General features: G+C 48.3%; 2 protein-coding genes across 2 annotated transcripts; one reads left to right on the forward strand and one right to left on the reverse strand.

The window, feature by feature from the left end:
- Positions 1-18,877: 18,877 nt before the first annotated feature.
- Positions 18,878-19,399, reverse strand: ASCL2 (achaete-scute family bHLH transcription factor 2). Its single transcript, XM_074149753.1, has one exon. The coding sequence runs from the start codon at positions 19,397-19,399 to the stop codon at positions 18,878-18,880; it is 522 nt and encodes a 173-aa protein (XP_074005854.1).
- Positions 19,400-27,495: 8,096 nt separating this feature from the next.
- Positions 27,496-57,036, forward strand: TSPAN32 (tetraspanin 32). The gene is made up of 8 exons (XM_074149789.1): positions 27,496-27,579; positions 29,624-29,738; positions 31,060-31,157; positions 37,782-37,856; positions 49,472-49,573; positions 51,102-51,194; positions 52,807-52,890; positions 55,127-57,036. Exons 1-8 carry the CDS (start codon positions 27,514-27,516, stop codon positions 55,220-55,222), a joined length of 729 nt encoding a protein of 242 aa, XP_074005890.1. The 5' UTR covers positions 27,496-27,513; the 3' UTR covers positions 55,223-57,036.
- The last annotated feature ends 601 nt before the right edge of the window (positions 57,037-57,637 follow it).

Genomic DNA, 57,637 nt, shown 5'->3' on the forward strand with positions numbered 1-57,637 from the left:
TTAGGAGATGAGCCCTTTACTACTAATGACTCTGGCAGAAATAGGCCGTTTTGTGCTTTCAAGACCTCTTTCCCATCTTCTCAATGAGCTCTGCAGGTCTCCTCTACCCTGGGTCCCCACCGGTGGCCCCATGGCAGAAGTGGTCCAGCATGGTCCTCAGGACAAGATCCACGGACACGCCTCTGTCCCCCACTGCATAAAACAGGGCAGTTTGATTTGTCAGGATCTGGGCTGAAAAGCTGCATAGAGCTCGCAGTGTTTTGGTGGGTAAGCTCTCCAGGGCAGGGACTCTGCCCGCCTGGGTGCTTTCTCACTGAACAGCAAAGTGACTCCACACTGCTAATTCAGACCCCTAGGCATTACTGCAATATGAACTGCAAATAGTCATCATAAGAATTAATAAACATGCCGAAACAAAAATGTTCTCCTTGTTTAATTAACGTCAGTCTTCAGCAGCTTTATCTTGGGGTGAGTGGCTACTTTGTTGGTGCTCTGCCTTCCCACCCTGCCTTGCCCACTATGGCTGGGGCGGGCAAGTCTGTGCTGTGCAGATGGGAAGGTCTCCTTTTTGCTCAAGCTCCAACTGAATGACTTTGAACCAGCATCTTGCAGACTGCCTCTCAGCTGAGAGAAAGGCTGTATAGCAAGAGAAATAGCAGCCTGAGAAGCCCGGTAGCTATCTTTACCTTGCCAGGAATAGAGGCTGAGTACATCCAAGGACAAGCATTAGAGCCAGAGGAAAACAAGAAGTGGAAAGCTTTTGGGTGAGCTGGCTTAGAAAGAGGCTCATAAAATGATTTGTGTCTCTAAGTGAGAAGGTGGCAGCCCCCTGGAGCAAGGGACATGAGTTTGTATGCCGTACATGGTTCCCCTGAGGAGCACAGTGCTGCAGGGGGGCATCGCAGGTTCAGGAGCAGGGGGGTTACCTGCGGGCTGCAGAGCCTTGCCTGCATAAACCAGGCACTGGCCTGGCGACATCCACAAAAACTTCAGGTACAGCTGGGGAGCCACAAGCATTGGGTATCGAGTCATCATCCCTCACCCTGAGGTCACAGCTGAGTTTTTGAGGGGCTCTGAGCAGCATTTGGGTAAAGTCCCTGGAGCAGGAGACCTGTAACCCAGGTTCCCCATGCAAATGTATTCCGAGACGGTGACATTGCGCACCAAATGACAAGCTGAGACTGCTGGAAGCACACAAAGAGCTCCAGCCTTGCTCGCGACTCCCGCCCACTCCACTTATCGGGGCGGCTGAAGGCTCAGCCCTTGACCCCTTGCAAGCAGATGGGGTGGAAAGGCGTCCCTGGGGGCTTGTGCAGCCCCGGGGGGAGCAGGGATGGTGTCCGCCTGCCCCACGCTCCAATTTCTGCTGCTTTGAAGAAGCACATCTATAATCTTTACAAGGCCTTGGAGATAGGAGCGCTCAGGGTACACGGTAAACCACACTGGCCATCTGCTCCTCTCTCCCTCTGCTTTCCCCCAAATCCCTCCCCATTGACTCAATCTATCTGAGCTGTAGTCATTGTCATCACAGTGAAGGTTTATAGGGCCCTATCTGCTGACAGCAAGCCAGGTAAAGTGAAGGTCCTGGAAGGTACCTGAAGGAGGTAACCAAGGGGAGGAGATGGCTGTGCCAGGAGCCTAGGTAGCACCCATGACCAAAAGGGTAGCAGGACAAACAGGCAAGCAAGGCTGGTGCTCAGGTGTCTTCTGCTTGGCCTCATCCCATCACCCTAATGCTTTGCACCTCCAAGAAGTGCCTTGCTTTGCTGCAGGACTCATTAGGGAAATACGGACCGGAGGCGCCACTGGAGCTGGTGCCAAGGTCCCAGTGAGCATGTAATTCCCGGGGTCTTATTGCTGCCTGTTCAAAGAGGGATGTAAAGCACACACAGTAGACATTGTAGGGGGCAAAATGTGGAATATAAGGGAAAATAGAGGGTTCTTGACACCTGAGCTGCTTGGCCGCGTTGGGCTCTCAATCCAAGGTGGACACTGCAGTGGCCGCAAAGGCATTTCCCAGCAGAGCTCACCCTGGGCAGCACAAAGGGTTTGGGCTTGCAAAAACAGGGCCAGAACAGGGGTGCAGGGGACTGGTGTGGTGTGGTCAGGCTCCACCGGTCCGCCGGCCATGCCCTCTCCCACTGTTGAGATGCAGGAGATAGGGCAGCGGCTCGCCCAGCTGCCTGGGTACACCAGGGATGCAGACATACATGCAGGCTCTTGCAGGCTCAGGCTTCCTGATGGGGATCTGCTGTCCTCCTGGTTTTTAATGAGAACTTCTTGTAATCACCCCTGTAAAACTAAGGGTGGGGAGCTGTTACTTATTAACATCCGTTGTCTCTGGGGAAAGTGGAAGGGGGGATCTGCTGGCAAAATCAGCATCAGGTGGGCTGCAGCACACCACAGTATGGCAGAGAGGTAGGCACACCTGCACGTGCATGTAGCCACATGCATGCACGCTCCTCCTCCGGCTGTCTGGTGTGAGATGCCATTGCCAGCCCTCTCCGCTACCATGTCCTTGGATCTCTGCTGGTCCTAGAAGCTCTTTGCAGCAGCCCGCAAAGCAGGAATGATAGCAGAGGTGCAGAAGTCCTTTCTGGTGATTAATACATCATGTGTACAAAGAAGGTCTGTGGTGAACGGAGGCTGGAGCCGGGATTAATTGCATACCTTGAAGTGGAGAGATTTATGTAAGGAAACAGACTTGGCGGGCTGCCCCGCTCCGGGCTGTGTTTACCTGCCTGCGCCTCCACACCTGTCGTGCTGCAGCAGCAAAATATTATTTAATAACATTTGAAGGGAGATCTTAATAGCCATGCAACCTCCCCGCCTCGTCCAGCCTCGCCGGGTGCCATGGTGAAGCTCGGCCTTGCTTTTCCAGCCTCATCGGTGGGCTCCTTGGGTGGTGAGTCAGCCCGCTCCCCCCCCAGCGCTTGCCTGCAAGGGGCAGCCCCATGGTACCCTCGTAGCACTCACAGTCCGAGTCGAGGAAGGATGAGGTGGCTGGAGAAGAAGATGAAGCAGACTAACGCTGGACGTCATCCCCTGAACTGATGCTAACCCAAGTGGCTCCCCCAAAATCCATGAGCAAAGCAAGCCTTCCTCAAAACACCGACTGGATGCACAAACATTTGCATGCATGCAGGACTATGCATACACACACACACACGTGTATATATATGAACAGCACAGTTCAAAATGTTTATAATGACCATTCAAATAAGAAACAAATCTTTGGTAAAACCCTGCTCAGAAATGCTCAAACATGAGGCTCTTTCTTGAAAGGGATTTGGCTATTAATTGCAGTTCGTTTGTTCATTTGCATACTTATCAGCAAGGGACAAGACCAAAAAGGGCCCTGTGGGCCTCTAATGGGAGCACACAGAGCTTTATTTCTTACCAACAAAGGCTCTTGGTGATTATAAGCAAATGAGGGAGCGCTAAGGACTGTTGAAGGAGGGAAGGGAGAAGTGCATCCCACCTGCCCACCAAAGCTTCCGTCCTGGGGTTACGAGCCCTGGCTTGGTGCCTACCGAAGGTGCTGGCTATATCACATACTCCCCTGGTGCCCAGCCAGTGTGTGAGACATCAGATGCTCGCCCCAAGCTGACAGTGTTGCCTGCCCAAGAAATGCAAACCCCAGCAACGAGCCACCACCACTCAGGCAGGCAAGCAAGCAAGCAAACCCTCTCACCCAAAGGTGTAAACTTTGGCCTTGGAAACCTTCAGGTAGAAAATACCCTGTGTTAACATGGAGCACAGCAGTGAAATGCCGGGTGTTAAGTGCAGGTGTAGTTCAAATGGTCTTGTCGGCTTTTCCTCCTCAGCCTGCCGCAGCGTGCCAAGCCGCAGCACCTGGGAGCCCCCTGCACGCTGCTGAGGCTGGGTCCAGCTCAGGGCAGCGGCTCTGTTTTAACCAGAGACCTGAAAAAAATCACAGGAGAATTTGTTTTCACATAGACACGCTACCACTGTCACAACAGCATGCAAGATGCTCCATGCCCTGGCCTCAGCCGAGCAACCCCAAATACAAGCACTTGGGACCACCTTCCCTTTCCACCCCCCTCCAGTGGCAGGGATGAACAATCCCAGCTGAAGACTTTAAATGGGGATTGTAATAAACTAGGAAATCATTGCCATCATTTCTTGAAAGCAAGGACCGTATTTCATCCTGTGTTGGTACAGCACTAGCAGAGCCAGGGTCGCCTGATACTACCCAGATAGGAGGGAAAACAGGGAGAGGTCAAGTGGAACTCTCTCCCCTATGATAATTGTCCCATGGTTTTACACTTCTGCAAATAAATCTCACATCCTGCACAAGGCAGGTGAGCTGACTTCTTTTGGCACCACCACTGCCACTAACCCCACCTGTCCCAATCCTGGTTCCCTCCTGCATTATTGAAGGAAAATACAGGGGTTTGGGGGTTTTTTTTACCCCTGCAGAACAAACTTCAAAGGAGCGATTGAGACCTTGCCATTTCAATATGAAAAGACCAAGAGATCTGTTCTCCAGGGTTTAGTACATACGCATGCCGCCTCATTTCACCCGATAATCTCAGCGGGGGGCTCTGGAGGGGGATGGACGGCCAGGGAGGAGCGGGGGGACAAGGTTCCCAAGGTTAATCGCAAACTGCCTGCTGCGTTCATCGCAGCAGTGCCTGATTGATGGGCACCATTAATCACTGCCCAGAGAGGCTGGAGGTAAGGCACGAGCACCAGGAGGGGTGGCTGCGAGGACAGGGAGAGGGTACAGGGACGGGAGCAGTGACACCCAGCCGGTGTGTGCTGGGAGACATACAGCTGCCACATCTGCTTGCATAAAGAAAATATGTATGATAGGGCTTCCTTAAAGGCAGAGAAGTGTACCTGTCCCTTCACTCACTGTGTGGTATAGACGTGCCCTAATGCAATGCAAAGGACAGAAGCAGAGGCAAAGAGGAGGAGGTCTCTCCAGTCCCTCGAAATTCCCCATGGCTTCAGTGAGCAACCAGGATTGGGGATTCTGGCAAGGAGGAGGGTTCAGGGCAAGGTAAGGGTGGGCTTGTCTTGCAGCCATAAAGCAATTAATAGAGTTTCCATCATCTTTATGGACTGAAATCTATCTGAGGTTTTTATAGGAACAATGAAGGCAGTAAAAGCCACCCAAGTGAGGTGTGGGCGAGTGACTATTCGGAGATGGAATACTGGCATGTGATTTTTCCATCATTCCTGACAATTTAATATACTTCTTTCATTCTCATCCTAGCTGATGCTCACATTTCTAGACAGACTGAGGCTCTGCCTGTAGTAATGAAATTTGCATCAGCGTTAACTACCTGGCTGCAAATGATAGTGAGGGCTTGCAGCAGGGCTTGGCACACAGCAGTGTAACCCGTTATTATAGAAGCAAGCCATGAGTTCCACTGCAGAAGTTTGAGACATGCTCGGGCAGCTGTGCCAGGAGGCCTGGGATGATTTGCTTGTCCCACTGCAATTGCTTCTGACATGAGCTGCAGGACAACTCATTTTTCTAAATGATCTGACATTTCTCAATTTTCTTCTTCATCCCGCCTCCTGATGTCTCTGGCCTTGGCCACAGGAGTTAGTTCCTCAAGAACATATGCAGTCCTTCTCCTAAGCCTCTTGTCCAAAGCAATGAGAAAGAAAGTGTGGTTTCTAATCCTGCAAGTTCACTTTTTTACTTGTTTCACATGAAATAGCTGTGTGACATTTTCAGGTTTTGCTCTTGCAATGTCAAAGGCAGTAGCATTTGGATCCCATATGACTGCTAGGACATGAAAAGCATATTACCCAGCTTTTGGTGGATGCATTTACTGCCATTAAAAGATGAAGGCTTGATGGCCAGTGGATGAGGCTGTAGGCTTTTCAATCTGATCCATGTTGTAGATCAGATATGGTGACCACCAGCAATAAAACAGGGTCCATTTCTGATATTGACTCAGATGCATTGCTACAGACATGAGGCAAAGGCTACTGAAAGCTACAGGAACCTGGACTTCAGTGAACTTTGGGCTGAATACGTGTTATTTCAGAGGTGACTTTTTGGATGATGGGAAGTGCTTCAGCATCCATGAGCGCTTGGGTATATAGGGCAGGAGGCAACTCATCTACCCATGGCCACCTAAAGCTGGCTACAACTGATGTATCTACTCACCACGGACCCACCTACAGCCGTCAGAAGGAACAGGTATCACCCAGGGGCGATTGATCCCACGTCAAATAGTCATCCTACAGCAACCAGAATGAATTGCTCTCAGAAAATGCCTCTGTCTTCGTGGGCTGTTAAAGTAGATGACTAGTCAAATGACTAACTTAAAGTAGACACCACAGTCCTAGATGGCCGAAGGGAGATATTTGGGCTGGATTCTCATCCTCTCCAGTTGCACCCAAGAGCACTTCTTTCATCAGAGGCTGTTGACTTTAAAATGGAGTTTCTGCAACATCCACTGATAGAGAAGAAATAATCAGAAAATGTGGTTTCCTTTGATTTCACAATATTCTTTCCATAACTAAGGCTGTCAGGCTTGTGGACATGATCATTTTTTAAGCATAGCCACCTCTGATCCCCAGGAAGGGCTTTGTAATTCAGGAATTATGCTGAATTAACTTACTCTATGTCAGTTATTTCCTTCCAGCAGCACTTCTTCCTTTTTCTTTGCACCTGGACATGAATGCATTTAGTTTTTTCACAAAGAGCATCTATTAGCATAAGAGTTTTCCCCCAGAGAGTTAATCATCAATAGCTACCTTACTCTAAGCCCCTATTTTAATCTGAATAACATACCCTGTATAGACCAGCATTAAAAAAGCTAAGAGATATAAGTCCCTGTTAAAGTCACTGCCATCATTGCCCAGTTGCAGTGGGTCTGGGCACTTTGGGCATTGTCCATGGCTCTTGGGGGTCTACAGAAAAATTCAACTCCATTGGGAACCTGCATTTAGGCTTGCTCACCGGCTCGGGCAGCCTGGGTGTATTGACATCTTTTACTATCCTCACCTTGCTTTTACTTCTGGATCTTACTCCTGCCTTACGAAATCTGCCTGTTGAACTGCATCAACAGGTATGAGGGTGGGCTGGGCATTTCGGAGCGGGCGGCTTCTTTGTGTGAAGGGAGGCATGGTCCTTGGGCCTGGAAACATCTCTAAGTCAGGGTTGTTTTGCCATCCTGGGTGCATGTTTCAACGGCAACATTATTGTAAAACAGCTTTGTGTTTACTTTGTGTACAGAAAAGATAAAATCAGCATTTATATGCAAACATGAACCAACAAGGAATTTCAAAATCCTGCCATTTCACTCCTCTGAGAAGGAGAGCCAGGGTTATTGTGTAACCAGAAACATCTGAAAGCAGGGGATTTTCTGGGTCTAAATTCAATTTAGATTATAAGAGGCTAATTTAGTATCTGACTGTATCACCTTGGGCAGCCAAAATAGGATCTGAAACACATGGAGACAAGGGCTTTGGGGTGGAGAGTTCTCCCTTTTGGACTACCCGGGGCAATGCGTGGATCTGAGCTCTCCCTTTACAAATAAAGAAGGTGAAGAAATATGAGCCAGCTGCTCAGCTGGGGTGAGCCCACTCTGATGTCCCTGTCTGCTCTAGGGGACAAGGGTGCTCATGCACCCACCCCAGCTCTGCCTTTCCAGAGCAGCCAGTGTGAACAGCTGGAAACGAGCTCAGCAGAGGCGCGGACATTTGAATGTCAAGGTCTGAGAGCACCAAACATGCAGAATAAGGGCTTTTAGTGGGATTTCATAGCTGGAGCGCTGTATCATGCCTACATGCATTTGTGATTGCTCAGGGACACATGCTGGGCTGGGTGGGGGAGACTAGGAAATATGAGGTTCAAAGCTGAGAGCTTTTCTAAAAGAAAATACTCACAGTAAAAACTTCAGGGCACAGGTGTCACCCATCTCTTGGAGGTCTTGATGCCTGTTAAGGACCCTGGAGAAAAAGGCTGACTCCATTTAACACAGAGCTTTAGCCCTAGGCGTGCAGCCTCAGCAGAAGCAAGCGTGGCCCTGCCTGTGGCTGATCAGAGCTGAGAGCCTCTTGTTCCTCCAGTGGAGTTACACCAGGCCAAGGGCATCATTTCTAAACACCTTCACTGGCTTTAAAAAGTATATGCAAGAAGAGCCCAGCATGACTGATGCTTAAACCCCGTTCAAGGAGAAAAATAACTCTGTGGGAAACACCTGTGAACAAGGTAACCTTCCTCACCAGGTCCAACACTGTGCCACTGGTCCCAACGGTGGATTCAGCTTCCTGTGAGCTGATGCATCCCTGCCTGGTAAGCAGGAAAGCAAGGTGTCCTGCACCACCTCACTGCCCACCTGCCTGCTTCGTAGGGAAGCAAGGGGCTGGCAGGACAGGGGGATGCTTCTCAGGTGACCTGAGGATGAAAAAGAGGAGTGGTGGGACTGTTTGTGGTGCTTGCTCAAGGGTCCCCGTTGCGTCACCATCCCTTGCAGCCAGCAAAGGCAAAGCTGCCGTGCAGGGCCACAGCCCCAGCAGGTGGCTGAGCTCCGCCAAAGCAAGCAGTGACAAATAAAGATTGATAAACCAGCAGAAACTAAAGGGAAACAAAGGCAGGGGGCAGAAAAGCCAGGAGGGGAGGGAGCAGCCCACAGGCACAGCGGATTGAGCTGTGGGTAGGCTTTTGCTGTGCCCGGACCAGTAAATGTTTTTGTTTCTCCCCCAGCAAACATCCCTGGTGTAGGCTGCAGCTGGATATTTTCTCCTTGAAGGCCCATACCCGAGTGCCCTAGGCCACCCCAATCCGAACCTGGCTCTGCCCCCTCCCAGGGGGTGGCTGCTATGGACATTTATATACAGTGGAAAAGGGGACACGCTCGCTTTTGGGGCCAAATCTGCAAAATCTCTCTGCACCCCTTGGCTCACTGCAGGATGCTGGGCAGGTTGATCCACCCCCGGGGACCACCACCCCCTAATAACATCCCCAGGCCCCGGTGCCACCCCTGCCTGCCCCGGGGCACTTGGGGCTGCAAAAGGGAGCATCTGCCTGAGGGCCGCCCCCTCCCCGGGGGCACTCTCCCTCCCAGCTGCCACCCTCCCCTCGCCCGGGCTTTATTTACCCGGGGCACAGGTCTGAATGGGGGTAAGGAGCTAGAAAAGGTCGCCTGGGTGGTGGCCACAAAAGGGGACATTGTGCCTCTGGGAAGGGGAGGGAGCGGAAAGGCCCCGGGGTAAGGGGGGCACTTTGATGCAGTCTGGATGAAAGGGGGAAGGGGAGGGGAGTGGGGAAGAGAGGAAGGGGGAGCAAACAGGCGGAGGGGACGACACCAAAACCTCTCCCAGCTGGGACACAAGTCAGGATGGTCCCTTTCTTTAGATGGATAGAGCCAGGCAGACGGGGCGGCTGGGGGCCAGCCTGCCCAGCCCTTTCCCCACCCCAGCCCTTTAAGCCCTTCCTCCCCCCTCCCTCCTTAGCCTCTCACTTTCTTCCATTTTTTAGATTTTCTTTCTTTCCTTCACTCCCCTGCTCCACCTCCCACTTCCAACTCTCTCCCGTGGTGAAAGCACCGAGAAAGAAAGTGGGGAGATATTACAATGCAAAGTTAATTTAAAGGACTGGTGGGGAGGGGAAGACTGAAAGCAGCGGTGGAGAAAAATGGGCTTGGAGATCCAATGAGGAGACTCCGTCCATCCACACGAGCCATGATATCTATGTTTCAGCATGTTTTTTGGACCCCGGTGCAAGCTGGGGACTGCAGATCCTATGGCAGGGCTGAATCCTGGGCAGAGAGTTCTTGGGGCTGTTACGCCATGCAGACCCCTGCCCTCTGAGATGCTTTAGAGCATAAAGCTGGAGCATCAAGGATACTCCCATGTCTGAAGGAGTTTGGGGGCAAGTTGTCCCACACATCTGCACCTCTACAGATGCCCCCAGCTGCTCATATGGGGTTTGATGGGGGAAATTTCTTGCCATGGGGGTGGCTGCAGCCTGGGGCATTGCTCCTCAGATGCCCGGGCTCGCTTCTGGCTTGAATCTCCTCCACGTTTCTAGCCCCTCAGTAAGGAAGGAAGTCCAAAGTCCTACTGCCTCAAGACACAACGCAAGCAAACAAAACTAAAACCCTACTATACATGTTATTTCTTCCAACCTGCTGGTTTTCATCTGGCCACCTGACTTTTTCCAACACAGACTTGCTAGCACTTTGTTAAAATAGAGGCAGAGCCCAGGATTTTTGAGGTAGCTCAGTCATCATCACTGTACTTTGATGCTGCAATTCAAAGGTGCTTCAAAATCTCCAGAAAACTGAAATTTTAAAATAAGTTGATCCAAAGTGGAGTCTTTGCTTCAGCAAATGGTCTGTTGTACATTTTGACCATGCAGAACTTTGGAGATTTCAGTAAAATGTTTAACATTTTGGAATCAAAATCATTCCATCCAAACAACTCCCAAAATGAATAATTTTCTAACCCAAATTCTGCACTTATAAAATGCTTCTTATTCACTGCGTCTTCTTTTTTACTAAAAGAAAAAGCTACATGGGAAAAAAATCTCCATTCAGACAATAAATTATGAGGGGAAAGAAAGCAACAACAAATCCCCCACTTAGTTTATTTTCAATAAATAACTTAAGCAGCTCTGGCAAACTAATAGCTTCCATAATGCTCAGCTCAGAACTTAGTTGGAAGTTCATTATTTGCTTTGTCACACACTGACAAGCAATGCTTGAAGTGAATTATTTTAACTCTCCAACAGAAGTCTCAGCTCACTTTTCTTATTAAAATAGAACAAAACAAATCTAAATGGGTGTGAATAAATTAACACAAGAAATTTACTTTGCGCTTATCTTCGCTCTTCTGGATTATAACAATTTGCTAGGAAAAAGCTATACAGCTATTTAGATTGCTTCTGTTCAAGCAGGCATGCATCACAACCCACTGCCTGGCTACGCATAGCCCACTGCCCTGGCAGTGTCGGGGCTAATCCAGCCATGCAGCGGGATGGAGTAGCCTGCACTGAGCTCCTTCAGTGATGCTTAAGCTGCTCCTTGCTGTCTCTGTACCAATTGCCCTCCACAGTGGCTGAAGACAGCAGCTGCAAGACCCGGTTATCGTATCCTGTATGAGGATGCAGTGATGTGATGGTGCACCAACACAGTGATGATGCTACTTCATCAGGTCAAGGCTGATGGTGATGAGAATCTGGGTTGGGAAGGTGGCAGCGGAGTGCAGATGGCAATTTGGTTCACTGGCAAGGAACGGTCCCCAATCCTGTGCCCTCAAATGCAGCAGAAACAAACAACTTGCAGGCAGCCTGCCTCTCCTCCCACCCCAGCCTGTGCCCCTGGCAGCCTCAGAAGTCCTCGTCCTCTGCTCCTTGTCCAGCTCTGGGTGATTTTTGCAAAACACACACCAAGTGCAGCCACCAACCTACACCCTAGATCCCACCAAGGGTCCTGTCCATGCTGCTCAGGCCAAATCAGCCATGGGATGTGCAAGACATGAACACTGCCCTTGCTTTCTCCAGCGGGTTTTGTTGGGCCTGAAAGAGTGCTTAGAGGTCACTTCAACAAGTTGTGCGCTTTAATGGCAAGACTTGCCTGCCGGCAACCATTAGCTCTCTTCAGCATCATAAACAGAGTCAAATTCAGCTTACACCACGTCTGAACTTGGCTTGGGCACTAGTTTTTTTGCCAGTACATCGCTGTTTTCAACTCTAGTCAGCACTGGTTTGAAGTTATTACTGTCTGGTGGTTGGGGTTTTTTTGGTGGTGTATGCATCCTAAATGAGCTTTGTGGTCTCCCCACTTCAAAAGCCTCTATGCTCTCACCCCTCTTTACTGGCTGTCCTGTAGCAAGACCAAAGACCAAAGGGTATAAACTATCTCAGTAGTGTCCCAGGTCCATGAAGCAGGCAGGGATGCAGCCTGCGGACGGTCATCCGGTTTGCTGGAGACAGAGTTTGGGGGAATCAGGCAAGGAGAAGCTGCAGAGCCACACTGGGGCACACACTGACGCCTGGTCCCCATCCTTGTCTCCATTCAAATCAGACCCAAATACAGTGCGCGCTGCAAATTTCAAGCTGCTTAAAGCACATTTCACCCTCTCTGTTGCCCAGTTTACTCTGGTGCCAGATGTCTCCTAGGCAAGGAGAAGCAGTGCTGGGTGCTGGGTGGCCAGTGCAGAGCCCCCTCGGCAGGGAATCACACACAGGTGCTTCAACGAGGGGAGAAACTGCGTCCACTGACACCACTGACACAATTGGTTTTCCTTTTATATAAGCCAGCCCATGCTGAAGGCAGACCGGTGCCAGGGATGTGGGAGCCAGCAGCCTGTGAGGAGGGCTTTGCAGGGACTGTGCTGGTAAGAGGATGATGATATTTACTAATACTTCTAAACTAGATTTTTGTTTACCCAGTGGGTTTCACCTGTTCTTTCTGTGTATGGTTCTGCTAAAGGGACTGTGGCTTCTTTGTGGAGCCTTGAAGGAATTGTGTGTGGGAAATGGAGAGAAAGGGAAAATGTGTTATAGTATTGCAACACTTCCTCCTAGTAGTTAATATCCTAACAAAATTCATCTTTTTCTAAAGAAAAAAAATCTTGAAGTGCTTCACTCAAGGGAAAGATATTTGCTGTGTTATAAAAGTGTCAACATTTCACTTGCAAATTGGTCATTATTTTGGCAGTGACTTTAACAAAAAATTCCCCTTGGGGCTATCATGCCTCTCTGTTTTTTTTTCCCCTTTAAAAAAAAACCAACAAACAACTTAAAAAGCAAGCACAAATTACTGGGTCTGGTGACTGGATAACTATTGTACTTCAGGCTTTAAGTGGTGGGGCTGAGGCCAGGAGATGAAAGGAGATCAAGAGGGGAGAGAGCTGAAGCTTCTCCAGCAGCAAGGTGGATGCTCGTAGGTCAAAGATTGAATCACTGCCCTGGTCCCTGTAGCCAACCAATCATCTCACCAGAAGTTTCTTCTTTTCTGCTGTTCAAACCTCTGATCTGACTAACATCTACCCATAAACAGAAACATTCATAAAGTTGGGGATGAACATCCTAATACTTGAAGTAATTTCTCTGTGCTTCTTGCTCTGATTTAATGCCCTATGCCTTCTACTGCTGACCAGTTTCTTGCACTTGTTTCTCCTTTCCATTTCCATCTTCCTGTACATGACTGTTTATTTCTTCTCTTGTAAAACAACACTGATAACTTGAGCAGATATTAAATGTCTGTCTTGTCTTGGGTTTTTCCTGCTCATCATGTGTAGATGCTGGTGTTGGAGCCTGGTTGGGGTTTCTCTGAGGATCCCTCTCCTGCCTCACCTCTATGTAGCACAGCTATGCTAGGACTTGTGTGGATCACTTCACTTATTCTTTTGCCATCTTATTGTGCCCTGGGGCAAAAGAGAGGTGACAACAGGAGTGAGGGGGCAGGCAGCGCTCTGCAGAAAATGAGATTCATTCTGATCTGAACAATGATACCTGTCTGACTCTAAGTTCTCAAGAACAAAGAATGTCCATTTAAAATGCAGCAGAAATCCCAGTCTCTGGTTTTGCCACGTTTTCCCTAAGCTAAGGATGCTGATGTTCCCCTTCAATTTTTCCCTCTTGATGATGGTGACAAGAGATGCAAAGCAGCCCCTCTTACCGGGAAGTACCTTAGCTATGCCACTTCTCCTGTTCTTGTACTAGCTTTAGCCTCTTCCTCAGTAGATCTTTATTATGGGAAAATAATGGGTGGAAGAAATTACTTGGATATAATAAAAAGACTGAGCACTGCTAAGTGTAAAACCTCTCCATGTCCTCACTTAGCTACAGGAGTACCCACTCACTTCTCTGAAGACCAAGCCCCAGGGACCAGCTTGAGAGGACCCATGATGAGGTCCCAAGGGATGCTCTGAAAGCACCTGGCAGAGCTCCTCTGATCACATGTGCCAGGGCATGCACAGAACTCAAAAGCAGTCAGGGCTTCATGGTGTCCCCAGGATTTTAAGTCATTTGTTATACTACCTCTTAAGGGTGCAAAATTAACTTGTGATTACAGCTGGTGATGCTTTAATACATTAGTCTCGGGTATACCTTTGGCTAATGCTTTGTTGAGGGTAGTTCCTGGGAAGAAAACTGAACCCTTGTTGGCTGATGCCCAAGCTGGGCAAAGCCAGGCCAGCTCTGCCTGCTGTTGACTGTGCAAGGGGCTGCCTTTCTCTCTTAACTACGCACGCTCCCAGGCTCCTGGCCCGCATCCAATCCAGATAAGAAATGACTGAAAATTGTTACTGTTAGCTGGCTATTCTGTGACCTGCATGAGAAGAGCAAAATGACCTCGGGACTAGTCTTAGCACACAGCCGTCTGCCCACAAACCGTGGCAGGCGAAAAGCCTTGGTACGCAGACCAAAGGCTGGCAAGACAAGTATTTTCCTGGCGGCTGCTCCCAGCAGACGGGAGGGGAGGCAGAAGCAAGCTGATACGCAGAAGCAAGCTGATACGCAGAAGCTCGCCTCGCTGCCTGCTGTGCTTGGTCTGTAACAAGATCTTTACAAGGTGTTAATGTAAAAGTGAGTTGTTATAAACTAGAAACCAACCATTGGCTGTTCTCTGCAGGAGGATCTGTGGTAAAGCTGGTACTTGCTGGTGATATCATGTGGTGGTAGGAATAGGAGAAAGCTCTCTTCCCTTGGGCTGTTATCTCTCAATGTGCTCCAAGGCAGTGCTCTCCTGGAGACACCTGTGGTGCTGAGGCCCTGCTGCAGCCACTTGCCCTGCAGGAAGGACCAGCAATGCCATCCTGCCATGGAGGCATTGCAGGACACCCTTGTGCGTGCTTCCTAGTGCTTCTTGTGTGTGCAAGCCTTCAAAGCAGGCTACATAGCCCTTTCCTACAAAGCCACTTTCTTAAGCACGTGAAGAAATTCGGAAGAAGCATAGCCATGGAGCTGAACCTGAGGTTGCCCATGAAGGGTGACAGCATCATTTAAACACTAGAATGCAATAATGCATGGTTCATTGCAAGGAACTACTTTTACCATGTGCTGGGCTGTACGTGCTCCGGGTAACAAGAAAAGCTTCAGCCTAAGCAACTCAAAACGCCAAAGGAAGAGACTGTGGTTGAAAACTGAAGGGCTCTTTCAGCCCGGGGAGGGGGGCAGCTAATCCTGACACTGTTTCTGCTTCATTAGACATGTCTGTGACTTGTGAAATGCTGCACAGGAAAATGGGAACCTGTTGGTGGATGTAGATACAAGAGGTTTACAGAAGTGTGCTATGTAGCTGCACACTGACAAGCCTGTGCCTCCTGGCACGCTCGGCTTGCTGCTGCTCTTTTTTTTTTTTTTTCCCCCTTAATTCTCAGAATTCCTCAGCATATTTCTTCTGCCTGAATCTGACTCTTCTGCAGCCCTGTACCTTAGCGCTGGGTTTGTATCTTCCTGGGAAGCTGGAGTTTCCATTTTAGGCACTCAATTTCTAGTTATACATCTGAAGAGAAACAATGTGCTCATCAGAAACATTCCCCATCCCTGTCACAAGTGTTTCAGGTAGCAGTTTAGGCAGGCACCCAGTCTTTCTGGAAGTCCCTGTGGCAGCCCTTTGTTGATGGCAGCTAACTGGAATGCTGAAGTTCACACTGTCAGGTGGAGGTGGCTCCTCCAGGCAGGGGAAGCACCTGACTGAGAAGGAAGATCTGGTGCTACTCTTGCTGCTTACAAGTGACTCTTGTGGTCAGAGGGCTTTCATCTCCAAGTCTTGCTCTGGCACTATTTTGCCAGGTGGAGCAGAACGGTCTAGATGTGAGCTTTTGGTTGAGAATCTTCTCAACTTGGTCCAAGAAGTCTTCAGGTGGCTGCTGTAGAGAACAGGAGTGAGCCAGGCTGACTGGAGGTACCCGCTGTCTCTGCAATTGCCAGAGAACTGCCAGAGAACCTACCTTGCATCCTCCCTAGTGCTTTTTGAAAAGGGCAGGACGATTCAACACCCTTCTGTCTAGTGTAGCATCCTTAGGAGCTTGATCTGAGAATCTGCTAGTGACTTGTCACCATGATTGGGGAAAGAAGACCCTCTGTCCACCTTCTGTTTCTGAAACAGGTATACATCCTTCTCCCTGCACCCTCTTTCCCCTCAAGTGTTTGGAATACTCCTGACACCTTGGGTCTTTTTTCAAAGTTGTACATTCCTGATTTTGCCCTACTTAGTTTCTCCTGAAACACTGGCTGAAAGTATTAAGGTAACTTGTGATGCTGACTAAGCTCTCTGGTTTTTTTTCCACTTCATATTAATATTGCTTAAGTAAAAACTGTTAACAGCTATTTTCTTGCCAATACAGTTACAGTTGCTGCTACTTTAATGTTGCTGCAACAGTATCTTGATGTGATGAACCTAGTAATGGTGCTGGGAGTTACTTGGCTGAGAGCTAAATATTGCTCTTGGAAATAAAAAAATGATCAGTGCTCCTAAGGAAGGAAAACAAACATCCTGCGAAGCAGTAGTAACTGAACAAATGCATTCTGCCATAATGGGAAACTTGTGCAGATAAATGCAGCTGTTCTGATTTCTAAATTGCTTGGAAAAGATGGCATGCTGAGGTTTTAGGCTGAGAGTAAGAATTTGACTGGTTTATTTTTTGGGGTTTTTTTGTAGGTTATCTGTGAGGATGAAGCCCCTAAAACCACACTGGGGAAAGCAACTGTGTAACCCTCCACCCCCACCAGTCCTAGCTGCTGCTGCCAAGTACAGCAGATCACTTAACACCCAGGTCAGTTCACAGCTCACTCCTACCTTTGGGGCTGTTGGAAGAGCCACATAGGTCAAAACCTTTGCAAGTAATTTATTAAGCACTTCAATTCCCAAGGCTTTGAAATGCACCTGTTTATTAGAGCAACTTTGGTGAATGAACTTAAAGGACAGTAACTTGCACTTGTTTGCAGGCTCCTAAATGCCACTTGCTGTTAGAGCCTGCATTTTCCCATGGTTGTTTTTTGTTTTGTTTTCAAGTAGAATCATGTATGTGGAACACTCTTTAGATCTGGATTACAGAGCATCTACTGAAATTACTGAATTTGGGGCTGCTGAGTGATCATACTCCTGAAGACTTCTACCTTACCAGTACTAACACAGCAGAGAGATTATACACACAGTACCTGCAAAGTAGGTCAATTTTAATAATCCTTTCTGCTTTGTGTTCACTCAGCATATTCTATAGGCCAGCCCATTTTGCTCCATTAGACTTGTAACATTCACTAGAGCTATTTAAGGGAAGTAACAGCCTCTGCTTTAGTCTTTCACGCTATCATCACTGAGTTTTGTTTTGCAGCAATCTGTCTTACCTTTGCCTCACCTCCACTGAAGCAGGTCTTCAGTCTGAGCCCAAAAGCAATAGACAGAGCTTAGGAGTCTCTGACAACAGTTTCTAAGGAATTATTTGTGTTTGGTTATTGCCTTTAGATAAAGTATATGTACATGCAGTTGAAGTTAGAGCAGGTGAGAGGGGGACACTGTTGGTTATGTGTGGTTGTTGAACGACAATGCTGTTCTCAGAGATGCTGCTCTCCTGAATAAAGGCACACATTACTCCTGACAGGAGCTGCCAGGACACAAACTTCAGATATGCCCCCCCTTACCTTCCCATGAATCTCCCATCACTGTAGGCAAGGGCAGCACAGCCTGCAGCACCTTCTGCATACCATGGAAAGGAGTTACCAGCACTGAACCTGCCCTATCTCCTAGACAAATGTGAATCTCCCCATACATCATCTCTGCAGTACTTGCACCAAGTGCTGAGTTCAGAAAACTTGCAGAGGAGGAAAAAAGCAAGCCTGGAGGTTATGCTGTGCTGCTCCTTATTCCCTTCTGCACATAGAACCTGGCCCAAGGGAACTGACTCTCTGCAGTACAGCTCATTACTTACCACCCCCTCAGGCACTTGGGCACTTCTGACAAATAGATGCATCTTACAGCCCTGAAGCCATTTATAAATAGATTTTTATTTATAAAGTCAATTTACATAAAATATGATACTCTTTTAAAAACTGCATATGTACAACTTAAGAAATCCTAGCAAGTGCATACAAAAATGCCTTCAATACATTTTTTTTTTAAAAAAAAAACAAAAAAAACTTCAGTTTTCAGAGAAGTGGACCTTCACACCAGGCAAACTTGGACACCACATTAAGACATAACTTTACAGTCTTTTACTAAAGTGTTTGGAGAGAGAGAAAAAAAAACCCACCTTTTTATATAAACCATGTAATGTTCCCAAAACATTCTAGCTGGCAGTGTTCAAGAACAAGGGAATAGGACTTGCTAAAAATAGAACTATCTCCTCACCCCTTTTCTCTAAGGTTTCTTGTACAAAAATAAGTCTTCATACACCAGTGTTCCCATAGGCAGTTCAAGTTACATATAAAATAGAATCTGACATGATAAAAAATTCCCCTCCCCCCCTCCAGAAACAAGGAAGCATCAAGTGTTTTCAATTATTTTTTTTTTCCACCCCTCCAAAGCAACACCGGGAAGCAGCCGTGGGGGGAAGCAGAGTCGCTGGGGGCTCCTCTCCGTCGGCAGCTCCCGGCGGGCAGGTGGAGCCGCTGCCCCAGGAGCGGGTCGCGGAGCCCCGGACAGTCTGTTACACCATTGCACTTTCCACAGCCCGAAGACGAGGGGCGAACCCGGCGAGGAACGCAGCCAGCGGGGTCCCGCGGGGTTGGGATTGGGGTGTGTGAGTATTTTGGGGGGACGGGGATGCTGGCTGCTGCGGAGAGCGAGGGCGCTGAGGTACTGCAGGCTGAGCGCGGCTGCGGAGAGATGTGCAAAGAGCCCCGATGGGTACGTGTCCCGCTCCCCCGGGGGACGTGGGGGGAAGCGGCACCCCCCTCACCTCCCCTCCGGATCCCCCCTCACCTCCCGCTGGCTCAGTAGCTCCCGAGCCAGCTGGTGAAGTCCAGCAGCTCCCGCTCCTCGGGGCTGAGCGCCGCGTCGTAGCCGCTCTCCTCGGAGGAGCAAGGCGAGCCGGGCACGGAGGAGGCGAAGGAGGGCGAAGCAGAGGAGTAGCCGCCGCCGCCTCCTCCTTCCCCGACGGCCGCCCGCCCGCGGCCGTCGGGGAAGGCGGCGGCGGCGTCGTGCTCGTCGAGGAGCCGCTGCAAGGCGCGGATGTACTCGACGGCGGAGCGGAGGGTCTCCACCTTGCTCATCTTCTTGCTGGCGGCGCCGTGGGGGACGTGCTGGCGGAGGGCGGCGAAGCCCAGGTTGACCAGCCGGACTCGGTTGCGCTCCCGCTCGTTACGCCGGGCCACGGCGGCCGCCGCCGCCGCTCCGGTGCCCGGCAGGGCGGCGAAGGCCAGGCGGCGTTTGCAGCGCAGCAGCTCGGGGGAGGCGGGCCGCCGGCGGCCGCGGGGGGCTGTGGGGGGCAGTGGCGGCAAGGCCCCGCCGTTCATCGCCGGGCGGCCACGGCGGCGGCGGGCGGAAACCGCGCAAAAAAAAAAAAAAAAAATTAAAAAATATTTAAAACCAAAGAATTTTAAAAAAATGAAATTTAAAGGGAAAGACAGGAGGAAGGGGGCGGGTGACGCGGGGGTGTTCGCTCCCGCCGCCGTTCCGCGCCTCTGCGGCGGCCGCCGCCGCCGGGCGGCCCCTTATCAACGCACCGCTCGCGAGCCCCCGCCAGCCGCACGCGCCGCGCACGCCGCGCCACGCGCGCCCGCCGCCGCCCCCACCCCTCCCGCGCGCGCCCCCGCCCCCCCGCGCGCGCCCGGCGCGTGGCGCCGCCAGCCCCGGCAACTTCCCACCGTCTCTTCCTCCTCCCCGCGGGAAGGGGGTCGCGCTCTCTTCCCTCGTTTTGCAACTTTTTCCTTTAATTACCGCTTCCACTTAATTATTTTTAGTACTTTATTTTAATTTTCATGATTTTTCGTGGGCGGGGCACCCCTCGCGCCCCGCCTCCCCTCCGCTCCCCCTCTCCCCCCCGCCCCCCCACCGGTACAAGCACCGGGGGTGTCAACGCCGGCTCCTCTCCCTTCAAATGTGCCGGTTCCCCCCTTCCCCCCCCCCAAACCAGGCACCGGGCTGTCCCCGCGGGGCAGTGAGTGGCAGCAGCCCCGCCACCCAACACCGGGGTCGGAGCGGTGCGGGCACCTGGCTGCCGGTTGGCGTTTGTTTGACAAAGTGAAGGGATATACCGGGACTCTGCTTTGCTACACGTACAAAAAAAAAATAATAAAAACAAAAATAAAAAAATAACCAACCCAAAATCCCCAAACTTATAGCAGTTGCGTGAGTCAGCTTACAAAGGCCCTTCTCTCTTCTTTTCAGGCTTAAATGAGAGTTTCAGGGATAAAGGCACGGGGAGGAGAAGGAAAATGCAAAGTTTTTGTGGCTCAGGAGTTGTGCCCCCGCTTCCCTTTGCTGCGCCAAGCAGTCCGGCTCCGCTGGTCACTTCCAGCTCCAGCGGGGTAAGGTGCTTTGGGGTGGCTGAATTTCACGGGGAGGACAATGGAGCTGCTGCTTGCTAGCCCAGGAGCTTGTGATGAGAAATGACTTGCACAGTGTGGAGGGGCTGCCACGTGCACCCACTACCCAGGGGCTGCGGTCCCCTCTCGGCTTCAGCACAGCTTGCAATACCTGCTGCCCCCAGGGCTTTGCTCCTGCCTCGCCTTTAAAAAAAAAACCACCCAAAACCTAGTGTGATGCTAAAACATCTCCAACAGATCCTTCCACTGGCTTTGGTGCGGTCAGCTCAGGCCCTTTCTGCCTTGTGCCCTGTGCCGGCCACCAAGCTGGTGCTCATGCAGCCCCTCAGCGTGACCATCTGCAGGAGGTGGAGGGTGCTAACCCACTTGAGGGTTTGCAGCAGCTGTTAATTGGGGTAAGAAAAGTGTTAATTGCTTTCTGCAAGGTCTCCCTCCACCTAGATGTGTGAGGGCAGGGAGGGGTGGGGGTAGTTTAGTTATGGGGTCTCGTTTTTTGACAGGGAATATAACCCTTTCCCAGGATGATGCTCAAAGCCCAGGTCTCTAGCAGCAACCTGATGGCAGAGACGTGTGTGTGCCCGCAGCAGAGCCATCACTGCACAGGTAGGTGCCAGCAATGCTCTGTGGCACGATGCAGGTATCAAAGTGAGGCTCTGCATCCTCCTGGCTGCCCTGAACTGCTCTGGTGCTGCTCCTAGGGTCTATCTAAGCCAAAATTGGTAACACAAAGAGCCATCCATGATTTCTAGATGTGACACGAAGGAGGCTTTTTTCTACCTCTGTGGGGTATTTAGGCAGCAGCAAGGCTCCACTGGGTTGGAAGAGAAATATCTCTCCCAGGGATTGGTCACAATGGCAGCGCATTGAAGGAGTAAGCCCTGGTGTGGTGTCACAGGCAGATGGGCTGAAATTCCTGGAAGTGACAGGAAGGACCCTGAAAGTGCTTTGTGTGTCTGGAAATCCCGCTCAAGCACGCGTCAGGCTTAGCACCCAAATTTGTTGGCTTTCAAGATGTATTTGGCCTGTTCCGTAGACCTGGGGGAAAAAACCATGAGCAGCCAGGCAGCTCTCTGAAGGGTTTGGCCCAGGAGGAGCAGCCTGTGGTGTGCAGTGCAGGCAGGGGTGTTCTGCCTGATGGGTTCCTGGGAAGCGAAGGGGAGCTGCTTGGGTGTGTAAACGTGCTTGTGTGTGCGAGCAGTCACCGGATCGCTTGCTCAGCTTAAGCCATGTAATGCTGGCCCTTGTCTTCAGCATCTGCAAAGCTTGCTTGGCTGGCACAGGGGGCTTCTCTTGAGCTCACTGTCAGTAGTGGCTTAGGCAGAAAGGGCATTACTGCGGTGGAGTAATATCGATGGTCTTTTATTACCCCATCTTTAATTTCTGATGCAAGCCCTTGTCACCGGAAAGAGGAAGCTGCTGTCTTTGAAGCTTTTCAGGAGAAAACCTTATATATCGAAGAGCCACACTCAAGAGTAATAACAGGATTTTTATTGTACAAAAATGACTACAGGGATTTTTATTTTTTTCATTAATAAGGCACCGTTCAAACACCAGTAAATCCAGTCTCAAGGGAGAGTGTGCAGCCTCCAGCTCCAGTGATTCCACACTCAGCTCAGTGACAAACTTGACTTGGCCAAATTGTCTTAAGGGCTATTGATGATGATGTGTGTTTCTAGCCAGATGTGGCTTTTGGGTCTGGGCCTGAGTACAGCACAAAGCAACTGCTTACGCTTTCTTAACAATACAGCTGGTTTCCCTATAGTCTGAAGGTATGTACATCTCGTACTCTGAGAATTGTAATCTTATTTGAAATCTCTTTATAAAGTTAATGACTATGTAAGATCCAGTAGAACAAGACATCATTAACACTGTCTTGTGTTCACAATCAACTTCCTGATCATAATCTGGGGAGAGAGAGAGCATCCAGCAATGTGCTACCCATCCCCAGAGGGTGGGGAGAAGAAATTATCCTCTCCTGGCCCAGGTAAGGCAAAAGTGATAGACGCATGGTTGGTCTGGAGAGCTCGTGGCCCTGTGTGGCTTTGGCCAGCATGGTGCAAGGTGGGAGAACTCTGCTTGGAGAGAGGGTAACTCTGCTGTGAAGGGCCTCCGAGCCCTCACACTACATGTTATTTCTTGCGTCTGCCAAAGGCAAAGGCAAAACAGTCACCTGAGTTGGCGAGTGTGTTGGTGGGAACATTGCAGACAAGGTGCTGGGTCAATCCCACTGAGACCCATGCCTTACAGGCAGCTGACATGAGCTTCTGGGGTTGTTTTGCCAAAACTTTCTGGACCTCAGTGGAAAGCAATAGAGGTCCCATTGTGATAAGGCTCAAGAGAGCAAATGCCAGAAATAAATGGTGAGGGGCAGTCAAGCACCCCCATTCTCCCTAGTGAGCAGGTGAATCCCTGGCTTGCCAGGCTGGGCTCTGCTTCTGCTGGTTTTGCTGGGAGCAGGGCTAGAGTTGTGTCTTTAAGTTTACCACCGACACAGCTGGCTCCTGGGCAGTTATGGTTTGCAATTAAATACCATGTGGGAAAGAAAAAAGAATTTAGTCTAGATAGGAGTGTATGCTTTAGAGCTATGAAGACAGTTTTCTCACTTTGGGGGGGAACAAAGTTTATTTGAGTTTATTCTTTGAAGGGAATTCCCTGTCTTCAGCTTATGCTCTTTTCAAATGTAATCTTTCTTGTGCTTGATGAACTTTTTTTAATAACTCTTCTGATGTGTTTTTGCACACCTACAATTAGTTTCAAAATGCCTGGGAATAACCGGAGGATTTCTGAGATGCACTTTGAAAATAATAATGATTTAAAAAGTCCTTCGGAGATTTTATGATTTCTCTCTGGTTTTGTTTCTTCCAAGGCAGCCTCTGGCCAGCCTTGTTTCTATTCACAGCCAGTTGCATGGTGCATCTGATGCTTGGCAAAGCCCGGCACCTCCCCCTTTTCTCCTCTCCTTCTCCTCTTGAAAAGAGGCAGCCCTGGGTTTAAAAGTTGATTTTTAGCTTTGATTGTGCATATGTGCTATATGAATGCTAAGCAGCCTTTACAATGCACCCTTGCGATGCACCCGGGAAGGCAGACGCGGGCTGTGAGGTCTTCCCTGGCTTCCCATCATTCATACAACTTCAGTGCGGTTTGATATGGGCATGTTTTATTTACGAGCGAGCTCTAGGGTGAATATAGCTGTGTTACGAGCAGCAGCTGAGGGACCGAATGGGCTGAGCCAGTGACACCTGTAAATCTGCCACATTCGGAGCTATTTTCTGTAGTGGAGGAGAAGTATTTTCCCTAATGATGGTGTGGGCTAGCAAAGGAGGCAGCTCCCAAGAGGAGGCATGGACTTGGCATGGATGTGTCCTGCCTGGACGATGGGTGTAGTTTTGACTCCTGGGGCCACCTCCTCTTCCCGCCTCCAGCCCATCCTCTAGCATGAGCACAAGTGGCAGCACCCCAAAGCCAAGGGTGAGATTTCTCTTACCTGCTGCCCAGCTGGAGTTCAAGCAGCCAGGGATGGGGTGCTGCTGTTTCATCATTGGTGGCTGCACTGACGGAGTGCGAGCGAGAAAAGTGGACGGTGAGAAAGCACTAGCATGAATTCAGCCTCTTCTCCTCCATTTATGTTTAGTCTCCCAAGTTCACCCCATGCAGCATTAACACATCAAATCCCTCAGCTCTTTTAGGACATTCTTCTGACAGTGTGGGCAGTGTTTCTGCCCAGTTCAGGAGAGGATTGGATGTTTTACAGCTCTGCAAAAAATACCATTTGGCTCTGTTCCCTTTTTTAAATCAGTCCTTTCCTTCTGGACTATGCAGGCGCATCCCTCCAACACCCATGCAGCTGGTGGTGCCAGTATACATTTTCACAGCCTAACAGAAGGCTGCAGGCTGCCACAAGGCTCGAGGAAGAGGGCACCTGGGCTCCGCAGGGTATTTTCAGCCTTGCTACTCTCTTTCTGTGCTCTGGCTGATAACCAGAGATAAGGGAGGAAGCCACAGGCAAGAGCTGTGGTCACCTGTGGTTTTTGTACCGCGTTTGGGAGCAATAAGTTGTGCTTTTGCAAAGGGAACCAACTGATAAAACCCAGCAGGGTGGGCAGTAGGCTGAATCTTGCCAGAAAAGCCACGCTGCCATCCAGCCTGTGTGCCGGCTGCCAGGACAGTTTCCCGGTGTGCCTCCAGCCCTGCCTCTCTTCCCACAGGGTTGGGGGGACATCCTGCTTCTCTCCAGGGCTCCCTGGGCAGAGAGCTGCCGAGACAGGCATATTTCAATAACACAGCACCCAGAGGACATTTAATCCCAGAGAAAGTGAAGCGTTGTAAAGACCCCCTCTTGATGGCCACAGTTAAGAGCACACACGTTCCCCCTGCGCTCACTTCAGTAGTGCCCTTGTGTGTGCTGAATGTGCCTCCCTCATTCAGAGCCCAACCTCTTAATGCCCCAGGTCTACTAATGCTCCTACTATTGACTTTCTTTTTGGGGGATGGAGCAACTTTTTCTCTTTATTATGTTTTGATGTTAGAAATTCACATATGTTCTGCCCCAGAGAAATATTTCAAGCCATACCTATATGGGATAAAGTATAAGATGGAGGAAAGAGAAACAGCAGAAAATGCCTCCACCCCAAATCCAGCGATGCGCCGGAGCAGGTAATTGAGGGAGCAGACACAAAGAGAGACTGCCAAGTGCTGGGGGTGGGAGAAGCATCTGAAGCATCAGAGGACATGGGCAAACTACCCAGGAATAGGCATTCATAACCAAACCAGAAGAAATATTTGTTTAAACCTAGGTGTTTAAAGTTAGAGACCTGCTTTGAGAGCCTAGTGAGGCACTGAATGTGCCTGTTTTTATGGCTGGGGACAGAAGGAGGTGCAGCATCTTTTGTGGAGAGAGTAGGAGCACTTTCAAGGGTTGTAGACGAAGATTTTGTGACCTCAGGTGGTCCTGCAGCGAGTTGTGAGGCTCCTGCAAAGACAGAGGAGACCTCTGGGGAACTGGGAAGGGAACTGCCCATCTATTCCCTTCAGAAAGCCGATTTGAATCATCCAGGCCTTCGGGAAGGGTTTCTGCTGGCCTGTGGGGACCTCTAGTGTGAGATCTGGCTTTGCACAGGTCTCTGATAGAGTGCCTTTACGGTTGAGGAAGGAAACTGGGGTCTAGGGGAAAATGAAGGTGGGCCTCAAGGCCCTTGCTGTGAAACAGGCTCCAGGTGTGCTGGCGGTGTGCACCACGGCTGCGCCCTCGCTTCTAACTCACCATCACTCTTGGTCAGGCTTCTGTCGCTGGTTTTACATGCAGAGCTGTGCTTCATACCTTGTTGCAATCCTTTCAGATTTAACCTGTAACTCCACCCGTGGACCAACCCTGCTGCCTTTATACCCATGCCCCTTTGGTGGTCATTCTCCTTGAAAATGCAGGTAACAACACCACCATCTGTCCCATAGTGCCAGAAAAAAATGATGGGTGCTAACAACTCTGTGTTTAGATGCAGTCCTAACTCCACCACACTGTTTTATAAGGCACTTTCCCCACCTGGCCCATGGTGGGAACCATGCAGACATGGTCACCTTGCAGCTGTACTCCTGTCCTAGGGGGGTCTGTGCTGCTGTGGATGGTGTCTGGTTCCTGCTCCTGGACACGTGTGGCTGGGCATCAGCTGCCTCCCCAGCCCATTGCCCTCTCTCTGTAGTCCTCTCCTCACTGTTCTCCTTCCCTGCTGTCCATCTGTTGGTCTTTCTCAGGTGTTTTCCAGCTGGTGGCTGGAGTAGGAAGGTCTCTGTGTGCACATGGGTACATCAGTGTCCCCCACTGGTCATCAGGGAGCCCAACCAGGGCAGGGACCCACAAGCCATAGAGGACACCTGATTTTGGAAACAGCTGTGGCAGCGCTCATTGGTGTCTCGGGAGATTGCAACTGAGATGTTTTGCAAGAAAGCTTGCAAGAAAGCTATTGATGTAGTAAGAAAATCATGACTTGCTTTTTCCTGTGCACATGGCTTTGTGCAACTCTGTCTTGCTTCTCTTTGATCTGCAAAATACATCTTCCTTCCTTTTTTGGCTCCCCTCCTTCTTCTTTGTTATTTTCCTGTAGCTACTGGTACTGATGTGGGATGGTTTTACTCTTCTCCCCCCTTTCTTTGCCACCTGGGGGGAGTGCAACTATTTTTCATTATTCTGTTTCACCTCTTTTCCACCGGTCTAGCTCTGAACCGAAGGATGATTAAGGCACTCAGTCATTTAGTCTCCCTTTGGCCAGATTGTTCTTGAGGCTTCTTTGTAATTTGCTTTTGGGAAATATGCATCCAGCAGGCAGCTGGTTTTGAAGACCAGAAGTTACCTGAGTAGTCATAGGTCCATGGGGTCTTCTGTGCTAGGAGAGGGGAAAGGACAGAGTCAAAAAGTCCATGGACAGTGACGGTCTCCTCAGCAGGGGTTTATATTTACGTATAGCCAGTTTACTGGATAGAATACTACCAAAGGGATTTTTTTCCCCTCGTCTGCAGATAGAATTTTTAATAGAATCTCAGCCAAAGGTCATTGCCACGTGGTGGTTTCCAAAGGGGAGGGAAGACTCTTATGCAGACCTGTTTGGGGGTTTTGATGTCTTCTTTAAACAACAGGTTATATTTTTTTAAAACATTTTCCTAAACTTTTTCCCAAGATACTATTTATGCAGATTTAAAAAAAAATCGTTAATGACAATGTTCATAAAGCAAAACTCTGTCCCAGTGGAAATGAAAAACAGCATATTTTGATACTGACTCTTAATTGAACAGTTTCAAAAATTTTTTTTAAGGAGCTTTGCTCTGAACTCAGTGAAAGGCGTTTTTCTGTATGCCTTTCCTCCTTTCCCAGCTGACTGCGTGTCAGAGCTGATGGCAGCCCACCAAGAGCCCAGGCAGAAGGTGGCTGCTCTAAACAGGATTTAATAATTGGGCAGGAGGAGGTGCATCAGCACGTGGTGGGGACTACACTTCCCGAGAGGCTCCGCTGTGGCCATGCCTCCCTTTGGTGGAAACCCAGGCTTTATCAAGTGCTGGAGGAAACAACTGCCAGCTCTCTCCAGGGACAACCAGCCATGGGACTGAGGTGCGGGATGAGGACCACCAAGTGCCAGCTGCTGGTGACCAGCCTCTGCATCATGGTGAGCAGGCAGGTTTGGGGGGATCTCTGCAAAATCGAGGTGAACCGTTGCCTTTCCTGTCCCTGCTCAGAGAGGGTCGGATTTCCCCACCCTGTTTTTCATGGGTGGAGGGCAAGCAAAGCCAACTGCCTGGGTTATCATTGCACCCTGGGTGGTTATCGCTGGCCGCCAGCAGCACCCCCCCTCTGCTGATAGACTTCTGGTTTCTCAGGGCTGTCACGCTGCTGTAGCTCTTTCACAACCCGGCGGCCGCCTCAAAGCAGAAAGGAAAGGTTGCTGCCGGCAGAATGGGTGGTTTCCAGCAAAAGGGTATTTGCTCCTGGCTCCTCGCAGCAAAAAAGGGAGGATGGACCTGCTGCACTTGTTGCTGGGAGGGTGGTCGGCTGCAGGGGCTATCAGTGAGGATGTGAAACCGCAAGGCTTCAGCGGAAGTATGTGAGACCCGGGGATCCACACTGCAAAGCAAAAGCAGTTCTAGGGATTCTTTCTGTCAGCTTTTGAAGCAAATTCAAGGAGAGCCTTTTGGCACCTGCTGTTAGAGCTGGTGGGAAACGGTGAAAACTGGGGAACGGTTCTGCTAGATGTTTTTGAGTTTTATGTGCTTGTTGCATTTTCACTTCTTCAAAACTTGCAAACTTAAAAAATAATAATAATCTGTATTTAGTTCAAAGAGGGCTGGTGTCTTGGAAAGGGTGTAATTAAAAGGTGATGCCTTATTTTGGGCCACATGTGAAACTTACAGTTTGTCCAAATTTCAATATTTCAGGACCATTGGCTGTAGTGGCTGTGCATTGTTCTCTCTTCCAAATAGCAGAATATGTCATTTGGAGAAAATCAAAAGAGGCTTGGTACCAAAGGTATTTAGAGGAGATGCTATGGCACAGCCACCATGGATGGCAAGAATCACATTATTGCTGTTGGGAGGATTTTAGACTGGTATTTTTCAGAAATTTGAGCTAACTATTGTTGCACTTAGCGTTTTGCTGGGTGTGAATTGGTATACATGAAGGATAAGTAGGTGCCACAGATTAGGTTATTTATAAGCAGAAAATGTGTATTTGGTGTATTTAGTCTCTGAAACTATAACTCTCCAGCAAGAGCTATTATTCTGCTCTGGAAGAAAATGTCATACAGTGGGGATTATATGTTGACACCAGACTGTCACATTGATACAGGGATAGCTGCCTTGTGTTTCCATATTGCAAAGGCACAAAGTACTGAAACCTTATCTTGGGACCTAGGAGTAGCCTCACATGTTGTATTTTCCAGATTGATTACACTAGAGTTGGAACTGTTTTTAACTGTCCCACTGTGGTAGTGCCTCTGTCCCAGCTCTGCCACCGGTTCTGCTGCAAGGACCCCTGCACTAGAGCCAGGTGCCGTCAGAAATGTTCCCCCTCCAGCTCCTGAACTTGCTCTGGGCAACACAGAGGGTAATGTGATGGTAGCCCCATGCCTTAGGCATACCAGTGCTCTCAGGGATGGGACAGAAACACAGACAGCCCAGCGGCATGTTGTGGAGACAGAAACCAGTATAGATTATTTGGAGTAGTACAAGACTCAGCTCTTTGCACTCTATAACAGGAAATACAGCCAGTAGCAAGCAACGGGACTGGCATTGCAAGAGCAAAGCAGAGAACATCGTCACTGGTCAAAACCACCTTTGAAGCTGGCAGCCCTCATAACTGCACATGCGTACTCTGCAGAGAGGGATGGGACTGCACGGGTGTGCTGCAAGGGCATCGATCCTCTGGGCTTTCCTCATGTAATGAGAGCTTCATCCACAGACACTGGCCAAGAGACCATGGGTTGTATGGTGTCATGTGCACTCATTATCCAAGAGAGAAAAAGAGCTTTAGTATGTTTAAGTGTCTAGGCTTTGTCTTTTTATGTGCATTTTGGGGTACATGCAGTGGTCCTTGGATGATGAAGCTGTCTGCCTCTGTGTGGGGCTCAGGAGTATCCAGGTACCCCTCAAAGCTTTGTGCATACTCAGAAGGAGCTGCTGCCTTATCAATCCCTTCCTGACAACCTTCTTTTCCAGCTACTGGGGTTGTCCATTGCCACGCTGAGCACAGTCACTCACTACGGGCTCCATTTCACCCTCTTCAGCAACATCTCCCTGGAGAACAATGCCTACAGGGTCATCCACCACACAGGTAGGTTGCGGTTGCATCCCTGTGAGACCTTTGGTGAACCCAGGACAGAATCCCCCAGATCAGCAAAGGAAATGCAGAGGCATCGCAGGAGGAGGCAGGGGCTGGCTTTTGAAGGATGCACTAGGGATGATGCAGTCCCACAGACAATTTTGTCTGTATTGGACCCTCACACCTGGCACCAAAGGGTGCTGTGGGAGCACAGGGTGCTCAGGTACTGCTGCATTCACTCCTGTTCCTCTGCTCACCATCCCCTCATCCTTCCCCTGCACTGCAGTGAAAGCTCAAGGGGAGCTGAGCCAAGGGGACCCGGAGGTGCAGTGGGGCTGGAAGGGCCTGGGAGTGTGGGGAGAGGGAGCGGGTGAGAGAGAGCATGGGCTGTTACAGGAGTTGATGCAGAGCATAGAAAATGGAAGCTGCAAGAGAAACGTATGGAAGCACCTGTTTTTGCAGGGAATGTGAGGTTTTTTCTATACACAACAGAGAATAAACTGAGTCTCGGTTACAAGGGTGGAGCAAAGAGATGAGAAGAGCCCAGATACTGAAATACTCTGCTCACCTCTGCTGCACTAGCATCTGCTGCTTCTCCCGAGCTATACTCTGGGCTTAAGCATGCTTATACCCTCTCTAGATCCCAGTTCTCAATTTCAGTTTAACAAGGCAAGTGTAAAAACTATGTCAGTCCAAAGCTGAGGTACAGCATTCCCCCCTTTCCTAAACACATTAAGGGTTATATAGATTGGCACTTAATGCAGCCTTGCAGGCTCTCCCTTCCCAGCCACCCCTCTCCAGCAATGCATCTACTTGCTTTGCTTGCAGGCGCTGACTCTTTGCGGGATTAACCCTGAGTGAGGGTTGCAAAGCCCTTCTCCGTGCTGTGTTCCCTGAGCCCTGCTCCCAGGGTACCGACTGTGACCCTGCCTTAGCCAGGAGGAAACCGGAGAGCAAGTGTTGCACCAGATTAGCAGCGAGCAGAGTCCCTATAGGGGCTGTGGGACGGCTGCTGTGCATCAGCACCCCTTGTTCGGGGGGGATCCTTATCAGAGCACTGAAATAATTGACAGCTTGTGGTCTGTTGGGTGGACCAACACCCTTTTAGGGTGCTTTGCTCAGCTGGAGCTGTGGGAACCGCTCAGAGGTTTATAGCCCTGCCGCACAAGCAAAGTGTACGCAGATGGGAGGTATTGAATAAATTATAAAATGATTTCAGTTCTGCAACCTGGTCCTCTTGAAACAGCTCCCTATAATGCACTTTGTGGCCCCTCTCTGGGCTTCTATTAGCCCTAAAGTCTGACCACAGCTTCCATATGCGACTTCCTTCCAGCTTTCTACTTTGGGATCTGCCTCAGCATGACCCTGATCCTCGCAGCCCTGCTGAGCTCTGCTGCCACGGTGCGGGAATCGCAGTGTCTCACCGCCATGGTGCGTATTGGGAGGGACTGGCTGGGAGGGGGCTTTTTGTAACCTTGGGCTGATACCCTTAAAATGCGGTACTGGGGGCTGTTTTGCCTTGTGCCTGGGAGCCTGCACGCCTGGGGAAGGACATCCTGTTGCCCCCACCCTGTGGGCTGCAAGGGGACATTTTTGTAAAAGGCATGACCTTGCAGAGCTCTACCAGCTGAGGATTGCATCCTTCTGCACCTCGTTTCTTTTCCCAAGGTACTGTGTATCTAGCTTTCAGAGTAGGGTCAAAGGGAGGTGCTTATCTGCCAAAGCAATTGCAATGATGATGATACCCAGCGGTTTTTTGGTTTGGTTTGGTTTTTTTCTCACCAGGTCAACATGTGGTTTGTGTGGGGAAGCCTTAGCAATGCAATTTTTGAGTCCCACGTTGTTCTTCTGACTTGTGACAGCCGTTAGCTCCCCTCCTTCCCCTCTCACTGCAAATATCCATCACAGTGGTGGTGCAAGGCACACAAAGCATGGCAGCTTTGAGCTGGACCTCAGTTTCAGGCTCCAAGGAGAAGGCGGACGGGTAGCACAAGAGCTGAAATGCCACCTTTCTGCTCTCCATCATCCACAGTGAAGTGCCTGTTTGGGCCCAGACCATGCCTGCATTAGTAACATGGATGGTGAGCTTAGCTCTGTTTAAAAGCACAGCCTGCACACAGGGCTTAGTCTGTAAAGAGCAGCTTAACATAAAATAATTGCATTGCTGTCATACATAAACTAGCTTTCAAGAGATTTATATAATCTATGTAATTGGGAAAAATAATACTGATGGTAGAAATGAGAAGTGGACACCTTTAAAACTTAGTGTAAAGCAGCTACTGAAGTTAATGTTTTCACCTTTCAATACGCAGTCTTCCTCTCTGAGACGCTCAAAGGGGCCTGAGTGACACAGTGCCCATGAATGCTGCTAGCAGAGTATGTATCATTTCCCTCTCTTTTGCTGAAGTATACTTTAGTGTATGCCTGCAATTACCACATCTAAAATAACAGATGGGTACATACACGCTAGTGGAGATTGTCATGGCTGCCTGAAAATATAGTTGAACTTCTCTGTAATATTTATTTGGTTGCCTTACTCCATGTGTAGTATGGTTTGGGACGTGCCACCAGGTAAAAGAAATTGTTAAAATTATAGCTGTTTCCTGAAGCGACTAGTTGAAGGAAAACATCCAGCAAACACCGGTGTTGCCGTCCCTCCTCCAACGGCCACCTCATGCTGCTCTTCTTTCCCCTTGCCTTGGGGGTGAGGATGAGTAGGTCCTTTCCTCCAGCCCCCCATGGACTCCCCCAGCCCGGATGGTTTGGTGTAACAGAGCCAAGCTCTGGACACCAAAGAAACCCTAAACTCCGTGGATCCTCAGACATCCTGTTCATTTTGCTTCAGCATTCACAGTTTGGGTCCTCCGGGGGACGTGGCCGTCTTCATTTTGGATCTCTGATGATACTATTGCAGCGAAGACACGATATCATTGTCTTGTGGGAAGAGGAGGAAAGGGTGCAAGGTGCTTTCCCCGCGGCTGTGGCAATGAGGCATCCGTCCCGCTCTGCTCTCCGCAAGGGGATAACGGGATGCCCCTCGGTGTCCTTTAAGCTCCGTTTCCACCGTCTCCTACAGCGTGAAGGGTTCGCAGGGCGTGTGAAGGTGCAGGGCAGGCTGCGAGGGGAGAGGGGACATCTCGCACCCGAGCGAGGGGGGCCGCTCCACCGCGGCCCTTCCCCGGCAGCGGCCGGCCCTGCTGCGCCTCCGCCGCTGGAGGGGGCCGCGGGCCCGCCGAGCTCCCGCTCCCCGCCCCGCCGGGCCGTGGCACTCGGCACCGGGAGATGCAGGGGAAACGCTCCGGGTAAGGGAGCAGCCACCGTAACCACCGCTGGAGCGGTGCTGTGTCCCCGGCCCTTCAGAAATTAACGGGGGGCCCTGGGAAATACCCAAGAGCTGGTTATCAGCAACCTTATTCTCTGCTCCTCCTTGCTCAAGCAGCTCATCAGCATCTCAAATCACATATGGGGACCTTTGCTTATACCTATGAATTGTCCCCCCTGTTCTAACTGTCAGTATCTTACAGCAAGAGCCAGCCCATTGCTTGTTTTCCCACCAGTTCCTACCCCCTCCCAAGGCTCATATTTAATCTCTGATCTGCAAGCGAGAAAAGCAGGCAGGGAGAGCCAGCCCCTGAGGCTGCAGTGAGGTGTAATCGCAGGGAGGAGTGGGGTTCAGCCCTGTGGGGCTCTGAAACTTGTTATTGGTGTCATGTCTTGCCCTGCTGATACCTGCTGGGCTGTAGCTGGCACAAGTGATCAGCCCCCCGGCTTGTAGCTTTTTTCCTACTCATTAATAGAGAGAATTTTTCACCTTCTCCTGCTATTGATTTTAAAGGACTTTTCCTCTCCTGCAAAGCATGTGTCTTGTTTAGAGAACCGTTTAATTCACTCTTTAATCAAAGAGGGAAGACACCAGAGTATTGGTGCCTGACATCTGTGGCTATATAGGAAACCGAGCCATACTCAGGGGATGCCTGCATTGATGTGGCTAATCCAACACAATGCCACTTGGTAAACCAGCTACCCGGGGGAAATGCTAGCCGGGATGCAGATGGGTTTAGAGGAACATTGCCCTGGTCACTGACCTGTTGGGTAGATCCTGTATCCCTGTGCCTCAGTTTCCCTCCTGACTTTTTTTTTTTTTTTTGGTCTATTTAAGTTATAAATGCTCACCCTGTCTGGCTATTGTTTAAAGTTCACTTATCTCAGGAGCTTGTCTTGTAGCTGCATTAGCAGCATCACCAGACCAGACACATGCCACTGTGCCTCTACTGATGCTTGCATGGAAGCTGGTTTCTAGAGAGTGACTGAGAACTTAGGGATAAAAAGTTATGTTCTAAAATCCTAGACTGTTATCCCCAAAGCTCCTCTTAAACAGGGAGAGTAGTGACAGGTTTATTGACTGTCCTCCAGTTCTGGCAAACCCTGCTTCTTGGTGATCCACGGTCCATCATGCAGTCAGTCCTGAATGTAAACATCCTGCAGCTCTCACGGCCCCTGAAGGCCACATCGCTATTGAAGGGGAGGAGAAGGAAGGAAAATTGCAGTTTTGCTAGTACTGCTTGTACAAAGGAAAGGTTCTGGCTCCGGTGGGGTTTAAGGCACAGTGAGCTGTTATCTGGTTGGACGGAGAGAGGAGGTGAGGGGATTAAAAAAAAAAAAAAAAAAAGCAGGGAGCAACAAGCCAACCAGGATATCCCAGCTGAAATTCTTATACCTGAAATTTCCAGCCTAAAAAATGCTCATCTAGGGCAAAATTTATGGTCAGGGTGAAGCAGCTGTTCTAAGCACCAATATCAAACAATTTCTGTGGTAAAAAAGCCTCAGTGAATGCCCAGTTTTTCACCGAGAGCAATGTGCTAGTAGGGCCAGCAGACAGCACAGGCCGTTTGCGTTACTGTCCCCAGATGTATCATTGCAGGCAAGTGTGTAGAGGGCCCTTAATAACACCACAGCGCATTTCAGCATCTTGCTTTTGCAATGAATCTGTCTCCCGTGTTCTCCCTCATGGTGCAGCACTCCTGAGTGAGGCATCCGTGTGCCAGTGCTCCCCGGGGAGCGGGCGCGGGCAAAGCCGATGTGCTCAGTTGGAGCCGAGGACACATTCCTCCTTTGGACTGAGATCACTGGCTCGTGTTTGCTATGTGGAAAGGCAAAAATATCACATGCTTTTAAATAAACTGGGTCAGGGAGGGAGGGATGCAACCTGATGGATGCAATCTGAAATTAGCTCCCCCTCTTCCCTGTCCCCAGGCTGTGAAGTCTGGCAGGGAGCTGGCCACAGCAATGGCCACGGTGGCACCAAAAGCAGCTGGAGTTGAGCAGGGCACGGGTCAGCTCCTTCCCTAGGAGTGGGAAGGTTTGGCAGAGCTACCGAACCCGGTCTGAGCTACGGGATCCCTCCTTTGTCCAAAGCGGACCCCCTTAACCAAAGGGGGAGCATCAGAAAGGTGAATTAAAAGACACACCGGGCAGCAGACGAGACTGCTTCTGCAGATTCTGCCAAGTCTCTCGAAGACAAATTGTTCCTTGCAGCAAGGATGGAAACAAGGTCATTCATAAAAGAGTAATTGATGTCTGGCTGGTGACAGCCCTCAGCAGGGCTGATGTGGCTGCCTGCTGCAAAGGGAGCAGGCAGCAACCCATGGCCAGCTCCAAGGGTCTGGGAGATGGTGAACCAGCCTCGACCCTTCTGCATTTTGTATGCAAACTATGTGTTGCTTTTTTCTTTTTTCCTCCAAATGTCTTCTAATGTAATTAGAAAGTTGCTCTTCCAAAAGCCTTTTGGCTGGGAAGGGAAAGAGCGGGCTATAATTCATTTATAAGATGTTCTCGGAGCCATCTAATTGCTCCACACCAGCTGGATGGAGAGGGAGCTTCCCAAGGGTCTGCATCTCAGTATTCCCAGAGAAGCTAGAGAGAAATAAAGAGAGACCTGATGCTGGAGGTGAAGGACTGACATGTGGGGTGGAGCTGAGAAAGGGAAGATGATTTTAATCTTAGGCCAGAGAGATGGCAGAGATGGAGCCGGTGGGGGAGAGCATGGGGGGAGAAATTTAGGTGGTGCCACCAGCATGTTGTTGTTCCCATTCTCAGGTTCACGGTGGGCTTCTCGATTGCACCCTTACTGGAAAGATGTGTGGAAGAGCTTTCACAATGCTATCAGGGCTGTTTTTTTTCATCTGCCATAATTTTCCCTTTTTTTCTTGTCTTTGAGCCTGATTTTGGTGAAAATGTTGACTTTGTTATGCTGTTTCTTTGGGGGAGAAGTTGTTGGAGGAGGTGCAAAGTGCAGGGTCTGGTCCTAGTGAGGAGCAACCTGAAACGCCCATGTAACCTCACCTCCTCCCCCCTCCAATTTGTGCTGTACCTGCAGGGGTTGAACCACCCACCCTGGCCAGGTTCAGGCTTGGTTGTGCCATGCTTTGGTCATGGCATCTCACCCTGCATGCTCTTCCTCCCCTTCGCTACTCCTACTCCCCTTGTCACATCAGCATTTGATCAGACTTTCCTCTCCTTTAGGGTCCCATTTCTCCCGTTATCCCATTTGTGCTGCTGGCAAGGCAGCAAGTGATCTCACCACCTATTTGGCCAGGCAGCTGCCAAAAAAAATAGAAGTAAAGGAGAGACTGGACATAAATAATTTAAGATTTTTCACAAGAGTGGGGAAATGCCAATGGCATTCTTGTTCTTCCTGGAGCAAAGCCCCCAGGCAGCGCATCACCTTGCCACGAGCAGAAAAACACAGCAGACAGCAGATGGACAAAAACCAGCAAAAGTCATTTTATTGGCACGTTCACATTCATTTCCAGGATTTGAAGTAACACATTTTCCTTTCTTGCTGCATATGGAGGAGTTTGTGGCTTTTTTTTTTTTTTAAACCATACTTTTAAAGCAAAAGTTTTTTTGGTGAAGCAGAATTGGTAGCAGCAGCACTCTTCTTCCTTTCCTTAAACCTGAATTTGGTAAACTTTCATGAAAAATTTAATATTTTTAAAGTGATTTCAACTACATCATACTATTGAAATGCTCATAGAAAAAAATTAGAAACCAAAATAAGCTGCCGTCAGCTGGGTAATTTTGCCACGCTCCATAACTCCGTGTTGGAAGAGGGGCAGTTTCACGGAAAAACTTGTAAAGGCAATAATTTTTGTCTGGTGCTTATTCATCATCTTTTGCCATTCCAAGACTAAGCTGTGGATTCATACTTGATGAGCCCATTTGGCCTTCAAACGCTTTACAGGCACTTTTTTCTTCCTTTTAATTTTTTTTTTTTAATGTGAACAAGATCCTTTGGTCCAGCTGTCACAACAGGCAAGCAATGTTTACATCGGGGCGGGGGGGGTTGATCAGATTTGTTCAAATAAAGAGACAACGTGTCTACTTCCAGCTCTGCATGCCTAGGGAAGAAGGCAAAAGTCAAGCTGCCTCCTGTGTCGTTGCCGTTATTGTTTTGACACTTCAGGGTCAGTTGCTGGCCTTGATTATATTTCTGTCATCTTTTTGTCTAACTGGGATGGTGCTGATTTAAGGAAGGCAGCTTGGCCGTGCAGCTGCCACCTTGTGAACAGGGTAAAGTCCAGAGCAGGTTGCTCTCCATCCCAGTTACTCACTTCTTTATGGACTGCTCTTGTGGGTCTTCCCCCTTTTGAAACCGATAGCTGTTTTAAACACAGGGTGTTGAACCCTGTGAGTAAGCAGGAGGTACTCTGGGGCATGGTCCTGGTGCAGAAGAGGAACATACTGTAAATACAGATATGGTTTTCTTTCTCTTTTTTTTTTTTTCCCTCTGCAGGAAGCCAGGTCCTTTTTGGTCGATTCCTTCAAACAGCCACGGTGTAATTAGAGGGCTCCTGACGGAGAATCACATTATTATCTATCTAATTTCTTTTAAATAACCAGCATTTTGGGGGTTATTTAAAGAAGGTGATGTTTAGCTTCAATTTTAACTAAACTTGCTCAAGTGAGCATAGTAAATACATCCCGATGGTGTTTTCAAATGGATGTTTTTCTCCCCATGCTGTAACTGATGGTATTTTTCTTCTTTATCCTCAGGGATTTTTCTGTTTTGCTCTGGCCTTCATGGGATTGGTCCCAGCTGCCTGCTGGAGATACACACACAGCACAGAGGTAAGCATCGGCTGCTCGGAAATACCACCAGCATCTTGTCAGATGGAGATTTTTTTGTAGCAAGGCTTTCTCCCGTAAAAGGGACATTTGGTGGTAATTAAGCCATCCACGCAGAGCTCTATCACATCCGTCCTTTGCAAGAACGGGGCTGCCTTCATCAGCCACCTCTCCGATGGGGTCATCTGAAGGGAGAAGCCAAAAAAACCCTCACACAGGGCAAACACTTTGTCCTGAAGGCCAAACAAAGTGCAAGTTTCATTTTAAATAGCTTTGGGAATTTTTTTGCAGGGGATGTTTTGGTTTTGCTTGTTTTTTTTTTTTTTAGTTGAGATTCTTGACTTTTCAAAAGTCATTTCCAGCCAGCTCTAATTCCTGCTAATGTCAATTGGTAGGTGGCGGCAGGTTGTGACTGTTCAGGTTGTCTCTGGCAGCAGCCAGAAGAAACACCCAGGAGGTGTGTTTATTCACAGGCAGCAGTGATACAGTAAAAACACTAGAGTGAAAAATGGTGGTTTCGGTTACTGTCACACGGGACCAGAAAGAGAAGATGGTATGAGGTTGAATTTGCCAGAAAGTTGGGCTTTGAATTGTTAACATGGAGCTTGGTGGTGGTGTGATAGATGGTGTGGGAGATGCAAGGTGCTGGGGAAACTGAGGCAAGGCATGTAGAGTTGCTAAAGGAGAGCCCCAAGCATCTCAGTGGGTACCCTTGCCCCATCACTGGGATGACTCTGGGGCCGGGGTAGCAGGCTGCTGGGGAAAGCAGAAATTGGGCTTAATATTAAGCAGCCTAAAGAAGCTTAGGCTTTTTTTTTAACCCTTTCCTAATCTGATATAATTTGCTTTTTGTATATTTATTCCTCTTCTCGTTTGGAGGAATTTGTTGCTGCTTGGTCTTAATTCCCCTTCATGCATCCTTGCACAATAAAAAGAAAAAAAAAAACCAACAAACATTTTAAGATATTTAGGTGTGCGAAAAAAAGTCATGATTCCTATTTTTTGAAAGCAGAACACAGATATTTTAGGCAAGTATCTGAATTATCTAACACTAATTCAGATAAGCGTTTGGGACTTTGATAGATGTTTCATGCAGCTGGTTGGTCCCCATCTCCATTTTGCTCCTACCCAGCCCCCGGCACGTGCTGCAACCTGCAGTGCTCTGGCCAGTGGTGAGGGTATGGGTGATGTGAAACATCATCCCGATGAACTAGGGTCATGTTGATGCTGCCATCTCATCTCTGTAGGGTTACAGACGTTGTGGGGAATCGAAGACCAGTGTGTCAGGAAAAGAGTATCAAAAGGGATTTCATTCTGTGCTGGGGGAACACTCCACCAAAGCCCCAGAGACTCGATCCATGCTAGGACTGCAGCAATTGCACTTCTCAGGGTCAAGAAGCCCTGTCCCATACATGTTTCAGTGTCCTGTGCAAAAATTAAAATCCAGTCCTTTTGGAAGCAGAAGTCTAAAGGGCAAAGTCTAGGTTAAGGGGAGGAGTAAGGTCCTGCTTCTCTAGGAAGTTTGTCCAGAGCTAACCAATGGCCACAGTAGTCGAAAATCCTTTGAAATACACAGGCGGCTAAGCTGGATGAGACCAAAGGTGCCCACTCTCAGACAGGCACATCCACTGTTGGCTAAGGTAGGAGCATAAAAACCCAGTGAGCACAAAGCAATGATTTTTCAGATGCCAACAGCTTGTGGCTCAGCTGCCTGCTGGTGGTACCTGCTGGTGCCTTTGTCTTTAATGCTCTCAGTGGATTTTTTCTCTGTGAATTTATCCAGCTGCTTTGGAAACATTAGGGTGAGTGCTGATGGCACAGCAGCACCTTTTATCTTTACACTTACCTGGCTGAAGCAGATTCAGTCAGAGCTGAGACGTCCATGAAAAAGAGTCTTTCTCTGCGTATATTTCCCCTGGTTTCATGGAAAACTATCAAAATGTATTCTTTTCACACTAACAGTTTAATATGGAAGTCATTTTGTTTTCATGACCAACACAGAAGGGAGGCCTCGAGCACAGATTCTGCCTTCTTCTGCAGAAGTTTGGATTGAGAGATTGAAACAAAAGCTATGTTGGTAACGGATAAATGGCACCAGAAAGTGTGTCTGGTTGGTCCTGTGAAATTGTGCTATCCAATAGACTGTTTCTGCAAACATGGGTGTAAAAAGGCTCCAAGAAGAAGTTGTATATTGTGTTAATACAGAGATATGACATTCAGAAAAATATTTTGCTGAAAATATTTAAAGGAGAAAGCCTTTCTCTGTATATCTCTTAATCACTACATCTGTTTTTACTTCAAATTATTTTCCTGGTTTTTTTGAGTGCCCTGCCCATAAATGCACCCATGTGTTATGGTTAGCTTTAGTAGTTGGTTGGGTTTCTTTAAGCAAAACAGTTTCCACTAGGCAAAATTAAGGGGTTTTTGTAAAATGTTTACTTTCTGGGTAAAGAAAACCAGCAGTGTTTCTGACAACAGAAAAAATAAAATACCATTAGAGATAGTCTTGGGTTTGTCTGCTTTCTAAAATGCAAAGAGAAACATATAAATGAGGAAAGATTTAATTAGGAGTGTCACTTACAAAACATATGGAAATTTGGTTTTGCTTGAAAGGTAACCTGTCTCACCAGTGAGAGAAATGCAGATGTGAGAGAGAAATGCAAATGAGAGAGAAATGCAGATGTGACTGGCCCTACAGGACAGAAGGACAAGTAGTGCAGTGGCACGGAAAACCAAATGAGGCTGGGGGAAGACTCCTGAAGTTTTGTTATAGAGCCGTTGGGGTTTCATTCTGGGCCCCACTGTGAAAGAGGCTGGAGGAGTTTCAACATCAAATCATCTTCTGCTGTTCCTCTTCGCTGCAGCGGCTTAGACGGTCCTTCCAGCAGCCCTGCGACGCCTGCCCCATAAGCTGGTCAGGGTGGCATGGTGAATCAGCAAAAATGAAATTGCTGCAACATGAAAGGAGTTTTGCAACAAAACAAGCTTTTTAATTACAGAGATTCATTTGGAGGTAAACCTTAGCTTAAAACCAATTAAATTATGATTTCGCAACTCCGGAAAATTTGTAACTAAGCACTAGTGCAAATAGTTGCCCATACTTCTGGCATGAAGGCCTGATTTCCCCCATCCTTTGGGTGAAGAGGTCACTTAGGTTTGCACTGGCTGCAATGACATAGCAATCTCTTAATTTTCAAATGCTCTCTTAAGTTGCTGGGTGATTTCAAAAGGAGGTTTCACCAGTCGCTTTTGGCTCCACACCCATAGAAAAGCATTAGCCTGTCTGCACTGCAAAACATGAGGATTTAACTCTTTATGGGATGGGGAACACAAACCACCCATGCACACTCCAGTTCTCCTGCAGTCTTGCTCTGCTTGAATCTCTCTTCAGAGGAATCTCTTTGCTCTCCCCTCCTCGTACTGGGAAGGAGAAACAGAGGCTTTATGCTTTGCTAGTGAGCAAGGTGGCATCTTTTGAGGTGATGATTTTCTAACAGGGCCTGGGATTAATAGTTGCAGCTGTTAAATAATGAGCATTGTTACACCTGGGGCTCGTTCTTGAAAAGAGCGTCTTCCCTGCATAAGGGATCAGTGCTGGTCTTCTCCTGTCTGTGGCTCTTCCTCCAAACCAGCGCCTTTGCAATGCTGGGTGCATCATTGCCTGGGTCCCCAGGAGGTGGATCCTGTCTGCGTGCTCAAACCCGGCACGTGTATTGCTTGTTCCTGCAGGTATGTAAGGAGTGACCCAGCACTTCCCAGGGGATTTCTTAAGTGGGATTATAGAGGTCCTTCCAGTGGCAAAACAATTCTGTGTTTTTTCTGGGGTGTGTTTGTTGCTGCTGGTGTGTGTTGGGGCAAACTCTTACAGGTCTCAGTCCGTCTCATCTGAAGGCAATGTTTCAAGGCAGGCTAAAGTCCTAGAGATTTTAGTGGGACTGAAACACAAGCTGAGGGTGTGTTCAGGTGCTCTCTGAAATCAGACCTGAAGCATGCAGGTACTTTCCTTTTGTTTTCTGATTCAGTGGGGTTGGATCAGGGTTGTAGCCACTCACAGGGGTCTTTCAAGAGCATTTTCAAAAAGCTGTGATTTGGCTGCCAAAACACTGTGAATAATCTGTTGTTCCCCTTGCTCTGGCTGTTATTCTGCTAAGAACAATCACTTTAAAGTAGGCACTTAGCTTTTCCCAGTCTCTGAAGTCGATGGAAAAAAAAAAATAAAAACCAAAAAAGGGGGGAAAAACCTGCCCCCTTCCTTAGTGGTTTCAAAAATTGTGACTCTTTCCTAGTGTTTATATTCTCATCACACAATAACGGCCCGCTTCCCCCAGCAAGACTCTGCTGTCCTTTGTCTGACGTGCCACACAGGCATTTGCGCTCATCAGTTTTATAATTTATGGCTGCCCTGACGCTGAACCCGCACGGCCCCATTTCTGCTGCTTTCCAGGGCAGAGTGTTAGCTGGAGCTCCTGTCTCCAGCAGTGTCAGCTCTGGTACCTGAGGCCACTTGGATGGTCACTGTGGCACATCCAACCTTCCGTGGCTGTAGGATGCTCACCGCAGCAGGGCAGCCACCTCCAGCTTGGAGGTGACAGCACTGCTCTGGGGCTAGCTCTGTTGCTGATGCAACTCTTTTTAAGCTAAATGTGTTTTCGGCTGTTTTTTCAATACTTTCTGTTGGACAGTCTTGCCTGGCAGTGGTTTCAAGTACTATGCAAGAGAGGGGGGAAGATCAAGATAATTTGACTATGATGTTGGGAGGTTCATAAATTGCTGGATCACGTGTATGAATGATGGAAACACAAAAGATCAGCATGGACCCTTGGCAGTGTGTTGGGTTTGCAGTTCTGTTATAAAATGGACTGAAATACTTAAAGTTTGTTTTAAAAACCAAACAAACGAAAAAACCCAACAAAAACCCAAGAGGACCTTGATACACAGAGGCTGGTGTTACTCATAAGGGATGCAGCCCCAGATCTGGAGGATTTAGGGAAAAAACTTGTTGTTGATTGACTGCTTACCTGGGTTTTCTGTGCTTCCCTGTAAAGCAGCTGGTGCTCTGCCACCGTCACAAAATGATGCTCCTGGCTGCATCCAAGTAGCACAGAGTGGCCTCAGGGGTTTATGGCTTGAGCATGAGGATGTGATGTCCCTCTGTCTGGTGGCTGGGTGTGCTGTATAGCACCCATACAGCTAGACTTTTGCTGATGTTTTGGGGTGTGGAGATGGGAAATGAGGAGGAGGTGAGCAGTGTAACAGTCCAGCATTTTCTCCTGTTTAAAATGTTTTGTACAAGGACCTGATGGAAGCATTGAAATCAGAGAGAAACAGCTGCATAAGGCTTCACTTTTCCTGAACTTTTGGTCCACGATGGTTTTTGTTCTCTCTCCTTCTGTGTATTCACTCAGTGATGGACCAAAATATGGTCAAGGGTTGCCTGGTACTCTTCCAATACCAGAAAGTGGGGGGAAGTGCATGAGTTATTAAAAAAATAAATATATATATATAATATATATTTTTATATATTGGAAAGAAAAGGTGAAAACTATTTAGCTAAAAGCCTCATCTGGATCTCCCTCTTTTTGTATCAGCAGTCCCTAGTGACCACCAGCAGTCAGAGAGGGAGCAGCACCTTCTTATCTTCTGCAGTTTTCCACAGGGGGCCTCAAAGGCTGCTTTGTTTTGCAGCGCTAGCTGAATTTCTGCAGCTGGGACTGATTGGCTTGAGAGGAGGGGAGCTGACATGCTATTAAGGAAATACAAAGCTGCAGCATGTTGTAATGACTGTGTTAGATATGGCAATGAAGACCTGGTCGAGCATGGAGTGGGGAGAGCCCTTCTTACCATGTGGTCAATCCACATGATGGGAGTTGCTCCTGGCTAAAGTACCCGGAGTTGTTTTCCCTCCTCTGTTTCACTGCAGTTGCATCGCTGCTGTGTTTAAACCCAAGCAGTTGCATCTGCCCCCCGCCTCCTTTCTGACATGCTGTGAACAAGTGCGTTTCTGCACTCCAGGGAGGAATGGGAAGACAGAGACAGTGAAATTGAAAAAGTGGTTTTCTTACTGGAGCAGGGAAGGATTTCAGGTGGGTCAACCACTTTATTCCAGTTTCATATCTTAACTGACTAACTTGCAGTTTATAGCTAAGCAAGGCAGTCTGTGGTAGCTGCTGCTGAAGGGATATTTCTGAGTGGCGCTGGTGAGTACATCCCTCTGGGCGACGCTGAAAGAACACAAAGTTCTGAGGCTGCAGTGCATGTGTTCAGCTTGCTACCTCAAAGTCATGAAGAACCACAGGAGAGGAGGATCCTCCATACTTGCCTTCCTCCTCTGCCATGTCAAGAGCGTCCCTGTTAAGCAGAAAGGAAGAGAGGTGGGCTTGTCTTTGAGACAATCCTGACATCTCCTTTCACTATGTTCTACTTGAGCTCCGGCTCTTCAGAGAGATTTTTGGCCGATGACTGTTGCAAAGATCTCTCACCCAGTAGGTCTCAGACTGTTCTTCTTGGTATGAGTCTACATGAGACTAGCTCAGGTTGCCTAGGGTCGAGTATTCGCTGGCAGCAGCAGGGGGATTCATTGACACATCTGGCTTCCAAAGGGATCAGGAACTGAAGGCTGACCTCCTCCTCTCTTCTTTCTGTTCCAAATCAAATTGCAAGTAAAAATTATCCTTGATAAATAATCTAAGTCAAAAATGTCAGTTTTCCTCTTGAAGGAGGTAAGACTGAAATTTGCTTTAGTTTCTAATAGCCAAGGGCAAGAACACTAATGGCTTAGAGTAAATGTCTTTCTGCAGTCATAAATTTTGCTTCTTGGGAGATAAAGGATTTAGAGGATGATAAACAATCTCAAAGATCCTTCTTTCTTTTACTTTAAGTGAAAAATGCTACTCTGTTGTGTCAGGTGGAGTCACCCACATCAATCCCAGTGATGATTTTCCATTTGTTGTATCCAAGAACCCATCGATGGCATCCCTAAATGAATGTTTCATTAAGGAATGCAGACAGAAATGGGAGACAGCAATTATTTGACTAATTTAGAGCTGGAACATTCACCCAGCACCTTCCAGGAAAAGAATGACTGTAAGGTGTGACCTCCATATCACTTAACCTGGAGATTTTTCTTAAGCCAAAGCCCAACTGATGCTTCATCTTCAGCTCTCAATATTTTTTACTGATGAACATCACAGGTGCCATCTCCTTTCAAGGGAGACGTTTGTCCAGAAATACTCCTCCAGCAGTGGGTCACAATATGTCACTAGGAACAGGAAAATCCACTTGACCACAATGATGCAAATGTGTGGGGGGAGTGTAAGACCTTTTGAAAAGAAGCCCAGACAGACTTTCTCTTCTCCAGCTGTATTGGTCCATTACCTGCTAACTACTGTCTGAGTTAAGGGATGGGGCACAGCTGTGGTTTTCTTAAAGCGTGTTATTAACGCTGTCAGCATAACCACTCGAACTCATCCTGTTTCTTAACTGTGAGAGAAAGCACCCTGTTTGTTTGTAATATTTTTTTTCTCCAACACATGGTGTAAGAAACAGAAAAAGAAAATTATTTTGAGACAATGGACTGAAAATTGCCCATCAGTGAAGTGTGTGATGGGAATCTGCTGAGGACAGCACAAAGCAATGCTGCAGTCTAGCTCTTCACTTTGTTATGTCCTAGGTCAAAGGAAAATATAGGGATGAACTTGCATCTGCTGGATAAAGTAATGTTGCAAATAAAGATAGGTCATGAAACCACCTGGTGACTCTGTCTCATGCTTTCAGATTTCATTTTTCGCATCATTAGGCATGCATGAGTTAGCATGCCATTTTGGGCTGGATAGACACTGTCAAGCGTGACTGGTGCTTCAGAGCTCGACTGCAGCTCTGAGTGTAAACAAAACCCCATCCCAGGCAGAAAAGTTACTAAGATGATGGTTTATTAGTGCAATCTTTTTTGCTCTTGTATTTCTCCTTCATAAACGAGACCTCTCGCATGCTCTGTGGCACGATCTCCTGCACAGAAGGAAACAGTCAGTGATTAATACAGCAATTTAGTACTTTATACCCACCTCTGAAATATTTAAATGAGAAAGCTCTCTGTGGTAATCTTTGAAAACATACTGCCACATTGTATGAGGACACCAATTTTCCCCTCCAAAATCAAATGATCCTAGAAAAATTCAGAAAGATGATGTGGAGGAACTACAGTAAATTCACTTTTTAAAGAATGGTTTTTTAGTTTGATGTTCCCTTACCAGGACCTGAATAGAGTATTCAGATAATAGCTGGATGTAAGTGCTAGATGTAGTTGCTAGATATAAATGCTGAGAAAGATTAATCAGCAAATTGTACTCTTAGGCTTGCCCAGACACACATTCTAAAAGGAAATTATTGCTATAAAACATTTTACACTTAATCGTTTGTGCTTTCAGTTCTTGCAGGCTGCTTGATAAAATGAAAAAAAAAATATCAGTAAATAACCAAGAAGCCAGCTCACAAGAAAGCTCAGAAACAGGCTGCAATTGAAGTTTTTAGCAGCCATTATATACCTGCAGATTACCCTTATCATCATCACCATTGCTGTAGTCGAGCTGGCTGTGAAACTGCTGTGGTTTCTTCCCTTGTTGTTTCCAACAGTTGAAATAATTTTTTGCCATAGGTTTGTTATGGCAATCGTGTTCCTTCAGTTCTTTCCTGGCCACTCTTTTCCTTCAAGCAGCCTCAGTCTCAATGTTTCCTGTCATTGCGTGGTACCTAATATAATGAGGAAGGTGCAAGTGTGCAGCACGGCATCAGGCAGGACCTTTCCTGGTCAAATAGGTCCTCTCCTGGTTTCATGCAGCCAGCAGGAGCTTGCCAGTCTGGCAGCTGCCACAGGCTATGGGCAGTGGCCAGCAGCTGCCAACATCTGGGCAGTTCACTTGCCCTTCTCCCAGGCTGTTGTATGCATGACCACCTAAGAAGCTGATGTAGAGGATATCATCCTCAGTTGGGCCCTGGGGCTTATTATCAGGATAAAATACTTATCAGCATTGACTTTCCTGCATAGACAATTGGTTATCAGTGGTGTGGTCAGAGACTGCTCTAGTGCTAGGGAGCCTGTGATGGTCTTTGCATATGAAACATCACTGGACAAAGTCTCATCTTACCTTGGTTTAAGTTGACTAGAATTGTAAAGTAAGCAGCCGGACCTGGCCCAAAACTCACTGAAATTAAAGGACCATTTTTGCTTGGTTTCGTGAGGTTTTGGGGAACGTGCCCAGGCAAGGCAAAGGGCTAACAACTACCTATCTCAGCATTTCCTGTCCCAGTGTTTAGCAGACCTTTAATGTTAAACTTCTGGATTGTTTCCAACTCTTGAACTCTTGCTTGAACCCAGCAACCTGCCTGAAAATCCTTTTTTTTTTTTTTTTTTTTTCCAAGTCATCAAAATTTAGGCCTTTTGGAAGGAAACTCAGCATCCTGAGCCTAATGAAAAATATAAAAAGGCAAAAATTGCACATGGAGCACCATTACCTTACCAAGATCCATACGCATGTTGTCACAATACAAAATAGTTTTCATTCCTGCATCTTAGTCTGGGTTTGGGATATTCAAAAGGTAATAATCTCTTGAGTTAAGAAGCCATCTGCTCTGTTCTTCCTCCCTTTCTCAGCAACACAAGGCTACAAAAGGAGGTCAAAAGATTATTCCTTTTTTCATTACTGTTAATCCAATTCTTCGGTGAAAATGGATGCTCTTTTTATTGAATCCATTTATTTAATTGCAGCTGCTGGAAAGCTATTTTATGGCCCACAAGAAGTTAGAAAAGCTTGGATGTTTTCCTTTTTGTTGGGGTTCAAGGTTTGCTCAGGGGAAAGATGTTGCACAAGTCTGCTAGAGACCTTGTCTTACTGCTGCGCCCGTCCCACTTGATGCACTCTGATACATGGGGGTAGCAAAATGCACATCCTCTCTCCTCACCTGTGTGGGACAGCTCAGCATCATGCGCCTTGCTACGGAGGACTTTTTCCTTGGCTTGGAATACCTGTGCCCTGTCCATTATCAGCTGTCTCTCATTAAAGCTGGGTTGCTCCTGCCTCATCTTCTGACTGCTCTGTGACGGGTGATCAAGCGTCCTGGGAGGATAGCAGCTTTGCTGCTGAGAAACACCCCAAGACACTCCACTTCTATGCCATGTTGACAACCCTGGAAAATCTTCCAACGTGAGTCTTTAAACTCTATTCCTGGTGGCACAGAGCCGAGTCAGATATAAGTAATCTTCCTAACCTCCCTCTCTGCCCTCCCCAGTTATGAGCCTCTGTTACTTTTCTGCTTTTCGGACAGCCAGGCAGAGTAGAGAAATATTGCAGTGATGGCTGTAATCATAGAATTATAGAATAGTTAGACTTGGAAGGGACCTTAAAGATCATGTAGTTCCAACCCCCCTGTCATGGGCAGGGACACCTCCCACTACACCAGGTTGCTCAAAGCCCCATCCAGCCTGGCCTTGAACACTTCCAGGGATGGGGCATCCACAACTTCTCTGAGAAACCTGTTCCAGTGTCTCACCACCCTCACAGTAGACAATTTCTTCCTAGTATCTAGTCTATATCTATGCTCTTTCAGTTTAAAACTGTTACCCCTGGTCCTATCGCTACACTCCCTGATAAACCATCACTCCCCATCCCTCCTGTGGGCCCCCTTCAGGTACTGGAATTGCCTCAAATGACCCCATTTTCACCCCCAAGCATATGGTATTGGGGTTTTTTCCCCTAAGAGTAATTTCCAAGCACAGGGTCTTAAGACTGAGCTGAAAACCCTCACTGAGAGATGGCTCTGTTGCCAGAGTTCCCATCCCTCCCGCTCCCTCTGTCTCGCTGATCAATTTTCTCCTCCTGAAAGCCAAGCGCTGCCTGCAGGTCCGCTCAGATCGATGCTGGTGTGGAAGCGAGGGAAAAAGAAAGGAAGAAAAGGTTTTGACTGCAGGCGCTGAAGGCAATTGTCATATTTTTTCCCTTTGAAACCCGAGTGGGAGTTGGCTGGGATCTGTCAAGCTGCAAGTTCTCACACGTATGGTAAATATTTAGGGACTGATTCACTGCTGAATCACTCTGTTATTTTTTTGGCTCTATTTGTAGGAACTCCTCCGTCGCTGGGATAATGCCAGCTATCTGAGGTCCTCTCACCTTTTTATTTTAGCATCTCATGGTCATGTGTGCCTGTCCTCACAGTCACCCCTCAGGACAGGGAGATGGTGTTGTCCCTGCCTGGCGGAGGGACTTGGAGGCACACACTGGGCACAGGCACCAGAGTTCTTCTCTGACCCTGAATTCAAAACTGGCCAAAAGCTCCAGCCATCAGCTGGTGAGATCCTGGTGTGAAGCTAAAGGGTCCATATGTAGCAGAAGGTGGTACATGTGCAGCATCACTGCCTGTCTCATGGGACCCGCCATGCTGTAGGTGACCCTTAGTGCATGGTGGGTCATACACCACCTCCTGCTGCTGTGTGGTAGTCATTTAATAGCTGCAATACTTGTCTCTCTATACCTGGGAGACCTTCTGAGGGGATGTGAGATGAGCATATTTCTCTCTAGGGATGACCACAGCCAGTATTTTCCACATAAATATCTCTGCTTTCATTGCAGGTGGAAGAGAGCATGATGGATGTATATGATCTTGTGTACGAGGAGGTGAGGAGGAATGCCTCTACCTTCAGGAGGCATGAGCTGACTGCCATCCACGAGACAGTAAGTTTTCTTTCAGCCGTAGCAGAAAACCTTGCCCTGGGGTATCTTCCCAATAGTTTCAGCAGGCTGGGGCTGATGCCTGTGCTCTGCTTTGTGGATGTTGCAATGCCATTTTCCCTTGGGAACCAAATCCTCCAGCCTACTGTGAAGTCTGCTTCTCCTTCCTACTCTTCCTTTCTGAGGTTTGACCGACCAGATTATCAACAGGACGAAAGGGCCACCTACCTGAGCATCACTCTGGTGCAAGATCTTCAAAGTTTCTACACTGTAGCTGATATATATATATGTATATTGTCTGTCTTGGCAGGCCCTCTGCCATGCTCCCTACCTGTGGTATCCACTGAAGAAGTGGATATACAACTTTCTGGTGTCCCTGGTCAGGTAGAGAGAGCAGGGAAATTCCACATTATCCAGCAAAACTATTTGAACTTGGTTATTTCTGTTTACCCTTGAGTTTATGGTTAAGTACTGGAGATTACGTGGCCTCTTGCAATACTGGAAGCTGCAAGAAAACTCCCCAAAACCACCACCCAGGATGCTGTTGGCACAGGGGACTTCTCTGTAGCAAGGGTGGTTGCTTGGAGCACAGGGAGGACACTTGCCCTCAAAGCCACTGGAGACAAGTGAGGATGTCCCCTGTGGTGGGTAACTCCCGAGTCCCCACTGAGTAAAAGAAGATGCTGTCTCCTTGCACAGCAGGGCCTGTTTGGGTAGTGAGTTCATGGCACGCAGCAGGGCTGGATGGGAAGATCAGCTCTGCTTGTCTGTTTCCAATCACCTCCCATGCAGCTCCCTTTATCCTTCTGTGTTTTCTTAAATCATTGTAACAAGTACTCCAAAGCTGTTTTCATCTGTGCTTCTCAAAACGCAGAAAAGGGCAAAAGTTTCTCATTGCAACAATGGTGGTGGCCCTCAGAGACATGACCAGGCATGATGGTGCTTGCCCTGCAGTCTTGTGGAGCAGCCCACCTAGAGTCCTCCTTGGCAAGGAGAACCAGGCACAATATCCAGCTTCACCAGTTGCTTATTTTAGCCACTTTAATTGATGAAGAAACAGTCCTTCTACCCCTATTTTTTTTCCCTTCTGCTAATGCTCCAAGCTGGCCAGTTCACCCTGGCTGTAGGAAAGCAGTTCCACAGGTGTTGCTGGGGTCCCACCCCCCCAAGCCCACAACAAGCACTGGAAAGATGAGTCTGTGCATCCCTGGGTCTTCCAGAGCAGCCACTGTGAGAGCTGGGGCGACCGTGGAGGGAGGGCTTGGCCCCAGCCCCAGGCAGCAGTCCTCCAGTCCTGGAGGAGCACAGGCAAGCTTGGGTCCAGATCCATCCACCTCCTCTGAATTTAACCTCCAGTGCTGCAGCTGTGGTTTGCATACCTACGTGCTTTGCTCCTTGCAGCCCTGGTTGTAGAGCCATGCCTGGGGCAGCAGGAGGAAGGGTGACCCATCACCAGCACCTGCTGCTGCAGCAGTTGGGGGTGAGGGGACAGGCCTGGCCAGTGGCTGGAAGATGTCTCCCTCTCTTCCAGTTCCTCTGCTGCGGGAAGCAGTCTCCATTTGGGGACACAGCCAACATCGAACACAAGACATGTCCATCCAGCCAGCTCCGCGATGCAGGACAGGTAAGGTAGGGAAAGGTTTCTTCCATCTCACAGTGGGGTTGTGCCACTACTTGCTAACTGTTAAAATCTCACTGGTTTTTAAGTATTAATGAGAATTGTGGCTTTTTCTTAGTTTGGGGTTGCTATGGGTTGGGGTTTGTTTTGCTAGGGGGTTGTTGTTTCAATAAGGAGTCATCTCACCTGCTGGAGGAGCCCCGGCGGATCAGCAGGTCTCAGACCTGCAGATGTGGTTTCCTTTCCACCTCTAAATAGCCTTCAAAAATGCTTGTATTTGCAGCCTGTCACTTCCCTCCAGCTTCTTCCTCATTTCCTGCCTCTGCAGAGAGTGTGAGGTATCCCAGGCATATGTCTGAGCTCAAAAAAACTGTTGGGACTTTTCCATATGACAGTAGTTTCTGAGGCTAAAAAGGTGTCCCACTAACAGCAAAGGTGGAGTTTGCTGTAATTCCTTTTTCCCAGGGCATTAAATAGGTATTAAAATGAGAAACTCATGAAGCTGGGGAATGTCATCCAACAGTTTGTTCATCCAGGACACTTCATTCCTCCTCTTTGCAGTATCTCAGTGAGGCTGATAGAGAAGCCACCAGTATTAGACTGCCTCTGCGCTGAAGCCACAATGTAGGCTTCATACTCTCTGAGCAAATCTATCATATGATTATTTTTCTTCCACTGGAGTAGCCAAATAAGGTAAAGTAGCTAAAGCCGCCAGCATCAATATGCTGTCCCTAGGAAAAACAGAACCATGTTGCTACAGCTATACGCAAATGTTGTTAGACAAAGATGTCAAGCGCTCAGAGGACGCCGTGATGCGCAGGCACCTGTCAGCCTGTGGGACAGTGTTTCAAAGTGCTGCCTCCGGCAACATCACATCTTGAAGCAGGGTCGAGCTCAGCTCAAAGAGCAGGAAGGTAGAGCAGAGTGAAACTGGGCACCATAGGGGTGACTCCCTATCACACCTGGTCCCGCCAATGGTTTCTGTTTCCTCCAGTGGCGAGCTGGGAGGTGGGTGGGAGGATGCATTTTGCAACCCAGGAAACCTCAGAGTTTGGTAGCGGCGCTACATTCACTCTTGGCTTTGAGGACTCTTACCTCACTCTGCAAATCACTTCATCAAGGGTATGCTCTTGCATTTTTGAAATGGCTTTCTTGGCTAACACCTCCTGCATTCTTGTGGGGTTGCTGGCATGCTTAAGGCTAATGTATATTAATGCTTGCAACACCTTGCGAAATTGAGCGGTTCATTAGTATCTCTGGGGAACGTATTTAGCATTATGGTGTGCCCTGCTTTTCCATTTTTCATTTCCCTCTTTCCATTTTCCAGTGGGTGGAAAGGAAAAAATCTTGTTCATGACCATGCTCACCTGTGTGCATGCACATCCCCCCACAGCCTGAAATGTATCTTACCAAGAAAATCGTAGGCATATTGTAATAGCAGAAAATATACTGCAAGCAGCAGAAAAAAGGAGACCTGGCCACAGAGCAGCCCAGCCACGCAATGCTGTGTCTCTCTCTTGCCTCCCTTTCTATCTGGTGGTGTGGCAAGTGCTGTTGGGGGGACAAAGCCCCTCACTGAGCTGCTCCCATACTGCAAGGGGTGTCTCTCTCTTCCCAGGACTGCCTGCAAGAGATCCGGGGCTTCCTGAAGAAGCACATGGACTTCATCTCCATACCGCTGGGCATCACCATCGGCTTCACGGTAGCTATGTCTGTTCCTTCACATTTTCACCCTGAGAGACAGGCTTCTAAATTAGCCCCCAGAAGCTAGGATTTCAGATGAGTTTGGAGACTGGCAGCAGGGAAACAAGCAGTAGTAGACTCCATCATGGAAATTAAGAAAGGGCCAGGTCCTGTCTTGGTGAGGCTAATGGCTGGAGGGGTTTTCCTGCTCCTGCACAGTTTTTCTGCCCGAACGAGGCACGGCAGCTGGGAGCAGGGAGCAGCGGGAGCGAGCTGCAGCAGTGCTTGTGTTTCATCTGACCAGGCTTGCCTGTACGTCTTCTCCAGCAAGTGAGAGGTCATGTCGCCTGGTGCAGGGCTTGCGGATCTGGTGGGAAGCTGGCAGCAATTGTGGAAACGGAGATGCAGTAACAGCTCTATGTTTTACGAAATTTGCTGCCTCTCCTTGCCCAGTGCTTGCTGGCTGCCTCCCAGCTCAGCCTGGGAAGTCCCCTTGTGTGGCCAGAGCTGGAAGGTCTTGAAAGCTACTGAGCACCAGCAGTGGAGCTGGAGAGCTGTGCAGAAAGGGAAGGTCTCATCCTATTAATGACCACTAACGAACCCGGTAAGGTGCATCTCGGGCAGTGGGTGAGTGAAGCACAGGCTTGAAAGGAGCAGCTGCAAAGAAGAGGAGTAGAGCTTGTTGCCTGGACTCCCAGACACCGTCTTTGAAGAAGGATCCTGCAGAGGAGGGATAGGATCATCTTCGGAGGATGGCTTGGGTAGAAAGGGTCTTTACTGAATTTGTGAGTCTTATTTGGGGGAGAACAAAAGGAAAAAATGAAATGCTGAGAGCAGTGTGTGTTCTTCAGTGGTGACGGGGCTCGGTGGCTGCATGGAGACGGTACCTTCAGAGCTGGAGAGCACCGCTAATTAAAACAATCCTGCTCATATTCCCACCCACTGCTTGGCAGAGGTCTATCACTAATTACCTCTACATGAGGGCCCTGCATGTGTGGTGAAGCATGCCAGAAAAAAGTACAAGCCAGGAGACTCATTTCTTCACCACAAACTGAGGTTTGGTCTGCCGTGATATCTCCATGCTGCTCCCCAGCTGGGGCAACCTTTCCTGACTGAATGCATGTTTGAAGATTGTTTTACTACTTGTGTCTGCCATGGCACAACTATGGGTTAAAAGGTTCTGCTCCATCTAAATAAAACCCTGAGGAGCAAACACTTTTGTGTTTTATACTGCTGGTAGTAAATTAGGAAAGCCATCAGGCACTGCTATGGAGCTATAAATGTAAAATCATGTGTGAGTATTTGGTGTGTCACTTTCTAATTTTTCTCAGGTAGAGGAAGAATTTAACTGCAGCTATATTCAGACAAAAGCGGGAGAGTTTTTATTATACATATCTTTTTTCACAGCTTGATGCTATAGCCAGAAAAGGAGGCTATCTTTGAAGCATGTGCGAGAGGAAGTCTCTCTGCACAGTTCACTATTGTCATGGCAGGACAGGATGCAAAGGAAGCACGCGAGGAGGGCTATAGCTGCTCTGATGTCATTGTCCCTCAGTCAACAACGCACACATGTCCCCAGATCAAGCTGCCAGCAAAGGCGCTTGCACATTAAGGCAGACTTTTAGGAAAGAGCACGTTGTTGCAGCCCTTGTTTTCCTTCTTATAGCAGCCTTATCTTTGATATGTAGCCTGTGTAAATGCTAATGTGTGATATCCCAGGCAGACTGTCACAATACAGAGGAAATATACTGTCCTCTGCATTCACAGCCGTGCACGTGCACGGGGTGGGGTTTGGGTTTTGTTAAGGTCTTTTTTGTTTTGTTGGGTTTTTTACTTCAAACAATACTCGAGGTTTGGGTTTTTTCTCCCTATGTTATCTTTACAAAGGGCTATTATTATCAGAGAGATATGTTTGTTTGCATAGAGGAATGTTTTGTGTCAGGATTTTTAAATCTGAATTTCCTGGTTTAGTCTCATTTCTTGGTATTTTTAGGAACGAGTTTGAGCCATATTGTGCTAATTTCAATCAGGTGCTTTAACCACATATCGAGGGGTTTTTTCTCCAGTGTTGGAACTGGTGTTCACCATTTTACTGGAAAACAGCTCTCTTAAGAAAAATGTGACATCCTGATACATGAATTCAGAATTTCCAAGTGGACTAACAGGCAACATTTATGGTCACTTCCTTGCACAGTTGGAGCATCACAATCAGTTAGGTATTTAATTGTGTGCTTGTCTCATTTATATCCTTTTAGGTTTATGGGATGATCCTGACTTCATTCCTCTGGTTCTCCATCCACTTCAGCAGCAACCTGGACCGGAAAGGCAAATACATCCTGCGAGAGAGGTAGAAACCTGCTGCCTGGGCATCCCTACCAGGTAGAGCCAGCTCTTGGTGCAGGAAGATGTCTGAAGTCACCCACAAAATCTCCAGGGAAGGCTTTGCATGGGGTCAAGTGGTGGGATATGTGTCATGTGTTTCCCCTTCCTGCACTATGAGCTGTAGTGCATTTCCAAGCTGATCAGAGCAGATGATGCTCTGCGGAGGAGCAGTCCCACACCTTCGCGGAAAATGGACAAGAACAGAAACATGCACCTGGGCTTGGAGATGCAATTGACTCACTGGGGGACGTACGAGCTGTAGCTCCACAAGCAGCACACGAAGAGCCCCTTGGGACAAAAATGGAGAGAAAAGCCCAGCAAAAATCATAGCGTTAAACCAAACTTCTCCTGCACTGTCATCTGAGCAGTTTCCTGTAACCCCCAAAGATGCAATGTTTCTAGGAAGATGGCTTTGGATCACAGCCCGGGACCGATCTTTTGCTATCAGCAAATACATGGACACAAAGTGTGTCATTGCTGATAGGAGATATGCTTTCCTAGCCTGGACACTCATAATGATTGACTTTGGGCACGCTTCTGATCATGTAGATCAAGTATGTAGGCATCCAGTAACAGATGCCCTGTTTTCAAATATTGCCAGATTTACAGAGCTTTTGGAGTAGATCAGGAAAAAAAATCAGAAAGCAGTGCATGAGCTTCGAAACAAATGACTAATGTAAGGACATATTCCTCCTTGATAATGCAATACACCATTATTTTTTAATTCTTAGGATTTAGTCAGCCTCCTAGAGCTTGATGCCACACTGATCTCACAGGGGCTTGTTCCACTTTTCAGTCTTAGCGCTGTGTTTATCGGGCTTCACGAACCCACTGCGCCACTGTGCAATACAAAAGGACTTTGATATTACACATACATGCAGGACTGAAGTTTAAATCTGTAAGAGAACAGGACTGATCTCCAGCCAGGTCAAACAATACAAAGTCCAACTCCATGTCCTCTTTACATCACCTTATCAATAATAAACAGAAATGTAAAAAGCCTCAATCAACTGAAGAACTCGGCTCAGTCTAGCTCAAACGATGGCTCCCTGGTGTGCTTTGCCCTTGTTGCAAGCAAGCAGAGCTGCTTCTGAGCTGAAACCTGTCATTGCAATAGATCTAGCACCTGCTGGAAAACCTGCTGTAAAGTGTATGATGATGTAAAATGTCTGTTGAACCAATAACAGCTTTCACTCCTCTCCTTCGATGTGTCTTTTAGCCATGAAAAACAGTAAGTAGCAATTGTTTATTGAGATAAATGTGGAAACCCCCGTGCTGATGTTCAGGATGGGTCCTGGCCCACAGGCAGGGGCCGTTAGACGTACAGGAACAGCAATACGGCCTACAGCACCTGGTTAGCATTTTAACATGGCACAAACCTCTTGCATTGGAAAGAATTTCGTTTGGGGCATGGAAAGGCTTATCACTCCTCATCACGCTCCCTTGGAACCAGCGGAGCTTCACCATTGGCTTCACGGGAAGCTGGCTCAAATTCAAACCTCTCCAGAGTATTACTCAAGCTACCTCCTGGCAGTCATCAACACGCCTCAGTCTAACAGGGACTTAGTGGTGACATGTATTTGCCAACATACCCGCTTTGTAGCAGTGGAGAAAGATTCACTTATATGTATATATGTACTATTAAATATATTGCTCTCTGGAGAGAGACAATCTCCCTTGTGAGCTCCAGCTGCTATTGTCCAGGCCACTGCTATTGTTATTCCTCAGGCCAGCTGGCAGCTCGTGTGACTCATGCTTGCTTCAATAAAGATGAATTTCTTGCAAAAGGCCATATTCCTTCTCTTTTTCTGCCGTGCATGAGGCTGCCTGCATTGCTTAGGGGGTTGCGTCATGGAGAGCCCTCAGTAATTCTTTCAGTGCTGGGAAGAGATATTCCCCAGGCAGCTGGCACTTGCCGGTCCCAGCAGCCAGCAAGCCTTAGCACCCAAGAAGGAGAGGAGGGCATTGGTCTTTTAGAGGAAAAGGAGCTGCTCATCCTACCCTCGGCCAGCTGCTGGAGCAGCAGGCAGGTACCGCACGAGGAGTAACGCACGCAGGGCCAGGAAAAAAGCTTAAGGACATGTTTAAGCAATAAAGACCAGAGTACTCACATGAAAGAAATCTCTACAGTTTCACTTTTTAAAACACTAGGTAGTCAGGTCTTGTCCACCACTCTGTATTGGCTGGACAACTGATGATGTTCTGCTATACCAAAAAACATTGGAGATCGAGCAAGTCAGTGGAGTCCCATGTTATCGGCGTGGGTTACCTGCTTAAGCCTCATCAACTAGTAGGAAAGATCTCTGTTAAAGCTTCACCACCAGACCTGCTAAAGCTTTAGTTGCTTCTTCCCGGGTCAATTTTTAATATAAAGGGATGATTAT

Source organism: Numenius arquata, chromosome 6 (assembly GCF_964106895.1).
Source record: "Numenius arquata chromosome 6, bNumArq3.hap1.1, whole genome shotgun sequence".
NCBI classification, from domain to species: domain Eukaryota; kingdom Metazoa; phylum Chordata; class Aves; order Charadriiformes; family Scolopacidae; genus Numenius; species Numenius arquata.

What these genes read in the sequence shown, in the direction of transcription:
- ASCL2 (XM_074149753.1), bottom strand. Translation starts at nt 19,399, where the DNA reads ATGAACGGCGGGGCCTTGCCGCCACTGCCCCCCACAGCCCCCCGCGGC.
- TSPAN32 (XM_074149789.1), top strand. Translation starts at nt 27,514, where the DNA reads ATGGGACTGAGGTGCGGGATGAGGACCACCAAGTGCCAGCTGCTGGTG. An exon ending in TGACCAGCCTCTGCATCATG is followed by an intron (nt 27,580 to 29,623) that starts GTGAGCAGGCAG and finishes CTTCTTTTCCAG; the next exon opens with CTACTGGGGTTGTCCATTGC. An exon ending in GCATCACCATCGGCTTCACG is followed by an intron (nt 52,891 to 55,126) that starts GTAGCTATGTCT and finishes ATATCCTTTTAG; the next exon opens with GTTTATGGGATGATCCTGAC.